The 72,089-nt window shown below is 43.8% G+C and overlaps 3 protein-coding genes across 3 annotated transcripts; all 3 read left to right on the forward strand.

Annotated features, from left to right (window-relative positions):
• The first annotated feature begins 2,616 nt into the window (after window positions 1-2,616).
• On the forward strand, window positions 2,617-16,850 carry LOC116988231 (NIPA-like protein 3). Its single transcript, XM_033044781.1, has 7 exons — window positions 2,617-2,737; window positions 8,295-8,363; window positions 11,488-11,659; window positions 12,265-12,324; window positions 13,685-13,830; window positions 15,610-15,706; window positions 16,741-16,850. The coding sequence occupies exons 1-7, from the start codon at window positions 2,693-2,695 to the stop codon at window positions 16,848-16,850; spliced, it is 699 nt and encodes a 232-aa protein (XP_032900672.1). The 5' UTR covers window positions 2,617-2,692.
• Window positions 16,851-29,728: 12,878 nt separating this feature from the next.
• Window positions 29,729-34,585, forward strand: LOC116988248 (putative uncharacterized protein DDB_G0287113). The gene is made up of 6 exons (XM_033044788.1): window positions 29,729-29,937; window positions 30,185-30,518; window positions 31,989-32,104; window positions 32,702-32,819; window positions 33,359-33,450; window positions 34,288-34,585. The coding sequence occupies exons 2-6, from the start codon at window positions 30,263-30,265 to the stop codon at window positions 34,480-34,482; spliced, it is 777 nt and encodes a 258-aa protein (XP_032900679.1). The 5' UTR covers window positions 29,729-29,937; window positions 30,185-30,262; the 3' UTR covers window positions 34,483-34,585.
• A 9,254-nt stretch (window positions 34,586-43,839) lies between these two features.
• LOC116988232 (NIPA-like protein 3) lies at window positions 43,840-49,024 on the forward strand. The gene is made up of 5 exons (XM_033044782.1): window positions 43,840-44,156; window positions 44,437-44,496; window positions 45,855-46,003; window positions 47,784-47,880; window positions 48,915-49,024. The coding sequence occupies exons 1-5, from the start codon at window positions 43,958-43,960 to the stop codon at window positions 49,022-49,024; spliced, it is 615 nt and encodes a 204-aa protein (XP_032900673.1). The 5' UTR covers window positions 43,840-43,957.
• Window positions 49,025-72,089: the final 23,065 nt, after the last annotated feature.

Consider the following 72,089-nt stretch of genomic DNA (forward strand, 5'->3'; position numbering starts at 1 on the left):
AAAAAGGCAATACGGGGAGAAAAGATGAGGTACAAAGGTAAGCTAGCCAAGAATATAAAGGAGGATAGTAAAAGCTTCTTTAGGTATGTGAAGAGGAAACAATTAGTTAAGTAGATAAGTAAATTTTATCTGTATAGCACATTTAAATCAACTCGTGTTGAAACAAAAGTGCTTTACAGAGAAGAAATTAGGTTTCCATACATCCGTATAAAATAAAAAAGAGAAAAGACACAACACACTATAGAATTTAACAAGAACGCCCCCCCCCCCCCCCCCCCCCCCCCCCCCCACAGCAGAATCAGCATTTTCCACTGTGAGGAAAGACACGCCCATGGGAATGTGCCAGGACTCCAGCTCTTTCCGAGGGTGGTTAGTCATGTGATTACAGAGTGCTAAACAGGGCATTTAATCCATTAAAACCATTATCCTCTCATCTGGTCAGTACAACCTTCTGCATTACAATAGTAACTCTACACTAGAGAGCACAATGTTCCAGGTGCTGTAGTGTTTTAATGGCCACAAGTCTATGCTGTTTGGAGCCTATATGGAGGTTATAGTGTTTAATAGCCAGCAGGTTGGAGGGAAGAAGCTGCTCCTGGATGTTACCGTTTTCAAGCTCCTATACCTTCTTCCCAAAGGCAGAATAAAATGAGAGTGTAGCCAGGGTGGTGTGTCTCCCTGATGCTGGCTGCCTTTTTGAGGCCGTGACACTTGCATGTCGCTTCAATGGTGCCGAGGTCAGTATCTGTGATGGACTGGGCAGTGTTCACCACTTTTAGCAATCTTTTTCATTGCTGGTTGTTCGAGTTGCTGAACCAGGCTGCGATGCAACCAGTCAATATGCTCTCTACTGTACACCTGTAGATGTTCAGGAGAGTATTTGTTGACATACCAAATCCCCTCAATCTATGGGAAGTTCAAATGATGATGCTTCATCTTTGGGAGGTTAACTGAGTATTAGAGACATCTACTTGGCCCATTATAGCACTGATCATTGTTGCGACCGGGGGTGGGGGGGGGAGGAGGGGAGGAGGGGAGGAGTGTGTTCAGGTTTTTTGGGTTGCGGCCCGTGTGCCGTAGGTTGCCGAACCCTGTCCTAGATGTTTGGCCTCATTGTGGTCCTCCCCATGTTTTACAACCGATTCACCTGGTTAGTTTTATCTCCGGCTGCTTCATGTTGTCAGCGGCTGCACATCCAACCAAGAAAGAAGAGAAGAGATGCGACGTCACTCACAGCCGCCAACTGACGCGCTTCCACAGACCGCACAGATCGTTGTGATATGGCGCAAAAAGACAAACTGTGAAGGGACTGAAGACAGCGTGAGAATTCTGTCATCAGCGTGAGAATTGGCTGAAATGCGTAACTCTCACGCTCAAAGCTGAGAGTTGGCAGCCCTGTCTAAGGCCAGGATGTGACAACAGACGCACAGGAAGACACATACACAAAGGAAGACACACACACACACACACACACACACACACACACATACACACACACACACACACACACAGGGAGACAGACACACACACACACACACAGGGAGACAGACACACACACACACAGGGAGACACACAGGGAGACACAGGGATACACACACACACATGGGGAGACACACACACACATACAGGGATACACACACACACACAGGGAGACACACACACACACACACGTACACAGGGAGACACAGTCACACACACACAGGGACACACACACACAGGGAGACACACACACAGGGAGACACACAGACATGCACACACACAGGGAGATACACACACACACAGGGACACACCCACACACACAGGGAGACACATACACAAAGGAAGACACACAGACACGCACACAGGGAGACACACACACATACACACACACACACACACACACACAGGGATACACACACACACCTTTCCCTCCCCTCCCCTCCTCCCCTCCTCCCCTCCCTCCCTCTCTTTCCTCCCTCCTCCCTCTTTCCTCCCCCTCCCTATTTTTCCTCACGCTTCCTCTTTCTCCCCTTTCGCCTTCCCTTCCTTCATCCCCTTTCTACATTCCCTCCCCCTGTCTCTCTTTGCCTCCATCCCTCCCTTTATTTTTTCTCTCTCTCTCGCTCTTTCTCCCCTCCCTCTCTTTCCTCGGCCGCCCAATGGGGAGTCTGGCGTGCACGGTGTAGCGTGGATTAGCGGCGCTGGCGCTGCCGTGTGAGTTGAAGGGCAGGAGGCAAGGAGGGAGCGAGGTTGCCGCGGCAGCCGGAAGCGCAGCGCTCGCAGACGGCTCACAAAAGCGCTGCCCGGGACCGACGCGCTTCCCCAATCCGTGCAGATCGCTGTCATGCGGCGCAAACTTAAGACAAACTGTGCAGGGACTGAAGACAGCCTGTCAGCGTGAGAATTCTGTCTTCAGCGTGAGGGCGTGAGAATTGGTTGAAATGCGTGAGTGTCACGCTCAAAGCGTGAGAGTTGGCAGCCCTGGTCTTAGATGTAGAGGGCACTAGTATCCTTGCTGGTGCCGTCTGCCACCTGAATCCTCCAGCCCGCGAGGGGGCAGTGTCACTCCCCGCCCGCTGCACGGGCACCCAGACAGACCTCAAGCGCATCGGCGCCCCATTGGTCAGCGACCCCGTCAATCACCGCGCGTCCCCGCCCGCCGGCCTCTGATTGGCGGAGCCGGGCGGGAGGGCGGGCTCTGTGAGCGGGGACCATGGAGCGGGAAGGCAAGTGGCCGCCGAGTGACCTCTCCTACAAGGTAGCCCGGGGCAACCCAGCACCCACCTACTGCCCGGTGTGTCCGCCATTCCCCCGCCCCACGGCCGCTTTGGCGCCGAGTGAACCGACCCCCCCGCCGTCCGCTCCCTCGCAGTGTCTTCCTTCCTTCCCCTCATCCTCCTTCTCACTTCCTCCTCCTCTTTCCCTCTCCCACCCTCACTTCTCCTCTCCCTCCATCCCACCTCTCCTCCCCCCTCTTCTCTCCCTCCTCTTAATTAATAAAGGGTGTCAGGGGTTATAGGGCGAAGGCAGAAGAATGGGGTTGAGAGGGAAAGATGGATCAGCCGTAATAGAATAGTAGAGTAGACCTGATGGGTCGAATGGCCTATTTCTGCTCCTAGAACTTATAAAATTATGAATACTGTACTTGAATGAAATCAATCCAAACTCGTCCAATATATGGTATGGGTGATAGATAGAGCAAAGGGAAAGATACAGAGTACAGGATATAATTCTCAGCATTGTAGCATAAGGGTTAGAGTCCAATGCCTGCAATGAGAAAGAGGAAAATCAGATGACCCTAGCTTCAGAAGCCTGATAACAGAGGGGAAGAAGCTGTTCCTGAGTCTGGTGGTGTGTGCTTTCATGCTCTGTATCTTCTGTCTACGGGAAAGAAACATTGTTTAAGAAACAGGCAGGTTCAAGAAGGGCTGTAAAGAAAATGCTGGGAACTGTAGGCCGGTTGTTGTTGGAAATATTCTGTAATAAGTTGTAGAGGGAGTATTCTGAGGGATAGGTTATACAGGCATTTGGATAGGCAAGGGCTGATTAGGGATAGTCAGCATGGTTTTGTATGTGAGAGGTCATGTCTCACAAATCTGATTGATTTTTTTTGAAAACGTGACCAAAAAAGTTGATGAGGGCAGAGCTGTAGATGTTGTGTACATGGATTTCAGTAAAGCATTTGACGGTTCCACATGGTAGCTGCCCTGGAAGGCGCGATCACATGGGAACTAAGGAGAGATAGCTGAATGGATAGCAAATTGGCTCCATGGAAGGAAGCAAAGGGTAATGGTGGAAGGTTGCTGCTCTGACTGGATGCCTGTGACTAGTGGTGTGCCTCAGGGTTCGGTGCTGGGCCCGTTACTGTTTGTCTTCTACATCAACGATTTGGATGAGAACATACAGGGCAAGATTAGCTAGTTTTCTGATGTTACAAAAGTGAGTGGTTTAGCAGATAGTGAAGATGGTTGTGAAAGATTGCAGCAGGATCGGGATCGATTGACCAGGTGGGCTGAGGAATGATTGTTGGAATTTAATACAGAGAAGCGTGAGGAGTTGCAATTTGGGACGTCTAACAAGAGCAGGACCTTCACAGTAAATAGTAGGCCTCTGGGGAGTGTTGTAGAGCAGAGGGATCTAGGAATGCAGGTGCATGGTTCCTTGAAGGTCGAGTCGCAGGTGGTCTCAGGCTGAAGGTGGTCAAAAAGGCTTTTGGCATATTGGCCGTCATCAGTCTGAGTATTGAGTATAGAAGTTGGGAGGTCATGTTGCAATTGTATAAGACGTTGGTGAGACCGCATTTAGAATATTGTGTTCAGTTCTGGACACCATGTTATTTTCAAGATATTGTCAAGCTTGAAAGAGCTCAGAAAAGATTTACGAGCATGTTGCCAGGACTAGAGGGTGTGAGCTATAGGGAAAGGTTGAGTACGCTGGGTCTCTATTCCTTGGAGCGCAGGGGGATGAGGGGTGATCGTTTAGAGGTGTACAAAATCACGAGAGAAATACGTCGGGTAGATGAACAGAGTCTCTTGCCAAGAGTAGGGAATCGAGGATCAGAAGACATAGGTTCAAGGTGAAGGGGAAAAGATTTGATAGGAATCCGATGGGTAACTTTTTCACGCAAAAGGTGGTGGGTGTATGGAACAAGCTGAGAGGAGGTAGTTCAAGCTGGAACTATCCCAACATTTAAGAAACAGTTAGACAGGTACGTGGATAGGACAGGTTTGGAGGGAAATGGACCAAGCGCAGGCAGGTGGGACCAGTGTAGCTGGGCCATGTTGGCCGGTGTGGGCAAGTTGGGCCGAAGGGCCTGTTTCCACACTGTATTACTCTATGACTATGACTTGCAGATTAACGTTTTGGGAATCCTGCAGCCGCACTCCTAAGTCCCTTTGCACTTCAGATTTTTGTATTCTCTCCTCATTTTGAAAATAAACTACGCCTTTATTCCTACTACCAAAATGTATGACTTCACACTTTGCTACACTATATTCCATCTGCCCCTTCTCTGCCCACTCTACCAACCTACCCAATTACTTCTGCAGACTCCCTACTTTCTCTACACTACCTCCCCCTCCACTTATTTTCGTATCATCTGCGAACTTGGCCACAAAGCCTTCAATCCCCTGTTATAAATTTCTTGTGGTCTTGGGCAGATCTGCCCCAAACCAAGCTGTGATGCATCCCCACAGTATGGTTTCTATGGTGTGCCTTCTTGGATGTCACTTCAATGTGGTTGGTACACGATAGATCGTTGGTAATATTTATGCTGAGAAATTTGAAGCTCTCAATCATTTCCAGTTGAGCACCATTAATGCTGATTGGGGCAGGTTCCTCACCATTTGTTCTCTCAACTATCCTGTATTCCATCCTGTCATTGTTCGTGATTAGGCCCACCCCACCACAGTGCAGTATTCTGAAAACCTGTAGTTGGAGTTAGATCCGACTTGGTCGCACAATTGTGAGTGTATAGGGAGCATAGTAGGAGACTGATGATGCATCCTTGCGAGACCCCGGTGTTGAGAGTTATTGTGGAGGAGGTATTAACATCTAAGCTCACTAATTGGGGTCTCCGTCTGCACAGGAACAGACCCTTTGGCCACAACATCAGTACTGAACTGTACTGAACATAATGCCAACTAAACTAATGTCCTCTGCCTACACATGAACCATATCCCTCCATTTCCTACATATCAATCTAAAAGCCTTTTAAATGCCACCATTGTAGCTGCCTCGACCACCACCCCTGGCAATGCATTCTAGGCACCCACCAAAAAGCACCATTTATCAGTGGTAAAGAAGGCGTGTGGCACACTTGCATTCATCATCCAGGCATGGAGTAAAAAGGTTGGGAAGTCATGTTGTGAGACATTTATAAGGCCACACTGCCTTTCTGGTTACCTAGCTACTGAAAGTATATCATTATACTGGAAAGGGTGCAGGAAAGATTCACAAGGATGAAGGACCTATTATAAAGAGAGACGTGAGAGAGGGGAGCTTTTTTCCCCCTGAGTTGAAGAGGCTGAGCGGTGACCTTATAGAAGTACATAAAGCCATGAGATGCATAGATAAGATGAATGATTACAGCCTTTTTCCTAGGGTGTAGGAGCCTAAAACTAGAGGGCAAAGGTTTGTGGTGAGAGAGGAAGATTTAAAGGGGACCTGAGGGGCAAATTTTTCACACAGTGATGGGTATATGAAATAGGCTGCCAGAGGATGTGATCGAGGCAGGTACAATTGCAGTGTATAAAGACATTTAAAGAGCTATGTAGATAGAAAAGGTTGAGAGGGATATGGGCCAAACGCAGGCACATAGGTCTAGCTCAGGCTAGTGTCTTGGTCAGTAGAGATGAGTTGGGCCAAAGGGCCTTCTGTTCTGTATAACTCTGTGAATCTATAAACTGTTATGTAACAGCGTAAAATTTCCAGAGTACCTTGTGGTAAGGCAAGTCCACAAATATCTGAAATTCACACCTGTCCAGAGATTTTCCTTGACCCTTCAGAGAGACTAAAACACTTCATCTTGGGGAGGCTATATAAACTAGCTACAGTAACTGTAGGGGTTTCTGTGCTAAATGACACCCGTGTGGAAATTCCAAAGTTGCTGTTGGTGGAATCGTGATGGTGAATGACAATACAAGAACGCGAGAAAATGGGAGCAGCAGTTGGACACCAGCCCCCTCCAGCTTGCCCCACCGTTCAATATGATCATGGCCCAGGCCCTCCTATGCCAGGTCCATGTAGCTTTCAATTATCCAGTCTTTCAAAAATATATCTACCAAAATAAATACCCCACTGATATAGCCTTTGTTATATTAACTTTATTTCAGAGATTGTAAGAGGAACCTGCACATCTCTGCATTAAATATCCAGCCTTGTCATTATATCGCCTACTACAACTTTAGTGTATTAGTTTAATTTAATTTATTGTCATGTGTACCGAGGTACAGTGAAAATCTTTTGTAGCGTGCGATCCAGTCAGCGGAAAGACAATACATGATTACAATCGAGCCATTCGCTGTGTACAGACACATGATAAAGGGAATAAAGTTTAGTGCCAGATAAAGCCAGTAAATTCTGATCGAAGATGGCCCGAGGGTCACCAATGTGGTGGATAGTTCAGTGCTGCCCTCCAGTTGATGTAGGATGGGAGGCAAGACTCTCACACTGGTGGAAACATCTCACCATCGGATGTATCATTGCCCCTCAGCATCCTATATGTTGCAGCAAGATCACTCGTCCATTTTCTAAACCTCTAACTAAACAGATCCAATTTCTTTAGCTGCTTATGACAGGATAAGCCTTAAATCCCAGTAATTAACCTAATGAATCTCTTCTGAACTGCCTTCAATGCTAGAATATCCTTTCTTAAATAAGGTGACCAAAACTGTGCATAGAACTCCCAAGTATGGCCTCACAAACATCCTGTACAATTATGACAACATTTCCTTTCTTCTAAGCTCTATCTCTTTTGCAATTAAAGGCAATGTGACAGTTTCCGCCCTAACCACAATGCTGCACATAAGTACTAACATTTTGTCATTTAGGCACAAAAACAGATCGATCCCTCTGAACTCCTCTCATTGCATCCTCTTTCCTTTTAGGGAATAATCTGCCTTTTAATTCTCCTTACCAAAGTGCATTACCTCGCACTTCCCCATTTGCCAAGTTTTTGCCCACTCACTCAACCTATCTGTATCCTGTTGCAGAGTCCAAATATATTCCGTCAGACCGTATCTGGATTTTACCATATTGTGATCACTACTTACTTGGTATTCATTAACCAGATGATCTTAATTAATCATATTTCATTCCTCACGATCAACATTGATAACCTAGTTCCTTAAATAGATTCTGTTACGTACTACTCTAAGGAATAGTCCCTGACACACTCCACAATTTCCTTGTCTATGGTAACCTTGCTTAATGAGCAGATTAAAGTTGCCCATGATCATTTCAGTTCTCTTACATGCCTTTGATATTTCCCCATTCATTCTCCGTCCTATCGAGAGGTGACACTTGGTCGGGGGTGGGGGGGGGGTGGGGGGAGATAAAAACTATTCCCATCCATGTCTTTTGTTCCCTGCTATTCATTATTTCCACCCAGACTGATTCGACCTTATTATCTATTGCATCTTTATCACTACTCAGCACTGCACTGGTGCCTTCCTTGGATGTGAAGGGGAGGAGGATGAATGTTATAAGGGGAACATGAGGGGAATGAATGTTATGTTACCTCCTAAGTTCTCAATTTTGTGTTGGGACTGGTTTTCTCTTGTTCCTTACTGTATGAAGTTTTGTTTTATTAACAGGAAAATCTTATTGGAACTTTACTCGCCATCTTTGGAAACCTTGTCATCAGCATCTCGCTGAACATGCAGGTGAGCCTATGAGTGGAGGGAGGAAGGGTTCGGCTGGAGTGTGGGACTTTGCGAAGAGCGGCGAGGATCACGCTAAGGTTAAGTTGAAGTTCGAAAGACCAATGCTTATGATTGCCGCCATGATTGTGTTTACTCAACACTGGTATGAGTTGGTACTTACAATTACTTGACCAATCGAGGAGCTCACAAAGCACATCCAACCAAACATGTAACACGTTTGGTTGCAAACATGTAACACGTATTTGGCGGAATGTTGAGAATGTCAGCGTGAGCACTTGTGTAACTTTACAACAGATTGCAACACAAATATATAAAACCCATTGATTATATAAAGAATAGAATAATGTCTGATCTGAGAGATAACTGCAATCAATCTCATGAACCCATTTTGCATTGCCTTGAAGTGACGTTTATTCTTCCTTAAATAAGAAGATTGAAACTTTATGAAACTTGTTCTGCAAAGCCTTGTTCAATGACAGAAAGACATCCCTATTTTGCTATTCCATCTCTTCGGATTAAAAGGAAAAATATTACTGGGCTGTTTAATTACATTGCTTACCTGCAGGTTATTGTTTTGTGTTGTGTAAGGGCAAGCCTCAAAGCTTCCTTAATGCTACTCTTTCCCTATCTAAACAATATTCTGTGTTTCTATTCCTCCTGTCAGAGTGGACAACTTCTATTTCCTCACTTTTTACTTCATCTGCCATAATCCTAGCACTCATACCTGAAATTAGAGAGTTACAGCACAGATCCCTGTCACTGCCACATTGATTGCCTAAATCCTGAGCTTCTGGGATACTGATAATGACCCACCATGATCCAAAATCTTGACACTAATCTGGTACTCTCTGAGACACTGTCACTGACTCTTTGGGACCTCCCATTGCTGTGAGACCCTTATGAACATAAAAATACCAGAAGCAGGGATGGATGGACTGTGCTGCCTACTATGCTATCTAACCAAATCATGACTCTTCCTTAACCTCTGCAGCTTGCCTGTACTGATATTTTAAAAAGATAGACACAAAAAGCTGGAGTAACTCAGCAGGACAGGCAGCATCCCTGGAGAGAAGGAATGGGTGACATTTTGGGTCGAAACCCTTCTTCAGACCGACCCAAAATGTCACCCATTCCTTTTCTCCAGAGATGCTGCCTCTCCCGCTGAGTTACTCCAGCTTTTTGTGTCTACGGTTTAAACCAACATCTGCAATTCCTTCTTACACACTGATGTTTAAAAAGTCAGCTAAGCCGGCAAAATGTGGAAAGATGATATTTAATACAGTGAAGTGAAAAATAATATAGCTTAATAGAAAGAAAGACAATGATGCAGCGTTTTGACCCAAAATGCTGCCAATTCCCTTCATTGATGCTGCCTGATGCACTGAGCTCTGCCAGTATCTGGTGTCTCAGTGATGTTTTAAAGGATGTGCAGGAACAATAATACCTAGATGGATAATGCATTTATAGTCAAAAATAGCCATTATGATATTCTGTCACTCCTGCACTATTTCTAGGACCAGGTATTGATCTCTGAGAATTTTCACATGCCAATGATTTGTGAGAATCTGGTACAGTTTATTTTAGAGATTCAGCGTGGAAACAGGCCCTTCCGCCCACCGAGTTTGCGCCGACCAGCAACACTGCTATCACTAGGAACAATTTATAATCTGTACCAAAGCCAATTAACCTACAAACCTATACATCATTGGAGTGTGGGGGAAACCCACGCAGTGACGCACAGAACATACATACTCCGCATAGACAGCACCTGTAGTCAGGATCCATCCCGGGTCTCTGTTGCTGTAAGGCAGTACCTGTATCTCTACCACTGCGCCACCGTGCCGCCCACTGTAAGTGTCTAGATCCAGTATCCCAAGACCCAGAGATGCTGGTACTAATCCCAGAGAACGCAGTGATGACTTCCTGCATCTAGCCTGTCCAACCCCTTCAGAATTTTGTACGTTATCCCCATATCGTACCATATGTAGTGGTTATATAAATCCAAAGGCTCTATTGCTTTCTGTTTTGCCACGCAGATGTCATGGTCATTTCATTCCTATTTCTCACCGATTTGGTCCCAGTTGTAATGCAGGGTCTTAACCTGAACTCTTGACCATCCCTCTGCCTCCACAGATGCTGCGTAACATACTGAGTTCCATCAACAGTTTGTATTTAAGTCCCAAGTATTCCTGGATATTATTTTCCGTAAGCGGCTGCTTCGAGTTGGTCAGATGTGGATCACAGGCACCATCTCATGGGGAATATAGCATGAAAGGATTTTCATATGGGGACCTCAACTCGCCCTTTGTTAGGCCCTGGAGGAGTCAGCATAGATTAGGCCGTTATGTTATGATCATGCCACTCTGCACGAGGGCTTTGGGGAGGTGGTTATCTGGACAGCTGTGAGAAATTCTTTCAGGTAATATTGTGTCTGGTTTAAACATCGAGAGGACCCTAATTTGTCCACAGGACTTCTCATCCACATTAGAGACCAGTTTTGGGCATGGCTAAGATGGATTGCATCACGAGGCATCAGCGATGTTGGCCAAGGGACCATACTTGATTTGCAGGCATATGTTCCCCCCCATCTTGGCCAACGCAATAATACGTCCATTACCCCATCTCATTTTCTCAGTCTGCCTGGTCTTTAATGGTGGGAACCTTGATATCCACCTCCAATCTGCACCTTCCTTCAGAAATTCCACTTCATTCTTCTTTTCGCACTTCAGACAAACCCATATGCTTCTTTGGGATGATGTTATGTGACTTTCACTCTGCTGAAATCCATGCGTTGGGTGTGCATATGGTGCTGGTACTCTTGAGTGGGAAAGCTGTGGCCTTTCCTTCTCTGCCTTTGTTATATTTAGCAGACGATAGTCCGTATTCAATGATTGTCATCTTAATTCATCTTTACGTTGGTCTGTTCAGCATTAATGTGATGGGTGTTAAAAATAACTCTCTGACAGTTGTCTGTGCTTGGATTTAGTGCAATGAGATGGGTTGTGGAGTCTCTGCCGCGACTATTGGAGTTTTTATGGAGCACCTGCTGCGCTACCAGCATGTACTGTAATATATCCATCTATCTTTGTATTGTGCAATGATATTTATTCATCTACCATTACAGAAGTACAGCCATGTGAAGCTGGCAGGCACCAAAGATCCCCGATCGTATTTTCGGACAAAAACATGGTGGTTGGGACTGACGCTCATGTTAATAGGCGAGTTAGGAGTTTTCACTGCCTATGCCTACGCTCCACTGTCGCTGATCACACCCCTCAGCGCCGTCTCCATTGTCGGTATGAAACTTTCCCTTCGATTCTGTGTGGGGTATACTGGGTCGATGGTGTTGGGAGAAAAACAGTAAGGGATTCCTGCCCGATGTTGGGGAAGTCCAGGACAAGGGGTCACAGCTTAAGGATAAGGGGGAAATCCTTTAAAACCGAGATGAGAAGAACTTTTTTCACACAGAGAGTGGTGAATCTCTGGAACTCTCTGCCACAGAGGGTAGTCGAGGTCAGTTCATTGGCTATATTTAAGAGGGAGTTAGATGTGGTCCTTGTGGCTAAGGGGATCAGAGGGTATGGAGAGAAGGCAGGTACAGGATACTGAGTTGGATGATCAGCCATGATCATATTGAATGGCAGTGCAGGCTCGAAGGGCCGAATGGCCTACTCCTGCACCTAGTTTCTATGTCTATGTTTCTATGTTTGAAAGAGGCAGGAGGAAGAGCCCCATCTCGGTAAGGGGAATGGGAGGCTCCTCCAGACGGAGTGAGGTGCTGGGGAACAGAGGGACTTGTGGAAGCAGAGGGGAGGGTTCAGAAGGCATACCTACCGCTCCATGTGTAAGTTGATAGAAGCTGACCATTATACTTCTAAATGTGTTCATTTTATCTTGTCAGCCAGCTCAATTATAGGGATCATATTCCTACGGGACAAGTGGAAACCGAAGGAATTTCTACGTAAGTGTTTATTACATGAAATTATCTTTTGTAGATTGAAACCTGAGCTGTTGTTTGATGATTTTCCACAATGTGGGTGACATTTAGGATAGATGAAGTTCACCACAGATTAAATGTGGCTGATGCATTTTCAGAGGAACTATGCTATAACACCTATTAAATAGTACAGTTTTAAAGGGAGCTCAGTGCAGAGAAACTTTCGACATCTAACCATGAACCATTGAAGGTGGTAAGGCAGGTATACAGAACAGTTAATAATAAAAGAAGGATGGACAAACTGGGAAATGTGATGTAAGGCTTATGTGATGTAACGCAATGATTACATAACCCAGTTATGCCATCACGCTTTAGGAAGCACATGACGAGATAAAGATAGAAAGATAGACAGCACGGAAACAGACCCTTCGACCTAACTTGTCTTTGCAGACCAAGATGCCCCATTTAAGACAGTCCCATTTACCTGAATTTGACCCATCTCTCTCTAAACCTTTCCTATCTATGTACCTGTCCAAGTGTCTGTTAAAAGTTGCTATTGTACCTGCCCTTACTGCTTTTGCTGGGCAGCTCATTCCATATATCCACCATGCTCTGTGTGGAAAAGTTGCCCTTTCAGGTCCTATTCAAACCTTCCCCTCATACCTTGAACCTCTGCCCTCTAGTTCCTGATTCCTCTACCATTAGAAAAGGACACTGTGCTTCCATCCTATCTATTCCTCTCATGATTTTATCCAGAGATACAAATTTTACAAATAGTATAGGATAGAATATGGTTGAAAGTATGATTTGCATCCTCTTGAGCCACAGGCGTTGGAGAGACATTTTCTTGCTTTTAGGGCTAAACTGCAGGTGGCTGTGGAACTGGTCAGTTTGGAGACGGAACAATTTATCCAAACAAGCTAACCATCCTGTTCTCTGTATCGGAGCAAAAGTCTGCAAATGCCTGGAATCCACAACAAGGAATGCTGAAAGAGGGGAACAAACTAGGTAGCCTCGGGTTAGAAGGGGTGGGGGAGAAGAGAAGAGTTAACGTCTCTAGCTGTGCCACTGTCAAAAGCCTGTCAACGATAGTAGGGTCTCGACCCGAAACGTAACCCATTCCTTCTCTTCGGAGATGCTGCCTGTCCCGCTGAATTACTCCAGCTTTGTGTGTCAATCTATAGTAAAAGGAAAACCATGGTTGAAGAAGGAAGCCATGTTAAGGCACCAGTGTGTAAAGTATTTTCTTCATCAGAGCAGATAAAACAAGGACAGAGAAACTGGGAGAAGGGAACCAAATCCTTACAGAAGCAGTGTGGGTTGAAGTGCACACCTGTAAATCTCTGTGTAGGTCACTCATTTGTTTTTTCTGTTTGTTCAGCAGGAAACTACGCATTATCGTTCCTTGGATGTGGGTTCACAGTGGTTGGAATCTATCTCCTGGTCACATTTGGACCAAATGCTCACGAGAAGCTTTCGGGAAGGAATCTTATTTCACACTTAATGGGCTGGCCCTTTCTACTGTATCTGGTAAGGACCAGGCTTGTCAGAGGTGAGAGCAAGCTGCAGGTGAGAAAGAGAGGGAGGGAGGCAAGGAGGTGTGGAAAGGAGAGATTTGGGGAAGGAAGAGAGATGTAGGAAGAGGGAGCCTATAAAAAGGAGATGATTAGGATGCAGAATTAGTACATTTTTACAACGAAGAAAATTATGGGCACCAAAGCCAGAACTCTACAAGTAATAAAAGGCACTGGGAGGAGGATGAAGCAGGAAAATGTGAGTGTATAACAGATGTTATATTATTCGCAAGTGAGAATTAGACTGAATATAAGAAGTTTGGAAAGGTTACTGAATGAAATAAGTGTGAAAAGGAGAATGAGAACATAAAAGGGAATTTAGGAATTTTTTATAATCATTTAAATAGTACACCAAACAGCCACATCAGTTGTAAACACGTATTAAGAGAAGCTTGGAGATGAATAGAGATCAAAAACTGAACAGAGATACTGTGTGTATATGTACGCAAAGGCTAGTAGGACAGATAGTGAAAATGGTTAAAAAAGGACATAAAAACACAGAATTCTATGGAATCTTATTAAGCGTTCTTATTATGAACTGGCTTGCTCACAATTCTCCTCACTGCAATTTGGGAAAGAAATGGGGTTTAGGTTTATTATTATCACTTGTACTGAGGTACAGTGGAAAGCTTACTTTCAGATGCTACCCAAACAGATCAGATGTACCATACATAGATACAATCAAGTCAAACCTAAGTACAATAGAGAGAGAGCAAAGGGGAAGATGCAAAGTGCAGAATATGGTTCTCAGCATTGTAGCGCACCAGTTTCATAGACAAAGTCCAATGTCCACATTGCGGTAGAGGTTAATCGGGCCGTACCCAAGCCAATGGAAGATGACAGAGGGGAAGTAGCTATTCCTGAATCTGGTGATTTTAAAAGGTGATAAAATAAATGAAGATGAGGAACTTCAGTTAAGTGGATAGAGTGAAAAAATTGATGTTCTTAAAGATTTTATAGGAAGTTAGCACAATTTTCTAGAAGGTGAGAGACGAGTGAGATCACATTAAGGGGGAATGAGAGTATCTATGTAGATTGGCATGGGCAAGGTGTCAAAAGGTTTCGTTTCTTATAAGCAGATTGCAACAAAAACTGTTAATTGTAGACCATGGCAATCTTTAATTGATTCGTCAGACGGGAGTGGCGATTTACAATGAGCACAAACGTGGCTCAGTGCTTCTCAGGCTCCCACTCACAGAACAAAGAAGAGTTAGCACAATTATGCATTTTTCTTATCAGTAAAACACTTCTACCAGTCTGAATATGGCATGACTGAAAGATTCTGCAGCCTTTTAGAAGATAGGAAGGCTGGGTCCAAATCAAGCTCATCCAATAACAAGTTATTACTTATCTCTGGAGCGTCAGCTATTTTTTTTCAATCTTGGCTTCTTTATGGCCTTAAAAAGAAGCATATGCAGGGTGCCATCTTAATGTCTTTATTGAAAAGACAACCTGTCCTCCATATTGTGTTCCATATAATTTACAATGTCATTCAGACTTGGTACCGAGCCATTATTTTGTTCTGCTAGACCATGCTTTTATAGAAGAATGACTCCATTTTAGATTTGACTATTAGATTTGACTATTAGCTTTCAAAGGGTGTTGGATGGAGACATAGAGTGCATGAGAGCATGGACCTGTATTACTGGTGTCACTGGAGTAGAAGGTGTTTTGTCAAATTTGTTGTTGAATTGTCAAAATGAGTGATTCTGATTGGCTTCTTAATGCTTTGCAGCTGGTGATGATTATCCTCTTCTGCCTTCTCCTGTATTTCTACAAAATACGAAAGATGACCTATCTTGGTGTAATTATGCTGCTGGAAGCCTTGTTGGGTGAGTGCTGACATCCCCCACTGCAACTCAGTGCAAATATGGGAGTTCTGGCCTCCCGCCATTACAGGTGTGCACAGTAAAGCAGTGATTGTAATTGGTGGTTTTAATAGATTATTTCATAGCCTCTTCACTATGATTGTTCCTTAGACCCTCGGTGTTTGTGTTGTGTGAGCATTTCTTGTCCCCTCAGTATCCATCCGAGAGTCAGCCTGATGATCACCTTGCCCCTCAGTATACCAGCATCCTTAGCTGATGTTCCCTCTGCCCCTCAGTATCTATCCCAGCATCCTTAGCCTGATGGTCAGCCTGCCGCTCAGTATCTATCCCCATGGCTGTAGCTGTACATTGTGAGTGTAGCTGAGTGTACAGATTGACAGGCTGTAATGATTGGGATGTTTTGGCATCAATACTGGGGTCACAGCTGTCTACAATATGTATTAATGATTTGCAAGATGAAAATACATAAACCTTAACTAAATCAGCAGATGATATAAAAGCAGGCGGGATGGCAAGCTGCAAGGTGAGTGTGAATGGATTAAGCACTTAAATGTTATGCACTGCAGTCAGGGTGCACACCTGTGGTGCCTAAGAGTACATTTAATGGCACAGGAGACAAGGATGGAATCAAATGATTCCTTGATGGTTTTAATCTTCCTGAACTTTTTTGTGAATGCACCATCTAGGTGAATGAGTGTTCATCACATTGGTGACTTGAGTTCTGTAGATAGACTCACAGTACTGGAATAACTCAGTGGGTCAGACAGCATCCCTGGGTGACGTTTCAAGTCGGAACCCTTCTTCAGACTGTAAATAGTTCTATATTTAGTGGAAACTGCTGTGTATCAAGGTAAAGCCATTTAGCACATTTGTCCGGCCTTTGACATATTTAATTAGCCCTGGTAGTGTTCGGACTGTATAGTGCTAAAGGCGTTAATATTCTTGCTATTTAGCTATGGATTCACTTTTAATTCAGTGGGACTAATTGTGTATCTGTACATAATTAATACTCAATTAATAGTTATTTGTCCCTTTAGGCTCCGTGACAATTGTGGCAGCCAAGGGTGTGTCGGGAATGATCGTTCTGTCCATCCAGGGAAATCTACAGCTGGCCTATCCTATATCGCCTATTTCCTTCGCTCCATAGATGCTGCTGCACCCGCTGAGTTTCTCCAGCATTTTTGTGTACCCTCATTTTACTACCGTTCTGTTGAGTTCCTCTGTTTACTTGTTGTCACCCAGTCCACACCCAATAATGGAACATGCAGATGATGGTTTAAACCAAAGATAAACACAAAAAGGTGGAATAACTCAGCGGGTCAGACAGCATCTCTGGAGAAAAGGAATAGGTGATGTTTCGGGTTGAGACCCTTCTTCAGATGAGGAAAAACGTTTTCACCAAAAGAGTTGTGAATCTGTGGAATTCTCTGCCACAGAAGGCAGTGGAGGCCAATTCACCTCCTGTTTTCAGGAGAGAGTTAGATTTAGTTCTTAGGGCTAACGGAATCAAGGGATATGGGGGAAAAGCAACAACAGGGTACTTATTTTGGATGATCAGCCATGATTATATAGAATGGCAGTACTGGCTCGAAGGGCCGAATGGCATACTCCTACACCTATTTTCTATGTTTCAGACTATCCCTTTTCTTTTCTCCAGAGATGCTGTCTGACCTGCAGAGTTACTCCAGTCTTTTATGCTTACAATAGCCTATTGTGTGCCCCACATTTCTTTAATTATTGGTGTTTTTTGCATCTATTTCTCCTAAGTACCGTCAATATCTCTCGGTCCCCTTTCCCCCTGACTCTGTCTGAAGAAGGGTCACGACCCAAATCGCCTCCAATTCCTTTTCTTCAGAGATCTCCGACTATCACTTGCCTGACTTTGTCCTGCCATCACCTCTCTTCCAGCTTTCTTCATCATCCCCTCTTCCTCCTCATCCTCACTACAATCAAACTGAAGAAGAGTCCTGACCCAAAACGTCACCTATCCATGTTCTTCAGAGATGCTGCCTGACCTGCTGAGTTGCTCCAGCATTTTGTGCCTGTCTTTGGTTTAAACCAGCACCTGCAGTTCCTCCCTACACATATTATACAACTTTATTATACCATTGATGGGCCCATACACTGGAACTTAAAGCACAAGGTGAAGGCAGATAGATGTAGCCTGTCGGAAGGAACTACAAATGCTGGTTTACAGCACAATCTGTGGAATTCTTAGCCACAGAAGGATGTGGAGTCAAAGTCAGTGGATATATTTGAGGCAGAGATAGATAGATTCTTGATTAGTATGGACGTCAGAGGTTATGGTGAGAAGGCAGGAGAATGGGGTTAGGATGGAGAGATAGATCAACCATGATTGAATGGCGGAGTAAACTTGTTGGGCCGAATGGCCTTAATTCTACTCCTATCACGTGATCTGGACACAAAATGCTAGAGTAACTCAGGGGGACAGGCAGCAACTCTGGAGAGAAGGAATGGGTGACGTTTCCGGTCGAGACCCTTCTTCAGATAGATGCAGGGCTGCCAACATTGGGTGAGAAATTGCGAGAGACCAAGCCCGAGGGAGCATAGCGACCGGGGGTGGGGTGTCCCCCCTCTCCCATTGGTACGGAGGTTTTGCATTTTTCAGCTTGAAGTTGTGCAATCTGGTGCATACTGTAGCGAGTCTTTTAATTTACCCTTGAATGCAATATTTATTCTTATTTATTATAGCTATGAATAAGGTTAGGCTAAATTACATTCCTAATTACATTGCACAGTAGAGCCAGGCTCCGATCAACAGGTGCAGCACATGAATGATCTTAGTGTATTCAAGTATGGAAATCAGATTATAATGAAGCACTTGGCCCATGTTGACCAACCTAGGTCTCACTGCACGCCTGGTGCTCCAGTTGTTTACCTTCTCTCACTCCTGACCCCGAGTCCAGCATTACACCTGGCCACCTATTTTACCCTGATCATAGCTGCTTACCTGCTTAGGTTCCCAGTGCTGAACACTTCAATTGTCCCAGTTTTGACTGCACACCTTGTACTATTCCAGACCTTGACTCTGGATGCACACTTGGCCTTGCTCCTAGCCCCTCTGCACTGACAATACATCTGGCCAACACATAAAGCCCCATATCTGACCAACCTAGACTTAACCTATTATGTTCAAGTCCACAGGTGATTATCTAATGCGGTAATCTTTTATGGGGCACTTCACAGACCATTGGCTTCCTTGTTATCTAACATGCTAGTTACTTTGTCAAAGAAGTCATCAATAGGTTGAACACAATTCCTCATCCATAAAATTATACATACACACTCAGCTGTATAAGTATTCTGTTACAATTTCCTTCATTTTCCTAACAAACTGTCCTGAAGTCATTTTCACCCCCAATATTTTCAGTATTCAGTCTTCCTCTCAGCTGGGACTTTTCTAAAATCTATCTGTATTCTTTGGAAGGGCCTAATTGCTAATGGTTGTCCTCCTCCTGGGACTGCTCTCATGATTTTCTTATTAATTCGCTGACATATTACACAGCCCCTTATGACTTGTTTGGCCATGGTAAACATCCCACAGCAAGCGTAGGTTCTGAGGAGGGTGTCACACAGGGCTTGTGTTCCCCAATGGCTTTGTCCATGAAATCTCCCTAATAACTCCCTCATTATTTCTTTGTTCAATAGCTGCTTTCCATTTGGTGTCCACCATTTCCCATTTGAAGTACGCTGAGCCCCCATTTATTTCATGTTTTCCTGTTCTTTCTCACTAAAGATAGGTATCTTTTCCTCTGGTTCCCTTAAAGGTATTAGTGACTTCATTTCCACCATCTGTTCTGTGGCTGCTCTTTTTGCAACCTCATCCACTGCCCTATTTCCTCTGGCCCCCAGGGTGTTACCCTTCTGATGCCCTGCCACATGTGCTATGGCTATTCGTTCTGGTTTTTGCAAGGCTTCCAGTGTCTGTCCTACCAATTGCTCATGCGCTAATTCTTTCCCTCGAGTTGTTATCATTCCTCGCTCTTTGCAGATCTTCCCAAAGGTGTGTAGTACTCCAAAAGCGTATTTTGAATTGGTATATACTGTTCCTTCCTTCCCCTCCAATAATTCTAAAGCTCTCATTAATGCATATAATTCACAAGATTGAGCTGACCAACTACCAGGCAGCCTGCCGCTTTCAATCTCCTCCATAGTTTCCCCGTTCTCTATACCGTACCCACTATGTCTTTTTCCATCTATGCACCTGGAGGATCCATCTATAAACCACCGGCTGCCCTCAGCCAGAGGTTGCTCTTCTAAGTCTTCTCTACTTTTTGTCTGTAAATCTATTATTTCACTACAGCAGTGTACTGGGCCCTCTTCCTTGTCACCTTGTTTCTCTGCTGGATACAGGAATTGGGACGGGTTAAGGTTCTTATCCGTAATTATCATCAAATCATCTTTTCCCATCAGGATGGCCTCATACTTTAAAAGTCTAGAGTCTGTTAACCATCTGTTGGATTTCTGAGTGAGTATGGTTCTTACTGTGTGTGGTGTAGAAACAACCAGAGTGCCTCCAAAGGTTAATTTCCTACTCTCTTCCACCAATATTGCGGTAGCTGCTACCGCTTGTATGCATCCCGGCCATCCCCTGGAGACTGGATCTAATATTTTCGAGAGGAAGGCCACTGGCTGTCGATTTCCCCCTCTTTTCTGGGTGAGTACCCCTAGTCGACAGTATCCTATCAATCCCAGGAATTTTCGGTTCTCTTTCTTATTCTTTGGTAGTGGTACTCCCGTGATCCCAGCTATCCTTTCGGGGTTTATTCGTCTCTTTCCTCCACTTATCAGATGTCCCAGATATTTTACCTCTTGTTTCACAAATTGAAGCTTGTTACGGGACACTCTTAACCCCTTCCTTCCCAAGAAGTTTAACAGGCTTATTGTGGCGTCCCTTACTTCCTCTTCTCTCTCTCCTGACAAAAGGAGGTCATCCACATACTGTAATAGTTGCGTTTCCCCGTGACCTGGGAAATCCTCCAATACCTGCTCTAAAATTTGGCCGAATAAATTTGGTGATTCTGTAAAAGCTTGAGGGAGCACCGCCCACCGGAATTGTTGCTTTCGCCTGGTTTTTAGGTTTTCCCACTCAAAGGCGAATAAGTCTCTACTCTCTGTTGCCAGCGGACAGCTCCAGAAGGCATCCTTTAAATCTACCACACTAAACCATTTGTGGCTTGGGGGTATCCGTCCCATGATGGTGTAAGGGTTAGGCACTACCGGGTGTCGGGCTTGGACCACCTTGTTCAGTTCCCTCAAGTCCTGTACGAGTCTAAACGTCCCGTCGGTCTTTCTGACTGGTAGGATCGGAGTATTGTAGGGGGACATACATGGTTCCAATAACCCGTCCTCTAATAAATTCTCAATGATTGGTTGTAAGCCTTTTCGTCCCTCGGTCGAAATGGGGTACTGTCATACTCGTACTATGTCTGCACCATCTTTTAATGCTATTTGAAGAGGGGGTATTTGCAAACCTCCTCTGTTTCCTTCCTTGGCCCATACTTGATCATTAATTCTTTGCTCATCCACCTCTCTTAGAGCATACAGCTGAACCACTATTCTTCCTTCTATCGGTGCTGTACCCATTCCCAATTGTATTTGTAAATCCCTGCCCATTAAATTTACACCAGCCTGAGGGACTAAGATCAGGTCCTCTACTGCCTCCCGGTGTTCATACCTTACACATTTACTCCTCCTATCTCGGGAGCTACCATCACAGTTCCCCCAACCCCGGTAATTTTTATTCTCCCTTGTCCTGCCTCCATACCTGTGGGTACTTTGATTACACTTGATCGCCCCGCAACTGAATCTACCATAAACACCATATCCTCTCCCTGGGCTCCTATCTTTAAATTTATCAGAGGTTCCCTTCTGTAGCCCCCTAACCCCAGGGATGGGAACCCCTGACCCCCCTATTCATTTTCCATCATTCTGTACGTGCGGAACTCCGCTACAAGCTCAGGGCATTCCCGTTTGAAGTGTCCTTCTCTGTTACAATAATAACATCTTATAGGTCCCACCCTCCAATGTGGTTCCGTATTTGTCTCTTCTCTCTTCTGCCATATCCTTCTCCCTCTCTTCTGCCATATCCTCTTCTACCTCTACCTCGGGAGTAATTCCCTCTCCATCCTGTACCTACCTGTTCCTTAACATCTACCACTCGCTTTACAGCCTGCATCATAATCAGTGCCTTCCCCTTCTGTTTTATCTCATCTCTCCGCATGTTCACTTTCTGGGCCTCTGTAAGCAACTGAGGTAGTGGTTTCTCATTCCAGTCATCCATCTTTTCTAATTTCTTCCTCACATCAGACCAGGATTTGGTCACGAAATTGGCCCTAAGCAATTGTTGTCCTGCCCCTGAGTCCGGGTCTATTCCGGAATACTGTTGCATGTTCTTCCTGAGTCTCTGAAGGAACACTGTCGGGGCCTCATCTTTCTGCTGTCCATTCTCAAATGCTCGTTCGAAATTCTGTCCTTTGGGTACTGCCTCTCTTATCCCTTTTATAATTATATCCCGCAGGTCCTTCATATTCCCTCGTCCTGCTACTGTTCCCTTGTCCCAATCTGGCTCTTGTACTGGGAATTTATCTGCTGCCGCCGCATTCTGCTGCCCTGGAGGGTTCTCCTGTTCCCACTTTTTAATTGCTGCTGCCCTAATCATTTGCATCTCCTCTGATGTGAAGAGATTCCCCATAATGGCCATCAACTCCTCCCATGTATAAGTGTTTGGCCCAAGGAATTGATCTAACTGCTCTGCAAGACCTAAAGGATCCCCTAGGAGGCTTTTCATTTCTTTCTAGAAATTCCTCACTTCAGTACTAGTTAAGGGGACATTAACAAACCTCATTCCCCCTCGGGGTCCTCCCATGGGTACCTCTCTTAGGGGTCTAATTTTTACCAATCTTCTTTTTACTCTGTCTGACCTTCTGACTCCCTCTCCTGGTGACGGGGGATTGAATTCATCTACCCCGACCGCCTCCTGTCTCTTTATTCCCTTTTATTTCTCACTCCTGGGGTCCGGTAGGTCACTGTCGGTGTCATCACTGTCAGTAACATCATCATTAAATTCTTGTTTTACCCTGACCTTTCTCTTTACCACCAGAGCAGACCCGGGTGTCACCTCTTCCACTCCCGTCGCCACGAGTGGGGGTGGGGGTTGAATTGGCGGCGCTACTTCGGGTAATTGATGTACATAGGGAGGAGCTAGGTTCTCCAGTAAATTCCATGAGGGTGAAGAGGAATTTGACTGTTCAACCTCTTCTTTTAATTTCAACAGATTACATCCCGTTTCCCATACCGCGGCATACATGGTTTCTTCTATCATTGGATTGGGTTTATTTTTCACATATACATTCAATGCCTGCTGTACCCAATCCTCATCTGATCCATCCTGACCGAAGCTCCTTTTATCGGGTGTTTTGGCCATTCAAAATAACAATACCTTATCATTGTTGTCTTCTCCAATCCCTGGGTATTTCCTGCCCCCCAGCGGTTCAGCATTCGCCCCAACGGACTATTGGGCAGAATGCGGGGATTTGGCTTACGGCCTTTCCCCTCCCTTTCAGGTTTTTCATTTACATTTCCCATTCTCTCGATCGGAATTCCTCTCCGATCTCTTATCAAATTGCCCAGGTAATACTATAATAGTCAAAGTTTCTTACCGGGGTCTATGCACAGAATCACTCGATTTTCGCGATCTCCTATCACTCTCACTTCTTTGCCGAGTCTCTGTTTGGTCCGGATACTACTGCTCAAACAGCTGACGGCAAGCAAGGAGTCTGAGACCGCTGAACTCAGCAGGGTGCACCTTCCCTTTGTCCGCCTACTCCCGTCAGCTGTCCAGAGTATTTGATCCCGGAAACCGAGCCCCCAAGTTGTGAGATTCAAAATCACAAACGCTTTTGAGACAAATTCAGGCAAAGTGTTTTTATTAAGTTCATATTCTGCAGAATAGGTGCCTCTCCTCTGATGTCCCCAAGAGGTACACCGAGGATCGGGATGTCTTCTATCTTTATACATTTCTTTTCACTATTTTCACACCCTCATCCCTCCCCATTGAGCTTCTTCCAATCATAACATAAAACCCAGATTCCCACGAGAACGTCATGGAACGCCCACCCAAACTTCTACTGAAGTATTTCTATTGCTACTTTTTATCTAGAATTTCTCTCTGTTCTTAATATCATTACTTTCTATTCTACTAGCAGTCTGGCTTCTGCTGACATCTTATTTCTTTCTAAGTTATATTTTTCTATCCCTAGTCTAAATCAACCATGTCTATTAACTCTTTCCTCACAAATGCAAAGTCCAATAACCATATATTTAAGCAATATTATTCTATTAAATGTGAGCTCCAATAATCTATATTCTATTCTATGGGGAGAAGGCAGGAACGGGATACTGATTGTGGATGATCAACCATGATCACAGTGAATGGTGGTGCAGGTTCAAAGGGCCAAATGACCTGCTCCTGCACCATTCAGGTAATTGTCATATGACATCGTCTATTGTCTATAAAATGGAATTCAGAAAATTAAACAATGCATTGTTGCCAAGAGATGGTCTGTAATGTTCCGTTGCTGTGGTAGCATTAGGTCAGTTAAAGAACCTGATGGGACAGTTGCTTTTTTTGAACTGGGAGTGTGGGACGCTTCCACTTCTGTGTCTACTGTCCGATGGTAGCAGTGAGAAAACAGCAGGCCAATCCGATTTTAGCTATTAGTTGAGAAAACTTCACCTGAACAACTTGGTATTATTAACATCTCTACATTCTGAGACCTTTCCTGTAAAAGATCTTTCAGGGGAAGTGTTGCGACTATCCGCAGAAAGTAAAGCGTGATCTGCGTGCCTTTGTAATATTTTTAATATATTGCGACATTTGGATTGATATAGGTATTGTAATTTTCTTTTCCACTTACCTTTTATAGTGCTGATAATTTACATAAGGTGTTCACTCCTGTATATCTGTATGAGTGTGGGAAGCCAAATGTATCAGAAAATGTTATAGTGGAGACTTGTGTGCACAAAATTACATATGTTTTCCAAGTGATTTCCATCACATAAGCAAAAAAATTAAGGAATTTGACAAGCTGTTGGTTTGAAGCGATTTTAATATAGTTTAGAGATACAACATGAATCAGGTGCTTCGGACCAGTGATTCTATGGTGACCATCGATCACCCGTTTTAGTTTAGTTGTTCATTGTCATATGAAAAGTTTGAATTTGCATGCTATCCAGTCAAAGGAAGGCCTATACATGATTGCAATCAAACCATCCACAGTGTACAGGTGAAGGGGAAATAAAGATTTAAGAGTGGAATGATTGCAATGGATGTCAGCAGACCTCTTACAGTCTGCACGCAGATGCAGACCAGCACGCAAAGGATCGCCTTGCTCAGGCGCCAGTTGGTCTCGACATTCATACTGGTTCAAGAGTGTTTTATTGTCAAGCATCTTTTATTGTCTTATGTCCCAAAACAGGCTATTTTGGTGAATCGGAGACAGTAAGTTGGTTTGAATTTTTTTATTTTAACGAAACAACGAGCCAACGAGAGTGGATAAGACAACCACATTTACAATGTGGATCCACAAATGTGGGCGCTAGACTGACAGTTACTGACAGTTGCAACAAAAAAACTGCCAATAGAACACCCGCACTCAGTGACTCCTCCAGTCAATCATGAGGGTTCGATTACCCAGAGCCACCACTGGGTGTCGCTACACTATGTTATTCCCCTTTTTCAAACACTCCCTACACATTAGTGGCAATGTTATGGAGGCTATTTACAGTAACCTAAAAAGCTGCATGTGTGGGATGTGGGAGGAAACTGGAACACCCGGAGGAAACCCACACAGTCACTACAACTCCCCATTATTGAGCATTATTGGGGCATCTTTGAGCCCTTAATCCTGCTCTGCTTATTGGTTGTAAGGAATTTAGATGTATGATCATTTAACACATTGGAACTACCTGAATTTTAGAGCCCAGCTGCCTTCATACTTGTTGCCTTTTCCCCCATTACCCCTGACACCCGCACTAATCTAAACTATCAATCTCCGCCATAAAATATATCCATTGACTTGGCCTCCACATCCATCTGTGGCAATGAATTAGACAGATTCACCACCCTCTGGTTAAAGAAATTCCTCCTCTCCATTCACTTTAATGTCTCTTTATTATCTGCCACTGATCTGCTTTCATTGGGTGTCACTTTCTTCAATTGGACCCCTCTGGCATTTGCTAATCTCATCATTCGCATCATTAGTACTGAACTATTATCTACTGCTTTGATGACCCTTGGACTATCCTTGATCAGACTTTGCTGGGTTTACCTTGCGCTGTAAATGGGTCGATTGCAAACGTGTATTGTCCTTCTGCTGACAGGTCAGCACGCAACAAAAGCTTTACACTGTACCTCGGTACACGTGACAACAAACTAAACGTAAATTCAAGGGCATAGAACAGTACAGCACAGGAACAGGCCCTTTGGCCCACAATGTCCGTGCCACGGATGATGCCCGGTTAAACTAATCTCTGCTCTGTACCAATTCTATTTAATTATTATTTTGGTTATTTTGCAGCCACATTAAAATAAAAGCATGTGGAGGTGCATTTGTGCAAATGAAAAGCCCCTTCCATCGGCAGGAGTAAGTATTTTTGTAATTTCCTGTTGTTGCATTTGCATTTACAAAATTTGTATTTGTATTCATGATATATTTTGGAATTTTGTTTTTCCTTGTATAGAATAATGTGTGGACTACAATCACTTGATTATGATTTCAATTGCAAAAATAGTTAATGAAAATGCTTTTCCTGTGCTTAACTTAATTTGTCTGTTATATTTTGCCTCTGGTAAATGTTAGCCGTTTCAAATTGAATTTTTCATGTTTTATTATTTGTTATTGGCATGACTAATTTTTATTAGATGGGTTGTGCATATTGAGGCCGAGAAATGTTTATTTGTGTAATGTGACTGGTTCACGACTTGAAAAAATACATTCTCCTCTAAGTAAACGTGGGACGTTTATGACATTCATGATTTTCTTCCTGTCCTGTGCAGTGATGAGCAATGGTGGGCCACTAATGTAAAAACAACCCTGGAAAAGATGGGCATCCTGTTTGTTCCAAGATAAAGGGGATTGGTCTGAGCAGGACCCAAGCTCCTGGTACTAGGAGTCAGCTGCTCATCATAACACCTTACCTTGTGGGCAGCATTGACCACCAATTCTAAACTCCTCTGCTCCAACGTATCACTACTCACCCACAGTCATCAGAGAGCTATTGGCCCTCACTGAAGCCTGAATTGACCCTTGGTTTTCACTTACGATACGATACAATAAATCTTTCTTCATCACCGGAGGGAAATTGGTTTGCCAACAGTCCCAACACACAAGGTGCACAAAAACTTGAAATTAAAAGTGCAAATAAAAAGAAAAAGACATGCGACTGTTGGCTGGCTGCCGTGTGCACAATGCATTAAACGGAACGAACGAACAAACAAACAAACAAACGCAGGCTTATCCCCTGGGTAGAGAATTATAAAAGTAGAGTACTCCCCCACACCGGGACCCACATTGTTCTACCACCGTCCCAGACGACAGTCCCCCATCGCCGGATCCCCATTGTTCTTCACGGCAGTCCCCCCACGCCGGGTCCCCGTTGTCTTCTCCTCCCCCCCCCCTCTCATTGAACGCTGATTGCGGGTCGATCGTGAGGCCCCACTGCCGCTGAGGCTCCCGCCACCGCCGAAGCTCCCGTTGCTGCTGAGGCTTCCATCACCGCCGCTGCTGAGGCTCCCTCAGCCCAGGCAGACCTCGCCATACAGCTTCACCTCGGTCCCCTGGGAGGCCTGTGGGGCGAGTCTAGCCAACCACCCGGTGCACGTTCCGGTCGGCGGCACGGTTGTTCGGTGGGTGGATTGGGCCCGCGCGGCTCCTAGGGTCACTCATGTTAAAATACACAAGGCCAATTACGTTGGGTCTCCAGAGTGACTGAAGTTTGCAGCAGTGGCCTTGCAATTAAAAAAATGCATTGGCTTCCATGCATTCCTCATTAATGCACTTCTCAAGTCACTGAATATTTCAATACTGTTTTCTCTGAAGTCTGATTCACTATGATGCAGTTATTAATGGTGACCAATCATTCTGCAGGCACTATGCTGCCACAGGGCTACAGGTAAGTATACGGTGGCTAATTTAACTGAGCAGCTGGCTCAACATGAGCAGCTAGTAGCACAGCTGAAAGACAACATACAGGACAAGGAGACGCAGCTTCACGTGAGGGATCAACAGCTTAAGGTAACACCAATTCCAGTTGAATATTTGTTACCCTCACTGAATGAGCTATTACAGTGATCTGTGTACTTTGCATTTGCATTTCTGCAGTTAGATTTCACTTGAAAGCCTGAAAATTTAGCCCATGATATTGCAAGTTTTTTTTTTAACAATAACAATTAACAATGCCTCTTATTTTCTAAAGCAAAGACTATTGTTAAACCGTTTCACGCCGTGTGTCGGATCTTATCAAGGAAATTATAAGGATGCCTTCACACTTGGTTTAGAAGGTTGTACTTCAAAATAGGCTACAAAATGTAAGCAGAAAGTCACGCCTGATGCTTCCAGTACAATACGGAGAGAATGCTGCACCTGAAGTGCCAACTTTCAAATTAAATGTTGAATTAAATCGTGTTTGGTGTCTCAGGTGGATGTGAAATATTTTATTTTGGCATATTTTAGAGAAAGAAATGTGTTTTCCAGGGTGACTTTTCCAGTTACCCCAAAAGTAAAACCCTTCAAGTAGATAATCCACCACATTAGTACATTATCACATATTTGCTATTTTCAAATTAGTTACATGGTTTACGACATTCCAATGTTAATTGAACAATAAAGGTCCCTTATAAGCAACGTTGGCTGCAAACAAATTTTAGACGCTCTGAAGAAGTCATTGTTTTCTGTTTAAATCCAGTAATGATTCCTTGGACCTTGACCATGAGAGAGTTTGTTTTGCCACTGAATCATTTTGGGGCTTGATTCCAAATACAGGCTGTGAGGTTTGCTAAATTTGCAGTGCAGTTGCAGCCATGTCTGGATTACTGCATTAAATTAGTGAAGTTGGCATCTCCGAAGGTGGACAGATCATCAGGTCCGGTAGAAATGTTTCCCAGCCAGTTAAAGAAAGCAAGGGTGGGAACAGCTGAGGTTCTGACTAAATGTTTTCGGTCAGTAAATTGTACAGGAGATGATGCAGATGGGATTTTAGTTTATTTAATTGTCACATGTATCGAGTAAGCTATTAAAGAATATAAGTTTCTGGCAAATTTTGAGAGGTTGGGTGAGGAGGCACTGTGTTGGGTGGCACGCTGGTGCAGCGGTAGAGTTGCTACCTTGCAGCACTTGCAGCGCCAGTGGAACTGGAGGTAGCTTTGTTAGGGATCAACGTCGGGAGCTCCAACTGCAGGAGGTTTGATCGCCCTGACTGCGGGTGAAAAGGAGGAAGATGGTAAAAGTTATTCGCCTTCCATCACAGTGGGGAATATGTGGTCGCCGAAAAACACGGTGGACGAGCTGCCTGCCCTGGTGGGGAGTCGGAGGGATTGCCGTGGGTGCAGTGATCCTAGAGTCTGGTGCGAGTGTGGACGGCTTTCTGACTTTGGGCGGACAGGCACTGCAGAGAGAGGACAGCGGTCGGTGAAGGAGCGTGTGTGTGGCCCGGATATTGAACTGATGGCTGTGGGTCTCTGCTTATCCTGGGTGCCCTAGGGATTCTCACATGCCGCTGTGGTGGCTGTTTATGTTTAATCTTTATGTAGTTTTGTCGCTTGTTGCTTTTTTGGTATGACTGTGTGGTAAATCAAATTTCACTGTACCTCAGTACACGTGACAATAAAAGACCATTAAACCATTGAATGCAAATTAATGATTTCATCCCGTGATTTCATTAATGTTAATTTTAATTTAATGTCTTAATGCCAAGGTGGAATTGAGGACCTAACTATTGGTGCACTTGAATTACAAATGTTGCGCATGTGTGATTTCCATTCTATGTTGCCCAGTTTTTATCACTGTTAGGAGGTATTAATCACTTGTTAACTTCCTCAGTTGCTGGAAGACTTGAAGGAAGAACTTTGTGAAAAGGACGAGGAACTGCTGGAAACGACTCATCATGTGGAAGTGCTGCAGATAAAGCTCGATGAGAAGAATCAGGAGCTAGCGGTAAGGACATCATTGTTTGCTGCTGTGTGAATCTCAATTACAGGGAAAGATCTCTGCAACCAGCTTAAGGGATTCTGTTGTAACTGGCAGTGAAATAAAAATAGCTTCGAAATAAATCTGTAAATATGAAAAAATTAGAAGATTTTCTTTTATATGAATCTCCCCATTCTTTTTTTCTAAATCAGTTCATTAACCCTTTTATGATCTGTTATAGTGCAGTTTAATTTGGCTATTTTTAATTTTTTAGGAGTTGGTTGAAGATTTAAGAAAGGTTGAGATCGACAATGAAAATGGCAAGGACAAGCTTTTGGCAGAAAAACACGCCATGCGAACTAAGGTCAGAGATCTGAAGAAAAATCACAAGGGATCTTTAAAAATTCTCAAAACAAAACACAGCGCTCAGGTCCGTAAAATCCGGGAGAAACATGCCCAAGAAACATCGCAAAAAGACCAGTGCTGTTTAGAACTTCATAAAGATCTCCAACTTTTAAGACCTCATGCCAAGTTCTGTGCACCACTTGCCGACCAAGCAATTGGTTCGTTAAATTATTTCACTGAACGGAAGATTAAAGAACTGGAAGGTAATTACTCAAAGTTGACCTGTTAATATTTTTGGCCATTAACGTTCCTACCGCAGATTTGTACATCTGTCGGCTCGTGGTAGGGAGTAGGTTTGCCTTAAAATATTCTAGCATTAGAGCAATGGAGTGGATTTTATGACAAAACATCACTTCGTTTTTGTTTTGCCGTGTAATTATCTCATCCCTGTAACCTCATGAGATTTTGTGTATGCAAATTGGTTGCTGTAATTCCTATATTTTATCACTGATCACACTTAAAAATATACTTCATTGGTTGGTAAATGGGTTGGTACATTCAGTGATCAGGAAAAATAGCGTGTAATCTAAGTTTTTTTCACTCGGGTATTCTGGTCAGATTCCTTGATCAGAAGATAGTGATGTTTAAAGGATTCAAGAAAAGAATTCCTTGAGAAGCATTTGTGAGAGTCTGCCAAATGGCTGACAGGAACACACAGATTCGTACAGATGCTTTTAAAAACATTCTCTTCTTAAATCCTTTAAACATCGCTATCACTGAATTTTAATTTTGAGAGGATGCTGATAGTTAAAACATGACATTGTGAAGGGTGGCCTGGTGGCGCAGCAGTGGAGTTGCTGCCTTTCAGCGCCAGAGACCTGGGTTTGATCCTGACTGTGGTGCTTGTCTGTACGGAGTTTGTATGTTCTCCCTGTGGGTTTTCGTCCAGGTATCCTCACACTCCAAAGACGTACAGGTTTGTAGGTTAATTGACTTGGGTTAATGGTAAATTATCCCTAGTTTGTGTAGGATAGTGTTAGTGTGCAAGGATCATTGGTTGGCACAGACATGGCGGGTCGAAGGGCCTGTTACCACGCTATATCTCTAAATAAAATAATTTGAAGACATTTTACCATTCACAATGCCCTTACCATTCACAATGGTACATCAACGTATTTTAATTTCAAATAGCTTTTAACGAGAAGACCACAGAGCAACCAGGACACTTCATTAACTCCATGAATGTTTTATCTCTGTGAGTCTTGAGCTGTGTTTGCATGACAGTTTACGGAAGAGAGGGTGAAACCAGGGACAAGGTAGAGAGACTATATTCAGCAGCAGAAGAGGATATTTATTTGGAGTAATTTAAAATAAATAAGGTTTTTAATGGAGCCAGTGGAGAATGATCATTTTGTTTGTTTTGGGATTAAGTAACTTTATACCTTAATATCCAAAATGTTGAGGGTGCACATTTTCTATGGAGCCTTTTTCAAGCTTCTAATCTTTTCTCACTAGTGATAGTTAAGGAATTTATTATTGGATAAATATGTAAATGGAATTACCATTTTGCCTTACAAATCTTCAAGCTTAATGAATTGTAGCATTTCAAGGATATTTGATGATTTCAAATGCTGGTATTTAGTAGAACATATGATTTTCACTGATTGCCAATAACTGCTGTGGAAACAAATATCAGATCATTATGGGTGTTTTTTCCTTTCTCTTTCTAAAAGAACAAGTGAGGCTTATGAAGCAAGAGGCGGAAAGATCAGAGGACAGGTTCCTGTCAATGGAAGCTTCATACATGGTGAAAATCGAACAGATTCAAGAGGAGCTGGACAATGTGCAGGTAACCCAAAATAAAAATCTTGCACCTGGTGATGATTAACTGAATATTAATCTGTTTGCCATTTACCTGGAATGAAATGACTTCATCTTATCAAAAAAGGAAAATTGATGGTATGATATACCGTGAGTTGTTGAAGCATTGTAGGAACCAACATTTTTTTTTACACACAGTTAGTTATGTACATTGTAGATTTTTAATCTGGGCTCAATGTATGAAGGACTGCTTCCCTACATTTCACTGCTCACTCCATTCCATGTAGAACCCTTTTCTGAAGAGTAAGTGACATGGGATAGATGTGTGCCTGCAGGAAAATTCAATCATAAAATAGTTGTGGTAGAATGGAGCTGTCGGCAGTGGCACATTATAATGTATAATAAAGTATAATGCATGCAAAAATTATTTAGAGAGTCATACTGCTCAGAAACAGGCCCTTCAGTCCAACTTGCCCACATTGTCCAACATGCCCCATCTACACTAGTCTTACCTGCCTGTAGAGTCATAAAGCAAAATATTTAATCCAGAATTTGAATGGTGACTATTTCACAGACCACTAGAAATCCCTTGGCTTTAATTGACACTAAACCTATTTCTACCCAGCTTGTACCTTCTCAGAAGCTGCTGCTGGAGCTCAAAGACGTAGCAGAAGACTTTGAAGAGGAGAATGAACAGTTACACCAGAGAGTGAACTGGCTGCGACACGTCGAGGCACAAAATGGTGTGTGTATAGTATGACTTTAATTGGGTAAGAAGGAACTGTGGATGCTGGTTTACACCGAAGATAGACGCAAAATGCTGGAGTCAGCGGGTCAGGCAGCATCTCTGGAGAAAAGAATAGGTGATGTTTCGGATCAAGACCTTTCATCAGACAGAGAGGGGGAAATTAGAGGTATGAGGATGTACAGAATAAAGCAGAGCCTGCATCGATGACTCAGGTAGGTTGGAGCTGACAATGGTCCATTGTTGGCTGGGGATGAGGTTATAATGAAGGAATACAAATGGTGAAATTAGCAAGAGGACTAGGGTGGGGACGAGACGGGGAGAGAGAGAGAATGGAAGGGTTATTTGGTTAGAGATCCTTCATTCTCTTGTGTAAGAAGGAACTGCAGTTGCTGGTTTAAACCGAAGATAGACACATAAACCTGGAATAGGTCAGCAGAACAGGTAGCATCTGTGGAGAGAAAGAATGGGTGACGTTTTGGGTCAGGACACTTCCTCGTTCTATTTATTTAAATGGTGATGCGTGTTTTCTTACAGAGAATCTTCAAGCAATATTGGAACAATATGAAGAACAACAACACGAAATGCAGGAACAATTAGAACAGGTTACCAAGGGAGCAACTTCCCAGGTTGGGAGAATTTGTGATGCATTTAATTTATCCACATACAATCTTAATTCCAAGTGTGCGCATTCTGCACAGATTCAACAGTCTCAAGTATCCTGATATTTAATATTACATTGCATTTTATGTTGCTTATTCAGACTTTTTTTTTTAATGGGTCATTTAAGTAAGTTTTTATTTTGCTCTTTTCTATTATCATCCTTACCTTTTGGCTTGATGCTGGCATCTGAGGGGTGCTATTTGCTTCCACACCAGATGGTTTCTGTATGCCATACCTAGCAATGTTACAACATTTTGAGATTTTAATAATCAAGTCTGCAATTTATCCCATCAGATAAAGCATAAAAAGAAGTTTAATTTGACACCTAATTCACTTTCATATATTCAGTATTAAAAAAGTTATGGCCATTTTCATACTCTGAAATTAGCATATTGTTCCCTATTGCTTTTCCATTGATTTAACTCAAAAGCTGTGATCGAGGACAGTCAAAAGCCTGCAACTTTCTTAAAAATTAAGAGAACTGAATGAAAATTTCAGTTATTATAGATTGAAGCATTCTGAAACAAATATGAAACAATCTTACTTGGATGACCTGAAATTAAAGCATATAATTAGTTAGTTACCTAATTGTAGCTAATTATAAAATTCAATTACTAGATCTAAACATCTATCCATTTCTTAAGAAAAGGTTAACATTTTTAAATAGCCTGCTGACTAAACATTTGTGTTTATTATTTATTTTTTAATTTAAAAGATTCCAAGATGGACACAGCAAAGATATGTTGTAATCTTGTTTTGCATTCATGTGCGTATAAAGATTGAGCATTATTTTCATTTTGCAGGGAAAGGAAGAACTGGAAACCGTTCAGCAAGCAACACAGCAGGAGCGCACAGAGCAAGATCCGTCCTCCTACAAGAATGAATTGGCTGAGCTAAGGTTTGGTTCTACTTGGACTGGGATATCAGTTGCATTTCTATTGTGCCATATGATCAAATGGGATTATCCCTTGATGCTTTGGCCAGCAAACAACGTTTGAAGTGTCGATGATGGTAGCAAACACGGCAGTCAATTTTCGTAGGGTGGTGTCGTAGAGCCACAAATTATTCAACTCCTTGACGAAGGAGAATCCGTCTGGTTAAAGGAGGAGGACATTCAGTTTTGAATGGCTGAACGGCTTTCATTTGGTTTGTTTTAGATTAGTTTAGTTTAGGGAGAATCTAAATCCAAGCTGACTATCAACACGCATTTGAGATTGTTTCAGTTCAATAGGCTCCCATTTGGCATATCATCAGCCCCAGGGATTTTTCAAGGGTATATGACACAAATTCTAGACGGAATTGAAGATGTGGTGCGTTACTTGGATGACATCCTCATCTCAGCCCCTGGCAGGCAGACACATGATGAAAGGTTGGAAGTGGTACTCAAACACCTTGAGACACACAGTGTAAGAGTGAAGGCACAAAAGTGTGAGTTCCTTCAGAACTCGGTGGAGTACTTGGGTCATAAGATAGACAAGGATAGTCTACACCCCACCAAGGGTAAAGTTGATGCGATCAAGAACACGCCCACTCCCAGAAACATATCTGAGATACGATCCTTTTTAGGATAAGTGCATTATTGTGGGAAGTTCGTGCCATGTCCGTCCACCTGTTTACATCCCTTGAGCGAGATCTTGAGAAAAGATGCACCATGGATGTGGACACGTGAATGTGACCAAGCTTTCAAGTCATGTAAAGCTCAGTTGGTAGAGAGTACAATACTTGTTCATTACGATGTAAATAATCCAATGAAGTTAGCATGTGATGCTTCACCATACGATGTTGGTGCTATCTCTCATGTGCTAGTAAATGGAGAGGAGAGGCCTATAGCCTTTGCGTCTAGTACACTCAGTTCCAAATAGAGCGAGAGGATCTTGCATTAATTTTTGGCATTAGGAAGGTTTCACAAATACTTGTATGGTAGAAGGTTTGTAATCGAGTCCGATCACCAGCCGTTGACAGTGATACTAAATCCAAAAGCACACATACCAACTCTGGCAGCAGACAGAATGCAAAGATGGGCATTGATATTGACTGCATACCAGTAATGGCGCCATATCTAGATTACCTTTGGAATCGGAGGTTACCCCAAACAGAGAGAACGTGTTTTATTTCTCTAATTTAGAGGAGTCTTCTTCTTTCGTGTGGCATGCACAGCTTAAAGTTGTAGGACAACTTGTTCTATTTGATCTTCTGTTTGTGCACGTCTAGTTGATTGCATTAGTCGAAACAGGGCGGACCACGTGAAGGTTGCAATCTTCCACCCCATTTAGAGGAGTTAACTATCACTTCAGGGGATATTCGGAAGGCTACTCGCACTGACAGACTTTTGTCAAGAGTGCAGGAATATGTTACAAATGGATGGCCAAACAAATTGCCGGATTCAGAGGCAGAACTGAACCCATTTTTTGTACGTAGGAATCAACTCTCAGTAGACTAAGGGTGTGCCATGTGGGGAGCGAGAGTTGTAATCCCTGAAAGATACGGAGTAAAATTGCTAGGAGATCCTCCTGATCAGCATTTGGGAATGTGTCTCAAAGAGTCTAGCTAGAAGCTATCTATGGTGGCCTGGTGCAGAGTTAGATGGACAATAATTGTTCATTGTGATTGATAGTCACTCCAAGTGGATAGAGGTGTTTCCAATGAACAAAACGACATCCAGCAAAACGATTTACATTTTGCGAGGATTGTTTGCGTCCTATGGATTTCCAGAGGAAATTATGTCTGATAACGGACCTTAATTCTGTTCACAAGAGTTTGCGTAATTCATGAAAGGGAATGGTGTAAAACACACTAGAGTCGCTCCATACCATTCCGCTTCAAATGGAGCAGCAGAACACACAGTGCAAATTTTGAAGTGTACATTAGTCAAACAACTGCTGGATCCAAATCCAAAGAAAAGCCAGTTGTCTCTGTTTCACAAACTGGCTAACTTGAGATGATGAACTAAGGAGAGATTCTGCAGAGGAAGCATTGCTTGTAGTTGAATTGAGTCACTGAGTTGAATGTCGGTGCTTGTTTGCTAACATGGTAATAAAATGGCACATCCATTTCGCCCATCACTTTTAGCAACCTTGGAAAAATAAGATGTCATTAGTCTTTGGATGCACTAATGAGATCTTATTATTCCAAGGTTGTTAAAAGACACACGTTAGTTACTTTAGACTTTAGAGATACAGCGTGGAAACAGGCCCTTCTTCCTACTGAGTCTGCGCAGACCAGCAATCATCCCGCACACTAGCGCAATCCTACACACTAGGGACAAATTACAATTTTAACCAATCCAAATAGCCTACCAACCCTCATGTCTTTGGGATGTGGGAGGAAACCAGAATACCCGGAGGAAACCTACGCAGTAACAGGGAGAAGTTGCAAACTCCACACAAACAGCATCTACAGTCAGGATTGAACCTGGGTCTCAGGCGCTGTAAGGCAGCAATTCTGCCCCCACTGTTACTTGATAGAATTTGAAGAACCATGTGTACACAATGTGGGTGGAATTACAGAATTCTGTTTGTAGTAGCACTGAACGATTTATCCATTTGTTTTTAAAAATATATATTATTATTGAGTATTTTTTTACCACAATTTTTAGGGAATATAACCTAGGTCAGTTTGCGGAGTGAAAAATAATTTCTCCTCCTCTTTCCCTGGCATTTTTGCTAGTTTCTATACCCTTGCTTCCTCCAATTCAAGAAATGGTCTTTCCAGTTTGGCTCCGTCAAACCACTTGAAGAGAAATCCACAGACTGCAGAAAGCAGATGCTTCAAAGTCCTTGGAGAAGAATCCTTGAAAGCCGTGTGTTCTTCCCAGCCCTTGGTATCTATAACATTTCATTGAGAAGGTGGGGTTACTGTGTTACCGTTTATACTGCTGTTTTCTTTCCAGACATGGACCTCCTCCTATCAGACTAGCGCGCAAGAAGTACACCGTTAGTTTGGAATCAATCGAGGAATGTGAGGAGGCTTTGGAGATAGACCCCAGTGAACAGGTGGTGGTGGCACGGAAGGTGTGTATTGCCAATCAATTCTTCGTTTTCTAGTTGTAATGTAATTTCCTGATATTTTACACTCTATCTTGCCCCCCCCCCCATCCCCACCCCAGTGAACTGGGCAACTCTGGAAATCCTGCTTCCATGTACTTACTAACTGATAAATAGGATACATAGTACATCGGTTTGGAGTGGGTGATTCAGGCAGACAACACAGAAAACCTGGCCTGGTTTCATTGTCCAGCCTCGAGGTCTGCACGTGGTGCCCCTCCCCTCACCCAGCAACTCCTCCTCTCCTGGGAGACATGAGGTGTTTGAATTACTCTCATGTCGCACTCACACAAATGGGTTTTCAAATGCATATCTCTAATCTCTCTGTTTCTGTATGAAAGAGCGCAGTGAATACAAGGTGTAAGCCAAATCTCGAAATAAATGCAATAAATTTGGTTATCTCATCTTAACCAAAAGAAGATCTTAAATGTAACACCTTTCCAGGAATACAGAGAGCAAGAGAAAACAGCTGATGAAGATTCATCATTCCCCACTTTCATCATGCTGTATAGTGTTAGAATGGATACCTCACCCATCACCAAGGAATCCAAGACTAATCATGGAAGCACTGTCACTTTCTGATTGACTGCGACAGAGGATTGTTTAAAATCATGACCTCCAATAGTTCACCAAGGAATCTACATTGCTTGTTTGCTCATAGAATAGTGCATTCATTTGGACCAATTGAAGCCGCTACCACCCATTCGTACATTATAATGCGGATCTTTATAACATGATAAGTAAATCCAAATCTTCACATCTGTACCTTAGTATTTTACTAATTAGTTTAAATTTGAAAGAACTAATTAGTTGAGGTTCACAAGTGATAGAATACGAATTAGGCCGTTTGGCCCATCAGGTCAACTCCTTGATTGAATCATGGCTGATCTATCTCTCCTTTGTAACCCCATTCTCCTGCCTTCTCCCCATAACTTCTGACACCTGTATTAGGTTGATGTTAGTTAGCTATTGACCTCTGTTTCTGTTTTGCAGGCGAAGCATCGAGTGAATTTCTTCAAGCGCTTCTTTACTGCTCGAAAATGAAGACTTCCCGCACCAGGTCACGCTACTTGGTCTTGGCGTACTTTGTGACACCACATTTGCTTATTTACATGTGTCTGGCAAGACTTTTTGGACGCACTACCGATGGGAATGTCACCAATGTATTTATCAAAGCTGTTAATGAGTTGAACACTGACCACAGGTGTATAAATGAATACTGTATTATTAATGTATGAAATGTATGAACGCAGCCCCCAGCGATGTATGTTGGTGTTGAACCGGCCGACCCTGTACGGAGCCGGTTCAGGGCCACCCACTCTTTGCAGGGCATGTCCGAGCCAGGTGCAATTGTGGTGTTCGGCACAACAGTGAATTGAGGAGGTCGGGAAGTCTGTTCCCAGCCGGTTCTCCAAGCTCCTAGTGTGTTGAAACCGGAGCCACAGAGGGTGGCTGCGTGACGGGAGAAGTGGCGACAAGATGACAGGCGTTGAGGTCCCAGTTGCTGTGAGTCCTGGTCGAGGTGGTGCAAAGGATGGTTGGCGTCCAATGGGGCCTTGCACACCAGCCTGTGGGTGAAGTACTCTCTGTGAAGCTTGGCGGGTGCGATAACTGCGAGTACCGGCAGAAGATCCGGAGTAGGACGTAGGCAGCCGGTGATGATCCGCACGGTGTCGTTGAGGATGGCGTCCAACTTGCTAGTATCAGCGCAGGGGCTTTTTGCTGGGGCGGTGTACTCAGTGGCGTTGTACACGAGTGCAAGAGCACTGGTTCAGAGAGTATTCAAGAAGGAACTGCAGATGCTGGAAGATCGAAGGTACACAAAATTGCTGGAGAAACTCAGCGGGTGCAGCAGCATCTATGGAGCGAAGGAAATAGGCGACGTTTCGGGTAGAAACCCTTCTTCAGACTGATGGGGGTGGGGGGGGAGAAGGAAGGAAAAGGGGAGGAGGAGGAGGAGCCCGAGGGCGGGCGGATGGGAAGGTGGGAGGAGACAGCTAGAGGGTTAAGGAAGGGGAGGAGACAGCAAGGGCTAGCAAAATTGTGAGAATTCAATGTTAATGCCATCTGGACGCAAGGTCCCCAGGCGGAATATGAGGTGCTGTTCCTCCAATTTCCGCTGTTGCTCACTCTGGCAATGGAGGAGACCCAGGACAGAGAGGTCAGATTGGGAATGGGAGGGGGAGTTGAAGTGCTGAGCCACCGGGAGTTCAGGTAGGTTATTGCGGTCTGAGCGGAGGTGTTCGGCGAAACGATCGCCCAACCTCTGCTTAGTCTCCCCGATGTAAATCAGCTGACATCTAGAGCAGCGGATGCAGTAGATGAGGTTGGAGGAGTACAGGTGAACCTTTGTCGCACCTGGAACGACTGCTTGCGTCCTTGAATGGAGTCGAGGGGGGGGTGAAGGGACAGGTGTTGCATTTCTTGCGGTTGCAACGGAAAGTGCCCGGTGAGGGGGTGGTACGGGAGGGAAGGGAAGAATTGACAAGGGAGTTGCGGAGGGAGCGGTCTTTGCGGAAAGCAGACATGGGGGGAGATGGGAAGATGTGGCGAGTGGTGGGGTCACGTTGGAGGTGGCGGAAATGGCGGAGGATTATTTGTTGTATTTGCCGGCTGGTGGGGTGAAAGGTGAGGACTAGGGGGACTCTGCCCTTGTGAGTGCGGGGATGGGGAGAGAGAGCAGTGTTGCTGGGTATGGATGAGACCCTGGTGCGAGCCTCATCAATGGTGGCGGAGGGGAATCCCCGTTCCCTGAAGAACGAGGACATTTCCGATGCCCTGGTGTGGAACGTCTCATCCTGGGAGCAGATGCGGTGTAGGCGGAGGAATTGGGAGTAGGGGATGGAATCTTTACAGGGGGCAGGGTGGGAAGACGTGTAGTCCAGATAGCCATGTGAGTCAGTTGGTTTGTAGTGTATGTCGGTCAGAAGTCTGTCCCCTGCGATGGAGATGGTGAGGTCAAGGAATGGTAGGGAAGTGTCGGAAATGGTCCAGATAGCCATGTGAGTCAGTTGGTTTGTAGTGTATGTCGGTCAGAAGTCTGTCCCCTGCGATGGAGATGGTGAGGTCAAGGAATGGTAGGGAAGTGTCGGAAATGGTCCAGGTGTATTTGAGTGCTGGATGGAAGTTGGTGGTGAAGTGGATGAAGTCAGTCAGTTGTGTGTGGGTGCAGGAGGTGGCCCCAAAGCAGTCGTCAATGTAACGGAGGTAGAGGTCGGGGATGGGGCCCTGGTACGTATTGAACAGGGACCCCTGGAACGACTGCTTGGAAATACACGTCTTCCCACCCTGCCCCCTGTAAAGACTCCATCCCCTACTCCCAATTCCTCCGCCTACGCCGCATCTGCTCCCAGGATGAGACGTTCCACACCAGGGCATCGGAAATGTCCTCGTTCTTCAGGGAACGGGGATTCCCCTCCACCACCATTGATGAGGCTCGCACCAGGGTCTCATCCATACCCCGCAACACTGCTCTCTCTCCCCATCCCCGCACTCACAAGGGCAGAGTCCCCCTAGTCCTCACCTTTCACCCCACCAGCCGGCAAATACAACAAATAATCCTCCGCCATTTCCGCCACCTCCAACGTGACCCCACCACTCGCCACATCTTCCCATCTCCCCCCATGTCTGCCTTCCGCAAAGACCGCTCCCTCCGCAACTCCCTTGTCAATTCTTCCCTTATCTCCCGTACCACCCCCTCACCGGGCACTTTCCGTTGCAACCGCAAGAAATGCAACACCTGTCCCTTCACCTCCCCCCTCGACTCCATTCAAGGACCCAAGCAGTCGTTCCAGGTGCGACAAAGGTTCACCTGTATCTCCTCCAACCTCATCTACTGCATCCGCTGCTCTAGATGTCAGCTGATTTACATCGGGGAGACTAAGCGGAGGTTGGGCGATCGTTTCGCCGAACACCTCCGCTCAGTCCGCAATAACCTACCTGAACTCCCGGTGGCTCAGCACTTCAACTCCCCCTCCCATTCCCAATCCGACCTCTCTGTCCTGGGTCTCCTCCATTGCCAGAGTGAGCAACAGCGGAAATTGGAGGAACAGCACCTCATATTCCGCCTGGGGACCTTGCGTCCGGATGGCATTAACATTGAATTCTCCCAATTTTGCTAGTCCTTGCTGTCTCCTCCCCTTCCTTAACCCTCTAGCTGTCTCCTCCCACCTTCCCATCCGCCCGCCCTCGGGCTCCTCCCCTTCTCCTTCCTTCTCCCCCCCCCACCCCCCATCAGTCTGAAGAAGGGTTTCGGCCCGAAACGTCGCCTATTTCCTTCGCTCCATAGATGCTGCTGCACCCGCTGAGTTTCTCCAGCAATTTTGTGTACCCTGATTCAGAGAGTAGATGTCCAGGCGCCCCATGACGATCCAGCCAAGCAATGCAGGAGGTTGTTCCGCGCCGAGACTTTAGCACGGAGAGCTTCAAGGAGTTGCTTGTAGGTCAGCTGCCGATTAGTTTCAACCCAAGGTATGTAGGAAATGGGTTATAGGGTAGTGGTGACCCATTGAGGGTGATGGTTAGCTGGCGTTGAGCTTCCTTGTTGTTCAGGTGAAAGGCCATTGTGGTGTTTTGCCACCCTCAGTTTTAGTCTTCAGGTCTTAAGGCAGCCCGCGGAAAGTTCCATATCCACTGAAAGGACATCCTCCATGTTTGACCAACTTCTGTCCGAACGCAGTAGGGCCAGGTCATCTCCGTATCCATACTGGCCCGAGGTCGTGCGTGGCAGATCGCTGATAAAGAGATTGAAGAGCATGGGAGCCAGTACCGAGCCTTGGGGGACTCCGTTTCTTAGGTGTTGCAGTCGGCTAGATTGCCCGTCGCTGGACTTGAGTACAATACTGCAGTTGGCCAGGATGTTGGCAAGGAACCGCACTAAATGGCGGTCAGGAATGGTGCGGAGGAGATTCAAGATCAGGCCCTGGTGCCACACTGTATCGTAGGCGGCAGTGAGGTCCACCAGTGTAACGCCTGCCTTGCAAACCTTTTCCAAACTGTCTTCGATGTTGTTGGTCAGCTTGACTATTTGGTGGGTAGTGCAGAGTCCCGTACAAAAGCTTGTACAGGACACAGAGGAGTGAAATGGCTCGATGGTTCCTTGTGTCGTACACACGCTTGTTTGGTTTTGGAAGCGCAATGACAGTGACTTTCAACCAGATCTTCAGAATGGACTGACCAATGAGGCAAGAGGAGTAGAACTCACGGAGCCAGACCTGGCATTTAGGACCGCAGTGTTTCAGGAATTCTGGGGGATGTTATCAGGACCCTGGGCTTTTCCGCATTTCAATTGAGTGACTGACAGGAGAGAGTTCTGCAGAGGAAATGGCTGCTGACAGGAGCCCAGTAGCGCCTGGAGCTTTCCAAAGATTAGTGGTTTCCTGTTTGACAGAAAGAGTATGATTCTTGTCCGCGTCTTTGAAGTGGCCATTGGCCAGGAGCTGGTGGGCGATGGAGTTGGCCAGTCACAGGGCAATGCTTTGGGCAGGGTACTTCGACCAGTGAGGCGAATTGAAGGTCTTGCAAGCCACCCTACTGGAGTGTGTGAAGTCGATTCCTTGGACTGTCTCTTCCCACCGCTCTCTGCTCTTCTTGTCGAGGCAGATTGTCAGTTCCGTAGCCGTGGAGGCAGCGTCTTCGCCAGGTTCAGCGTCCAGGAATGCGTCGTAGTTAAGGCCGTTATGTTATGATCATGCCACTCTGCACGAGGGCTTTGGGGAGGTGGTTATCTGGACAGCTGTGAGAAATTCTTTCAGGTAATATTGTGCCTGGTTTAAACATCGAGAGGATCCTAATTTGTCCACAGGACTTCTCATCCACATTAGAGACCAGTTTTGGGCATGGCTAAGATGGATTGCATCACGAGGCATCAGCGATGTTGGCCAAGGGACCATACTTGATTTGCTGGCATATGTTCCCCCCATCTTGGCCAACGCAATAATACGTCCATTACCCCATCTCATTTTCTCAGTCTGCCTGGTCTTTAATGGTGGGAACCTTGATATCCACCTCCAATTTGCACCTTCCTTCAGAAATTCCACTTAATTCTTCTTTTCGCACTTCAGACAAACCCATATGCTTCTTTGGGATGATGTTATGTGACTTTCACTCTGCTGAAATCCATGCGTTGGGTGTGCATATGGTGCTGGTACTCTTGAGTGGTAAAGCTGTGGCCTTTCCTTCTCTGCCTTTGTTATATTTAGCAGACGATAGTCCGTATTCAATGATCGTTATCTTAATTCATCTTTACGTTGGTCTGTTCAGCATTAATGTGATGGGTGTTAAAAATAACTCTCTGACAGTTGTCTGTGCTTGGATTTAGTGCAATGAGATGGGTTGTGGAGTCTCTGCCGCGACTATTAGAGTGTTTATGGAGCACCTGCTGCGCTACCAGCATGTACTGTAATATATCCATCTATCTTTGTATTGTGCAATGATATTTATTCATCTACCATTACAGAAGTACAGCCATGTGAAGCTGGCAGGCACCAAAGATCCCCGATCGTATTTTCGGACAAAAACATGGTGGTTGGGACTGACGCTCATGTTAATAGGCGAGTTAGGAGTTTTCACTGCCTATGCCTACGCTCCACTGTCGCTGATCACACCCCTCAGCGCCGTCTCCATTGTCGGTATGAAACTTTCCCTTCGATTCTGTGTGGGGTATACTGGGTCGATGGTGTTGGGAGAAAAACAGTAAGGGATTCCTGCCAGTTGTTTGAAAGAGGCAGGAGGAAGAGCCCCATCTCGGTAAGGGGAATGGGAGGCTCCTCCAGACGGAGTGAGGTGCTGGGGAACAGAGGGACTTGTGGAAGCAGAGGGGAGGGTTAAGAAGGCATACCTACCGCTACATGTGTAAGTTGATAGAAGCTGACCATTATACTTCTAAATGTGTTCATTTTATCTTGTCAGCCAGCTCAATTATAGGGATCATATTCCTACGGGACAAGTGGAAACCGAAGGAATTTCTACGTAAGTGTTTATTACATGAAATTATCTTTTGTAGATTGAAACCTTAGCTGTTGTTTGATGATTTTCCACAATGTGGGTGACATTTAGGATAGATGAAGTTCACCACAGATTAAATGTGGCTGATGCATTTTCAGAGGAACTATGCTATAACACCTATTAAATAGTACAGTTTTAAAGGGAGCTCAGTGCAGAGAAACTTTCGACATCTAACCATGAACCATTGAAGGTGGTAAGGCAGGTATACAGAACAGTTAATGATAAAAGAAGGATGGACAAACTGGGAAATGTGATGTAAGGCTTATGTGATGTAACGCAATGATTACATAACCCAGTTATGCCATCACGCTTTAGGAAGCACATGACGAGATAAAGATAGAAAGATACACAGCACGGAAACAGACCCTTCGGCCTAACTTGTCTTTGCAGACCAAGATACCCCATTTAAGACAGTCCCATTTACCTGAATTTGACCCATCTCTCTCTAAACCTTTCCTATCTATGTACCTGTCCAAGTGTCTGTTAAAAGTTGCTATTGTACCTGCCCTTACTGCTTTTGCTGGGCAGCTCATTCCATATATCCACCATGCTCTGTGTGGAAAAGTTGCCCTTTCAGGTCCTATTCAAACCTTCCCCTCATACCTTGAACCTCTGCCCTCTAGTTCCTGATTCCTCTACCATTGGAAAAAGACACTGTGCTTCCATCCTATCTATTCCTCTCATGATTTTATCCAGAGATACAAATTTTACAAATAGTATAGGATAGAATATGGTTGAAAGTATGATTTGCATCCTCTTGAGCCACAGGCGTTGGAGAGACATTTTCTTGCTTTTAGGGCTAAACTGCAGGTGGCTGTGGAACTGGTCAGTTTGGAGACGGAACAATTTATCCAAACAAGCTAACCATCCTGTTCTCTGTATCGGAGCAAAAGTCTGCAAATGCCTGGAATCCACAACAAGGAATGCTGAAAGAGGGGAACAAACCAGGTAGCCTCGGGTTAGAAGGGGTGGGGGAGAAGAGAAGAGTTAACGTCTCTAGCTGTGCCACTGTCAAAAGCCTGTCAATGATAGTAGGGTCTCGACCCGAAACGTAACCCATTCCTTCTCTTCGGAGATGCTGCCTGTCCCGCTGAATTACTCCAGCTTTGTGTGTCAATCTATAGTAAAAGGAAAACCATGGTTGAAGAAGGAAGCCATGTTAAGGCACCAGTGTGTAAAGTATTTTCTTCATCAGAGCAGATAAAACAAGGACAGAGAAACTGGGAGAAGGGAACCAAATCCTTACAGAAGCAGTGTGGGTTGAAGTGCACACCTGTAAATCTCTGTGTAGGTCACTCATTTGTTTTTTTCTGTTTGTTCAGCAGGAAACTACGCATTATCGTTCCTTGGATGTGGGTTCACAGTGGTTGGAATCTATCTCCTGGTCACATTTGGACCAAATGCTCACGAGAAGCTTTCAGGAAGGAATCTTATTTCACACTTAATGGGCTGGCCCTTTCTACTGTATCTGGTAAGGACCAGGCTTGTCAGAGGTGAGAGCAAGCTGCAGGTGAGAAAGAGAGGGAGGGAGGCAAGGAGGAGTGGAAAGGAGAGATTTGGGGAAGGAAGAGAGATGTAGGAAGAGGGAGCCTATAAAAAGGAGATGATTAGGATGCAGAATGAGTACATTTTTACAACGAAGAAAATTATGGGCACCAAAGCCAGAACTCTACAAGTAATAAAAGGCACTGGGAGGAGGATGAAGCAGGAAAATGTGAGTGTATAACAGATGTTATATTATTCGCAAGTGAGAATTAGACTGAATATAAGAAGTTTGGAAAGGTTACTGAATGAAATAAGTGTGAAAAGGAGAATGAGAACATAAAAGGGAATTTAGGAATTTTTTATAATCATTTAAATAGTACACCAAACAGCCACATCAGTTGTAAACACGTATTAAGAGAAGCTTGGAGATGAATAGAGATCAAAAACTGAACAGAGATACTGTGTGTATATGTACGCAAAGGCTAGTAGGACAGATAGTGAAAATGGTTAAAAAAGGACATAAAAACACAGAATTCTATGGAATCTTATTAAGCGTTCTTATTATGAACTGGCTTGCTCACAATTCTCCTCACTGCATTTTGGGAAAGAAATGGGGTTTAGGTTTATTATTATCACTTGTACTGAGGTACAGTGGAAAGCTTACTTTCAGATGCTACCCAAACAGATCAGATGTACCATACATAGATACAATCAAGTCAAACCTAAGTACAATAGAGAGAGAGCAAAGGGGAAGATGCAAAGTGCAGAATATGGTTCTCAGCATTGTAGCGCACCAGTTTCATAGACAAAGTCCAATGTCCACAGTGCGGTAGAGGTGAATCGGGCCGTACCCAAGCCAATGGAAGATGACAGAGGGGAAGTAGCTATTCCTGAATCTGGTGATTTTAAAAGGTGATAAAATAAATGAAGATGAGGAACTTCAGTTAAGTGGATAGAGCGAAAAAAATTGATGTTCTTAAAGATTTTATAGGAAGTTAGCACAATTTTCTAGAAGGTGAGAGACGAGTGAGATCACATTAAGGGGGAATGAGAGTATCTAAGTAGATTGGCATGGGCAAGGTGTCAAAAGGTTTCGTTTCTTATAAGCATATTGCAACAAAAACTGTTAATTGTAGACCATGGCAATCTTTAATTGATTCGTCAGACGGGAGTGGCGATTTACAATGAGCACAAACGTGGCTCAGTGCTTCTCAGGCTCCCACTCACAGAACAAAGAAGAGTTAGCACAATTATGCATTTTTCTTATCAGTAAAACACTTCTACCAGTCTGAATATGGCATGACTGAAAGATTCTGCAGCCTTTTAGAAGATAGGAAGGCTGGGTCCAAATCAAGCTCATCCAATAACAAGTTATTACTTATCTCTGGAGCGTCAGCTATTTTTTTTCAATCTTGGCTTCTTTATGGCCTTAAAAAGAAGCATATGCAGGGTGCCATCTTAATGTCTTTATTGAAAAGACAACCTGTCCTCCATATTGTGTTCCATATAATTTACAATGTCATTCAGACTTGGTACCGAGCCATTATTTTGTTCTGCCAGACCATGCTTTTATAGAAGAATGACTCCATTTTAGATTTGACTATTAGATTTGACTATTAGCTTTCAAAGGGTGTTGGATGGAGACATAGAGTGCATGAAAGCATGGACCTGTATTACTGGTGTCACTGGAGTAGAAGGTGTTTTGTCAAATTTGTTGTTGAATTGTCAAAATGAGTGATTCTGATTGGCTTCTTAATGCTTTGCAGCTGGTGATGATTATCCTCTTCTGCCTTCTCCTGTATTTCTACAAAATACGAAAGATGACCTATCTTGGTGTAATTATGCTGCTGGAAGCCTTGTTGGGTGAGTGCTGACATCCCCCACTGCAACTCAGTGCAAATATGGGAGTTCTGGCCTCCCGCCATTACAGGTGTGCACAGTAAAGCAGTGGTTGTAATTGGTGGTTTTAATAGATTATTTCATAGCCTCTTCACTATGATTGTTCCTTAGACCCTCGGTGTTTGTGTTGTGTGAGCATTTCTTGTCCCCTCAGTATCCATCCGAGAGTCAGCCTGATGATCACCTTGCCCCTCAGTATACCAGCATCCTTAGCTGATGTTCCCTCTGCCCCTCAGTATCTATCCCAGCATCCTTAGCCTGATGGTCAGCCTGCCGCTCAGTGTCTATCCCCATGGCTGTAGCTGTACATTGTGAGTGTAGCTGAGTGTACAGATTGACAGGCTGTAATGATTGGGATGTTTTGGCATCAATACTGGGGTCACAGCTGTCTACAATATGTATTAATGATTTGCAAGATGAAAATACATAAACCTTAACTAAATCAGCAGATGATATAAAAGCAGGCGGGATGGCAAGCTGCAAGGTGAGTGTGAATGGATTAAGCACCTAAATGTTATGCACTGCAGTCAGGGTGCACACCTGTGGTGCCTAAGAGTACATTTAATGGCACAGGAGACAAGGATGGAATCAAATGATTCCTTGATGGTTTTAATCTTCCTGAACTTTTTTGTGAATGCACCATCTAGGTGAATGAGTGTTCATCACATTGGTGACTTGAGTTCTGTAGATAGACTCACAGTACTGGAATAACTCAGTGGGTCAGACAGCATCCCTGGGTGACGTTTCAAGTCGGAACCCTTCTTCAGACTGTAAATAGTTCTATATTTAGTGGAAACTGCTGTGTATCAAGGTAAAGCCATTTAGCACACTTGTCCGGCCTTTGACATATTTAATTAGCCCTGGTAGTGTTCGGACTGTATAGTGCTAAAGGCGTTAATATTCTTGCTATTTAGCTATGGATTCACTTTTAATTCAGTGGGACTAATTGTGTATCTGTACATAATTAATACTCAATTAATAGTTATTTGTCCCTTTAGGCTCCGTGACAATTGTGGCAGCCAAGGGTGTGTCGGGAATGATCGTTCTGTCCATCCAGGGAAATCTACAGCTGGCCTATCCTATATCGCCTATTTCCTTCGCTCCATAGATGCTGCTGCACCCGCTGAGTTTCTCCAGCATTTTTGTGTACCCTCATTTTACTACCGTTCTGTTGAGTTCCTCTGTTTACTTGTTGTCACCCAGTCCACACCCAATAATGGAACATGCAGATGATGGTTTAAACCAAAGATAAACACAAAAAGGTGGAATAACTCAGCGGGTCAGACAGCATCTCTGGAGAAAAGGAATAGGTGATGTTTCGGGTTGAGACCCTTCTTCAGATGAGGAAAAACGTTTTCACCAAAAGAGTTGTGAATCTGTGGAATTCTCTGCCACAGAAGGCAGTGGAGGCCAATTCACCTCCTGTTTTCAGGAGAGAGTTAGATTTAGTTCTTAGGGCTAACGGAATCAAGGGATATGGGGGAAAAGCAACAACAGGGTACTTATTTTGGATGATCAGCCATGATTATATAGAATGGCAGTACTGGCTCGAAGGGCCGAATGGCATACTCCTACACCTATTTTCTATGTTTCAGACTATCCCTTTTCTTTTCTCCAGAGATGCTGTCTGACCTGCAGAGTTACTCCGGTCTTTTATGCTTACAATAGCCTATTGTGTGCCCCACATTTCTTTAATTATTGGTGTTTTTTGCATCTATTTCTCCTAAGTACCGTCAATATCTCTCGGTCCCCTTTCCCCCTGACTCTGTCTGAAGAAGGGTCACGACCCAAATCGCCTCCAATTCCTTTTCTTCAGAGATCTCCGACTATCACTTGCCTGACTTTGTCCTGCCATCACCTCTCTTCCAGCTTTCTTCAACACCCCCTCTTCCTCCTCATCCTCACTACAATCAAACTGAAGAAGAGTCCTGACCCAAAACGTCACCTATCCATGTTCTTCAGAGATGCTGCCTGACCTGCTGAGTTGCTCCAGCATTTTGTGCCTGTCTTTGGTTTAAACCAGCACCTGCAGTTCCTCCCTACACATATTATACAACTTTATTATACCATTGATGGGCCCATACACTGGAACTTAAAGCACAAGGTGAAGGCAGATAGATGTAGCCTGTCGGAAGGAACTACAAATGCTGGTTTACAGCACAATCTGTGGAATTCTTAGCCACAGAAGGATGTGGAGTCAAAGTCAGTGGATATATTTGAGGCAGAGATACATAGATTCTTGATTAGTATGGACGTCAGAGGTTATGGTGAGAAGGCAGGAGAATGGGGTTAGGATGGAGAGATAGATCAACCATGATTGAATGGCGGAGTAAACGTTGGGCCGAATGGCCTTAATTCTACTCCTATCACGTGATCTGGACACAAAATGCTAGAGTAACTCAGGGGGACAGGCAGCAACTCTGGAGAGAAGGAATGGGTGACGTTTCCGGTCGAGACCCTTCTTCAGATAGATGCAGGGCTGCCAACATTGGGTGAGAAATTGCGAGAGACCAAGCCCGAGGGAGCATAGCGACCGGGGGTGGGGTGTCCCCCCTCTCCCATTGGTACGGAGGTTTCGCATTTTTCAGCTTGAAGTTGTGCAATCTGGTGCATACTGTAGCGAGTCTTTTAATTTACCCTTGAATGCAATATTTATTCTTATTTATTATAGCTATGAATAAGGTTAGGCTAAATTACATTCCTAATTACATTGCACAGTAGAGCCAGGCTCCGATCAACAGGTGCAGCACATGAATGATCTTAGTGTATTCAAGTATGGAAATCAGATTATAATGAAGCACTTGGCCCATGTTGACCAACCTAGGTCTCACTGCACGCCTGGTACTCCAGTTGTTTACCTTCTCTCACTCCTGACCCCGAGTCCAGCATTACACCTGGCCACCTATTTTACCCTGATCATAGCTGCTTACCTGCTTAGGTTCCCAGTGCTGAACACTTCAATTGTCCCAGCTTTGACTGCACACCTTGTACTATTCCAGACCTTGACTCTGGATGCACACTTGGCCTTGCTCCTAGCCCCTCTGCACTGACAATACATCTGGCCAACACATAAAGCCCCATATCTGACCAACCTAGACTTAACCTATTATGTTCAAGTCCACAGGTGCTTATCTAATGCGGTAATCTTTTATGGGGCACTTCACAGACCATTGGCTTCCTTGTTATCTAACATGCTAGTTACTTTGTCAAAGAAGTCATCAATAGGTTGAACACAATTTCTCATCCATAAAATTATACATACACACTCAGCTGTATAAGTATTCTGTTACAATTTCCTTCATTTTCCTAACAAACTGTCCTGAAGTCATTTTCACCCCCAATATTTTCAGTATTCAGTCTTCCTCTCAGCTGGGACTTTTCTAAAATCTATCTGTATTCTTTGGAAGGGCCTAATTGCTAATGGTTGTCCTCCTCCTGGGACTGCTCTCATGATTTTCTTATTAATTCGCTGACATATTACACAGCCCCTTATGACTTGTTTGGCCATGGTAAACATCCCACAGCAAGCGTAGGTTCTGAGGAGGGTGTCACACAGGGCTTGTGTTCCCCAATGGCTTTGTCCATGAAATCTCCCTAATAACTCCCTCATTATTTCTTTGTTCAATAGCTGCTTTCCATTTGGTGTCCACCATTTCCCATTTGAAGTACGCTGAGCCCCCATTTATTTCATGTTTTCCTGTTCTTTCTCACTAAAGATAGGTATATTTTCCTCTGGTTCCCTTAAAGGTATTAGTGACTTCATTTCTACCATCTGTTCTGTGGCTGCTCTTTTTGCAACCTCATCCACTGCCCTATTTCCTCTGGCCCCCAGGGTGTTACCCTTCTGATGCCCTGCCACATGTGCTATGGCTATTCGTTCTGGTTTTTGCAAGGCTTCCAGTGTCTGTCCTACCAATTGCTCATGCGCTAATTCTTTCCCTCGAGTTGTTATCATTCCTCGCTCTTTGCAGATCTTCCCAAAGGTGTGTAGTACTCCAAAAGCGTATTTTGAATTGGTATATACTGTTCCTTCCTTCCCCTCCAATAATTCTAAAGCTCTCATTAATGCATATAATTCACAAGATTGAGCTGACCAACTACCAGGCAGCCTGCCGCTTTCAATTTCCTCCATAGTTTCCCCGTTCTCTATACCGTACCCACTATGTCTTTTTCCATCTATGCACCTGGAGGATCCATCTATAAACCACCGGCTGCCCTCAGCCAGAGGTTGCTCTTCTAAGTCTTCTCTACTTTTTGTCTGTAAATCTATTATTTCACTACAGCAGTGTACTGGGCCCTCTTCCTTGTCGCCCTGTTTCTCTGCTGGATACAGGAATTGGGACGGGTTAAGGTTCTTATCCGTAATTATCATCAAATCATCTTTTTCCATCAGGATGGCCTCATACTTTAAAAGTCTAGAGTCTGTTAACCATCTGTTGGATTTCTGAGTGAGTATGGTTATTACTGTGTGTGGTGTAGAAACAACCAGAGTGCCTCCAAAGGTTAATTTCCTACTCTCTTCCACCAATATTGCGGTAGCTGCTACCGCTTGTATGCATCCCGGCCATCCCCTGGAGACTGGATCTAATATTTTCGAGAGGAAGGCCACTGGCTGTCGATTTCCCCCTCTTTTCTGGGTGAGTACCCCTAGTGCCACCCCCTTGTCTGAATTTACAAACAGGTGGAAAGGTTGTTCTACTGAGGGCAGAGCCAACACGGGAGCAGTAATCAAACTTCTTTAATTTCCCAAATTCCACCTCCTGTTCTGGGGTCCACTGAACTTTGTCTTTTTCTTCTCCAAATTTATCATACAGGAATTTTACTTGTCTGGAGTAATCATCTATCCACAGTCGACAGTATCCTATCAATCCCAGGAATTTTCGGATCTCTTTCTTATTCTTTGGTAGTGGTACTCCCGTGATCCCAGCTATCCTTTCGGGGTTTATTCGTCTCTTTCCTCCACTTATCAGATGTCCCAGATATTTTACCTCTTGTTTCACAAATTGAAGCTTGTTACGGGACACTCTTAACCCCTTCCTTCCCAAGAAGTTTAACAGGCTTATTGTGGCGTCCCTTACTTCCTCTTCTCTCTCTCCTGACAAAAGGAGGTCATCCACATACTGTAATAGTTGCGTTTCCCCGTGACCTGGGAAATCCTCCAATACCTGCTCTAAAATTTGGCCGAATAAATTTGGTGATTCTGTAAAAGCTTGAGGGAGCACCGCCCACCGGAATTGTTGCTTTTGCCCGGTTTTTAGGTTTTCCCACTCAAAGGCGAATAAGTCTCTACTCTCTGTTGCCAGCGGACAGCTCCAGAAGGCATCCTTTAAATCTACCACACTAAACCATTTGTGGCTTGGGGGTATCCGTCCCATGATGGTGTAAGGGTTAGGCACTACCGGGTGTCGGGCTTGGACCACCTTGTTCAGTTCCCTCAAGTCCTGTACGAGTCTAAACGTCCCGTCGGTCTTTCTGACTGGTTGGATCGGAGTATTGTAGGGGGACATACATGGTTCCTATAACCCGTCCTCTAATAAATTCTCAATGATTGGTTGTAAGCCTTTTCGTCCCTCGGTCGAAATGGGGTACTGTCATACTCGTACTATGTCTGCACCATCTTTTAATGCTATTTGAAGAGGGGGTATTTGCAAACCTCCTCTGTTTCCTTCCTTGGCCCATACTTGATCATTAATTCTTTGCTCGTCCTCCTCTCTTAGAGCATACAGCTGAACCACTATACTTCCTTCTATCGGTGCTGTACCTATTCCCAATTGTATTTGTAAATCCCTGCCCATTAAATTTACACCAGCCTGAGGGACTAAGATCAGGTCCTCTACTGCCTCCTTCATACCTTACATTTACTCCTCCTATCTCGGGAGCTACCATCACAGTTCCCCCAACCCCGGTAATTTTTATTCTCCCTTGTCCTGCCTCCATACCTGCGGGTACTTTGATTACACTTGATCGCTCCGCAACTGAATCTACCATAAACACCATATCCTCTCCCTGGGCTCCTATCTTTAAATTTATCAGAGGTTCCCTTCTGTAGCCCCCTAACCCCAGGGATGGGAACCCCTGACCCCCCTATTCATTTTCCATCATTCTGTACGTGCGGAACTCCGCTACAAGCTCAGGGCATTCCCGTTTGAAGTGTACTTCTCTGTTACAATAATAACATCTTATAGGTCCCACCCTCCAATGTGGTTCCGTATTTGTCTCTTCTCTCTTCTGCCATATCCTTCTCCCTCTCTTCTGCCATATCCTCTTCTACCTCTACCTCGGGAGTAATTCCCTCTCCATCCTGTACCTACCTGTTCCTTAACATCTACCACTCGCTTTACAGCCTGCATCATAATCAGTGCCTTCCCCTTCTGTTTTATCTCATCTCTCCGCACGTTCACTTTCTGGGCCTCTGTAAGCAACTGAGGTAGTGGTTTCTCATTCCAGTCATCCATCTTTTCTAATTTCTTCCTCACATCAGACCAGGATTTGGTCACGAAATTGGCCCTAAGCAATTGTTGTCCTGCCCCTGAGTCCGGGTCTATTCCGGAATACTGTTGCATGTTCTTCCTGAGTCTCTGAAGGAACACTGTCGGGGCCTCATCTTTCTGCTGTCCATTCTCAAATGCTCGTTCGAAATTCTGTCCTTTGGGTACTGCCTCTCTTATCCCTTTTATAATTATATCCCGCAGGTCCTTCATATTCCCTCGTCCTGCTACTGTTCCCTTGTCCCAATCTGGCTCTTGTACTGGGAATTTATCTGCTGCCGCCGCATTCTGCTGCCCTGGAGGGTTCTCCTGTTCCCACTTTTTAATTGCTGCTGTCCTAATCATTTGCATCTCCTCTGATGTGAAGAGATTCCCCATAATGGCCATCAACTCCTCCCATGTATAAGTGTTTGGCCCAAGGAATTGATCTAACTGCTCTGCAAGACCTAAAGGATCCCCTAGGAGGCTTTTCATTTTTTCTAGAAATTCCTCACTTCAGTACTAGTTAAGGGGACATTAACAAACCCCATTCCCCCTTGGGGTCCTCCCATGGGTACCTCTCTTAGGGGTCTAATTTTTACCAATCTTCTTTTTACTCTGTCTGACCTTCTGACTCCCTCTCCTGGTGACGGGGGATTGAATTCATCTACCCCGACCGCCTCCTGTCTCTTTATTCCCTTTTATTTCTCACTCCTGGGGTCCGGTAGGTCACTGTCGGTGTCATCACTGTCAGTAACATCATCATTAAATTCTTGTTTTACCCTGACCTTTCTCTTTACCACCAGAGCAGGCCCGGGTGTCACCTCTTCCACTCCCGTCGCCACGAGTGGGGGTGGGGGTTGAATTGGCGGCGCTACTTCGGGTAATTGATGTACATAGGGAGGAGCTAGGTTCTCCAGTAAATTCCATGAGGGTGAAGAGGAATTTGACTGTTCAACCTCTTCTTTTAATTTCAACAGATTACATCCCGTTTCCCATACCGCGGCATACATGGTTTCTTCTATCATTGGATTGGGTTTATTTTTCACATATACATTCAATGCCTGCTGTACCCAATCCTCATCTGATCCATCCTGACCGAAGCTCCTTTTATCGGGTGTTTTGGCCATTCAAAATAACAATACCTTATCATTGTTGTCTTCTCCAATCCCTGGGTATTTCCTGCCCCCCAGCGGTTCAGCATTCGCCCCAACGGACTATTGGGCAGAATGCGGGGATTTGGCTTACGGCCTTTCCCCTCCCTTTCAGGTTTTTCATTTACATTTCCCATTCTCTCGATCGGAATTCCTCTCCGATCTCTTATCAAATTGCCCAGGTAATACTATAATAGTCAAAGTTTCTTACCGGGGTCTATGCACAGAATCACTCGATTTTCGCGATCTCCTATCACTCTCACTTCTTTGCCGAGTCTCTGTTTGGTCCGGATACTACTGCTCAAACAGATGACGGCAAGCAAGGAGTCTGAGACCGCTGAACTCAGCAGGGTGCACCTTCCCTTTGTCCGCCTACTCCCGTCAGCTGTCCAGAGTATTTGATCCCGGAAACCGAGCCCCCAAGTTGTGAGATTCAAAATCACAAACGCTTTTGAGACAAATTCAGGCAAAGAAGTGTTTTTATTAAGTTCATATTCTGCAGAATAGGTGCCTCTCCTCTGATGTCCCCAAGAGGTACACCGAGGATCGGGATGTCTTCTATCTTTATACATTTCTTTTCACTATTTTCACACCCTCATCCCTCCCCATTGAGCTTCTTCCAATCATAACATAAAACCCAGATTCCCACGAGAACGTCATGGAACGCCCACCCAAACTTCTACTGAAGTATTTCTATTGCTACTTTTTATCTAGAATTTCTCTCTGTTCTTAATATCATTACTTTCTATTCTACTAGCAGTCTGGCTTCTGCTGACATCTTATTTCTTTCTAAGTTATATTTTTCTATCCCTAGTCTAAATCAACCATGTCTATTAACTCTTTCCTCACAAATGCAGTCCAATAACCATATATTTAAGCAATATTATTCTATTAAATGTGAGCTCCAATAATCTATATTCTATTCTATGGGGAGAAGGCAGGAACGGGATACTGATTGTGGATGATCAACCATGATCACAGTGAATGGTGGTGCAGGTTCAAAGGGCCAAATGACCTGCTCCTGCACCATTCAGGTAATTGTCATATGACATCGTCTATTGTCTATAAAATGGAATTCAGAAAATTAAACAATGCATTGTTGCCAAGAGATGGTCTGTAATGTTCCGTTGCTGTAGTAGCATTAGGTCAGTTAAAGAACCTGATGGGACAGTTGCTTTTTTTGAACTGGGAGTGTGGGACGTTTCCACTTCTGTGTCTACTGTCCGATGGTAGCAGTGAGAAAACAGCAGGCCAATCCGATTTTAGCTATTAGTTGAGAAAACTTCACCTGAACAACTTGGTATTATTAACATCTCTACATTCTGAGACCTTTCCTGTAAAAGATCTTTCAGGGGAAGTGTTGCGACTATCCGCAGAAAGTAAAGCGTGATCTGCGTGCCTTTGTAATATTTTTAATATATTGCGACATTTGGATTGATATAGGTATTGTAATTTTCTTTTCCACTTACCTTTTATAGTGCTGATAATTTACATAAGGTGTTCACTCCTGTATATCTGTATGAGTGTGGGAAGCCAAATGTATCAGAAAATGTTATAGTGGAGACTTGTGTGCACAAAATTACATATGTTTTCCAAGTGATTTCCATCACATAAGCAAAAAAATTAAGGAATTTGACAAGCTGTTGGTTTGAAGCGATTTTAATATAGTTTAGAGATACAACATGAATCAGGTGCTTCGGACCAGTGATTCTATGGTGACCATCGATCACCCGTTTTAGTTTAGTTGTTCATTGTCATATGAAAAGTTTGAATTTGCATGCTATCCAGTCAAAGGAAGGCCTATACATGATTGCAATCAAACCATCCACAGTGTACAGGTGAAGGGGAAATAAAGATTTAAGAGTGGAATGATTGCAATGGATGTCAGCAGACCTCTTACAGTCTGCACGCAGATGCGGACCAGCACGCAAAGGATCGCCTTGCTCAGGCGCCAGTTGGTCTCGACATTCATACTGGTTCAAGAGTGTTTTATTGTCAAGCATCTTTTATTGTCTTATGTCCCAAAACAGGCTATTTTGGTGAATCGGAGACAGTAAGTTGGTTTGAATTTTTTTATTTTAACGAAACAACGAGCCAACGAGAGTGGATAAGACAACCACATTTACAATGTGGATCCACAAATGTGGGCGCTAGACTGACAGTTACTGACAGTTGCAACAAAAAATCTGCCAATAGAACACCCGCACTCAGTGACTCCTCCAGTCAATCATGAGGGTTCGATTACCCAGAGCCACCACTGGGTGTCGCTACACTATGTTATTCCCCTTTTTCAAACACTCCCTACACATTAGTGGCAATGTTATGGAGGCTATTTACAGTAACCTAAAAAGCTGCATGTGTTTGGTATGTGGGAGGAAACTGGAACACCCGGAGGAAACCCACACAGTCACTCAAACTCCACAGAACCCAATGTCCGTATGGAACCAAGGTCTCTGGTGCTGTGAGGTAGTAGCTCTACCGGCTGCGCCATTGTGCTGCTCATTTTATGAGTGTAAATTCCATTGATTGCTTTGTTTTGAGTTTTAGTTACTTTGAGAATAGAGCAGGATTTGCTATTGAGTCATTTTATAGACACATATCCTGCGAGAACGTCATCAAAGTGAAACCATGTACATATTCAATGACCAAAAGTCAAGTGAAATTTGACCCTGCTTCCAAAACAATTGAGGTCCCAAGTTCCACGTATCCACACTCACAGAAATATTTTGTGTATTGCATTGCATCATAATTTGTCCATTATTGCAACTCCCCATTATTGAGCATTATTGGGGCATCTTTGAGCCCTTAATCCTGCTCTGCTTATTGGTTATAAGGAATTTAGATGTATGATCATTTAACACATTGGAACTACCTGAATTTTAGAGCCCAGCTGCCTTCATACTTGTTGCCTTCTCCCCCATTAACCCTGACACCCGCACTAATCTAAACTATCAATCTCCGCCATAAAATATATCCATTGACTTGGCCTCCACATCCATCTGTGGCAATGAATTAGACAGATTCACCACCCTCTGATTAAAGAAATTCCTCCTCTCCATTCACTTTAATGTCTCTTTATTATCTGCCACTGATCTGCTTTCATTGGGTGTCACTTTCTTCAATTGGACCCCTCTGGCATTTGCTAATCTCATCATTCGCATCATTAGTATTGAACTATTATCTACTGCTTTGATGACCCTTGGACTATCCTTGATCAGACTTTGCTGGGTTTACCTTGCGCTGTAAATGGGTCGATTGCAAACGTGTATTGTCCTTCTGCTGACTGGTCAGCACGCAACAAAAGCTTTACACTGTACCTCGGTACACGTGACAACAAACTAAACGTAAATTCAAGGGCATAGAACAGTACAGCACAGGAACAGGCCCTTTGGCCCACAATGTCCGTGCCATGGATGATGCCTGGTTAAACTAATCTCTGCTCTGTACCAATTCTATTTAATTATTATTTTGGTTATTTTGCAGCCACATTAAAATAAAAGCATGTGGAGGTGCATTTGTGCAAATGAAAAGCCCCTTCCATCGGCAGGAGTAAGTATTTTTGTAATTTCCTGTTGTTGCATTTGCATTTACAAAATTTGTATTTGTATTCATGATATATTTTGGAATTTTGTTTTTCCTTGTATAAAATAATGTGTGGACTACAATCACTTGATTATGATTTCAATTGCAAAAATAGTTAATGAAAATGCTTTTCCTGTGCTTAACTTAATTTGTCTGTTATATTTTGCCTCTGGTAAATGTTAGCCGTTTCAAATTGAATTTTTCATGTTTTATTATTTGTTATTGGCATGACTAATTTTTATTAGATGGGTTGTGCATATTGAGGCCGAGAAATGTTTATTTGTGTAATGTGACTGGTTCACGACTTGAAAAAATACATTCTCCTCTAAGTAAACGTGGGACGTTTATGACATTCATGATTTTCTTCCTGTCCTGTGCAGTGATGAGCAATGGTGGGCCACTAATGTAAAAACAACCCTGGAAAAGATGGGCATCCTGTTTGTTCCAAGATAAAGGGGATTGGTCTGAGCAGGACCCAAGCTCCTGGTACTAGGAGTCAGCTGCTCATCATAACACCTTACCTTGTGGGCAGCATTGACCACCAATTCTAAACTCCTCTGCTCCAACGTATCACTACTCACCCACAGTCATCAGAGAGCTATTGGCCCTCACTGAAGCCTGAATTGACCCTTGGTTTTCACTTACGATACGATACAATAAATCTTTCTTCATCACCGGAGGGAAATTGGTTTGCCAACAGTCCCAACACACAAGGTGCACAAAAACTTGAAATTAAAAGTGCAAATAAAAAGAAAAAGACATGCGACTGTTGGCTGGCTGCCGTGTGCACAATGCATTAAACGGAACGAACGAACAAACAAACAAACAAACGCAGGCTTATCCCCTGGGTAGAGAATTATAAAAGTAGAGTACTCCCCCACACCGGGACCCACATTGTTCTACCACCGTCCCAGACGACAGTCCCCCATCGCCGGATCCCCATTGTTCTTCACGGCAGTCCCCCCACGCCGGGTCCCCGTTGTCTTCTCCTCCCCCCCCCCCCCACTCTCATTGAACGCTGATTGCGGGTCGATCGTGAGGCCCCACTGCCGCTGAGGCTCCCGCCACCGCCGAAGCTCCCGTTGCTGCTGAGGCTTCCATCACCGCCGCTGCTGAGGCTCCCTCAGCCCAGGCAGACCTCGCCATACAGCTTCACCTCGGTCCCCTGGGAGGCCTGTGGGGCGAGTCTAGCCAACCACCCGGTGCACGTTCCGGTCGGCGGCACGGTTGTTCGGTGGGTGGATTGGGCCCGCGCGGCTCCTAGGGTCACTCATGTTAAAATACACAAGGCCAATTACGTTGGGTCTCCAGAGTGACTGAAGTTTGCAGCAGTGGCCTTGCAATTAAAAAAATGCATTGGCTTCCATGCATTCCTCATTAATGCACTTCTCAAGTCACTGAATATTTCAATACTGTTTTCTCTGAAGTCTGATTCACTATGATGCAGTTATTAATGGTGACCAATCATTCTGCAGGCACTGTGCTGCCACAGGGCTACAGGTAAGTATACGGTGGCTAATTTAACTGAGCAGCTGGCTCAACATGAGCAGCTAGTAGCACAGCTGAAAGACAACATACAGGACAAGGAGACGCAGCTTCACGTGAGGGATCAACAGCTTAAGGTAACACCAATTCCAGTTGAATATTTGTTACCCTCACTGAATGAGCTATTACAGTGATCTGTGTACTTTGCATTTGCATTTCTGCAGTTAGATTTCACTTGAAAGCCTGAAAATTTAGCCCATGATATTGCAAGTTTTTTTTTTAACAATAACAATTAACAATGCCTCTTATTTTCTAAAGCAAAGACTATTGTTAAACCGTTTCACGCCGTGTGTCGGATCTTATCAAGGAAATTATAAGGATGCCTTCACACTTGGTTTAGAAGGTTGTACTTCAAAATAGGCTACAAAATGTAAGCAGAAAGTCACGCCTGATGCTCCCAGTACAATACGGAGAGAATGCTGCACCTGAAGTGCCAACTTTCAAATTAAATGTTGAATTAAATCGTGTTTGGTGTCTCAGGTGGATGTGAAATATTTTATTTTCGCATATTTTAGAGAAAGAAATGTGTTTTCCAGGGTGACTTTTCCAGTTACCCCAAAAGTAAAACCCTTCAAGTAGATAATCCACCACATTAGTACATTATCACATATTTGCTATTTTCAAATTAGTTACATGGTTTACGACATTCCAATGTTAATTGAACAATAAAGGTCCCTTATAAGCAACGTTGGCTGCAAACAAATTTTAGACGCTCTGAAGAAGTCATTGTTTTCTGTTTAAATCCAGTAATGATTCCTTGGACCTTGACCATGAGAGAGTTTGTTTTGCCACTGAATCATTTTGGGGCTTGATTCCAAATACAGGCTGTGAGGTTTGCTAAATTTGCAGTGCAGTTGCAGCCATGTCTGGATTACTGCATTAAATTAGTGAAGTTGGCATCTCCGAAGGTGGACAGATCATCAGGTCCGGCAGAAATGTTTCCCAGCCAGTTAAAGAAAGCAAGGGTGGGAACAGCTGAGGTTCTGACTAAATGTTTTCGGTCAGTAAATTGTACAGGAGATGATGCAGATGGGATTTTAGTTTATTTAATTGTCACATGTATCGAGTAAGCTATTAAAGAATATAAGTTTCTGGCAAATTTTGAGAGGTTGGGTGAGGAGGCACTGTGTTGGGTGGCACGCTGGTGCAGCGGTAGAGTTGCTACCTTGCAGCACTTGCAGCGCCAGTGGAACTGGAGGTAGCTTTGTTAGGGATCAACGTCGGGAGCTCCAACTGCAGGAGGTTTGATCGCCCTGACTGCGGGTGAAAAGGAGGAAGATGGTAAAAGTTATTCGCCTTCCATCACAGTGGGGAATATGTGGTCGCCGAAAAACACGGTGGACGAGCTGCCTGCCCTGGTGGGGAGTCGGAGGGATTGCCGTGGGTGCAGTGATCCTAGAGTCTGGTGCGAGTGTGGACGGCTTTCTGACTTTGGGCGGACAGGCACTGCAGAGAGAGGACAGCGGTCGGTGAAGGAGCGTGTGTGTGGCCCGGATATTGAACTGATGGCTGTGGGTCTCTGCTTATCCTGGGTGCCCTAGGGATTCTCACATGCCGCTGTGGTGGCTGTTTATGTTTAATCTTTATGTAGTTTTGTCGCTTGTTGCTTTTTTGGTATGACTGTGTGGTAAATCAAATTTCACTGTACCTCAGTACACGTGACAATAAAAGACCATTAAACCATTGAATGCAAATTAATGATTTCATCCCGTGATTTCATTAATGTTAATTTTAATTTAATGTCTTAATGCCAAGGTGGAATTGAGGACCTAACTATTGGTGCACTTGAATTACAAATGTTGCGCATGTGTGATTTCCATTCTATGTTGCCCAGTTTTTATCACTGTTAGGAGGTATTAATCACTTGTTAACTTCCTCAGTTGCTGGAAGACTTGAAGGAAGAACTTTGTGAAAAGGACGAGGAACTGCTGGAAACGACTCATCATGTGGAAGTGCTGCAGATAAAGCTCGATGAGAAGAATCAGGAGCTAGCGGTAAGCACATCATTGTTTGCTGCTGTGTGAATCTCAATTACAGGGAAAGATCTCTGCAACCAGCTTAAGGGATTCTGTTGTAACTGGCAGTGAAATAAAAATAGCTTCGAAATAAATCTGTAAATATGAAAAAATTAGAAGATTTTCTTTTATATGAATCTCCCCATTCTTTTTTTCTAAATCAGTTCATTAACCCTTTTATGATCTGTTATAGTGCAGTTTAATTTGGCTATTTTTAATTTTTTAGGAGTTGGTTGAAGATTTAAGAAAGGTTGAGATCGACAATGAAAATGGCAAGGACAAGCTTTTGGCAGAAAAACACGCCATGCGAACTAAGGTCAGAGATCTGAAGAAAAATCACAAGGGATCTTTAAAAATTCTCAAAACAAAACACAGCGCTCAGGTCCGTAAAATCCGGGAGAAACATGCCCAAGAAACATCGCAAAAAGACCAGTGCTGTTTAGAACTTCATAAAGATCTCCAACTTTTAAGACCTCATGCCAAGTTCTGTGCACCACTTGCCGACCAAGCAATTGGTTCGTTAAATTATTTCACTGAACGGAAGATTAAAGAACTGGAAGGTAATTACTCAAAGTTGACCTGTTAATATTTTTGGCCATAAACGTTCCTACCGCAGATTTGTACATCTGTCGGCTCGTGGTAGGGAGTAGGTTTGCCTTAAAATATTCTAGCATTAGAGCAATGGAGTGGATTTTATGACAAAACATCACTTCGTTTTTGTTTTGCCGTGTAATTATCTCATCCCTGTAACCTCATGAGATTTTGTGTATGCAAATTGGTTGCTGTAATTCCTATATTTTATCACTGATCACACTTAAAAATATACTTCATTGGTTGGTAAATGGGTTGGTACATTCAGTGATCAGGAAAAATAGCGTGTAATCTAAGTTTTTTTCACTCGGGTATTCTGGTCAGATTCCTTGATCAGAAGATAGTGATGTTTAAAGGATTCAAGAAAAGAATTCCTTGAGAAGCATTTGTGAGAGTCTGCCAAATGGCTGACAGGAACACACAGATTCGTACAGATGCTTTTAAAAACATTCTCTTCTTAAATCCTTTAAACATCGCTATCACTGAATTTTAATTTTGAGAGGATGCTGATAGTTAAAACATGACATCGTGAAGGGTGGCCTGGTGGCGCAGCGGTGGAGTTGCTGCCTTTCAGCGCCAGAGACCTGGGTTTGATCCTGACTGTGGTGCTTGTCTGTACGGAGTTTGTATGTTCTCCCTGTGGGTTTTCGTACAGGTGCTGCGGTATCCTCACACTCCAAAGACGTACAGGTTTGTAGGTTAATTGACTTGGGTTAATGGTAAATTATCCCTAGTTTGTGTAGGATAGTGTTAGTGTGCAAGGATCATTGGTTGGCACAGACATGGCGGGTCGAAGGGCCTGTTACCACGCTATATCTCTAAATAAAATAATTTGAAGACATTTTACCATTCACAATGCCCTTGCCGGGAATGGTACATCAACGTATTTTAATTTCAAATAGCTTTTAACGAGAAGACCACAGAGCAACCAGGACACTTCATTAACTCCATGAATGTTTTATCTCTGTGAGTCTTGAGCTGTGTTTGCATGACAGTTTACGGAAGAGAGGGTGAAACCAGGGACAAGGTAGAGAGACTATATTCAGCAGCAGAAGAGGATATTTATTTGGAGTAATTTAAAATAAATAAGGTTTTTAATGGGGCCAGTGGTGAATGATCATTTTGTTTGTTTTGGGATTAAGTAACTTTATACCTTAATATCCAAAATGTTGAGGGTGCACATTTTCTATGGAGCCTTTTTCAAGCTTCTAATCTTTTCTCACTAGTGATAGTTAAGGAATTTATTATTGGATAAATATGTAAATGGAATTACCATTTTGCCTTACAAATCTTCAAGCTTAATGAATTGTAGCATTTCAAGGATATTTGATGATTTCAAATGCTGGTATTTAGTAGAACATATGATTTTCACTGATTGCCAATAACTGCTGTGGAAACAATTGCAAATTGTGGAGGTATCGCTTTTTTTTTGCAACAAATATCAGATCATTATGGGTGTTTTTTCCTTTCTCTTTCTAAAAGAACAAGTGAGGCTTATGAAGCAAGAGGCGGAAAGATCAGAGGACAGGTTCCTGTCAATGGAAGCTTCATACATGGTGAAAATCGAACAGATTCAAGAGGAGCTGGACAATGTGCAGGTAACCCAAAATAAAAATCTTGCACCTGGTGATGATTAACTGAATATTAATCTGTTTGCCATTTACCTGGAATGAAATGACTTCATCTTATCAAAAAAGGAAAATTGATGGTATGATATACCGTGAGTTGTTGAAGCATTGTAGGAACCAACATTTTTTTTTACACACAGTTAGTTATGTACATTGTAGATTTTTAATCTGGGCTCAATGTATGAAGGACTGCTTCCCTACATTTCACTGCTCACTCCATTCCGTGTAGAACCCTTTTCTGAAGAGTAAGTGACATGGGATAGATGTGCGCCTGCAGGAAAATTCAATCATAAAATAGTTGTGGTAGAATGGAGCTGTCGGCAGTGGCACATTATAATGTATAATAAAGTATAATGCATGCAAAAATTATTTAGAGAGTCATACTGCTCAGAAACAGGCCCTTCAGTCCAACTTGCCCACATTGTCCAACATGCCCCATCTACACTAGTCTTACCTGCCTGTAGAGTCATAAAGCAAAATATTTAATCCAGAATTTGAATGGTGACTATTTCACAGACCATTAGAAATCCCTTGGCTTTAATTGACACTAAACCTATTTCTACCCAGCTTGTACCTTCTCAGAAGCTGCTGCTGGAGCTCAAAGACGTAGCAGAAGACTTTGAAGAGGAGAATGAACAGTTACACCAGAGAGTGAACTGGCTGCGACACGTCGAGGCACAAAATGGTGTGTGTATAGTATGACTTTAATTGGGTAAGAAGGAACTGTGGATGCTGGTTTACACCGAAGATAGACGCAAAATGCTGGAGTCAGCGGGTCAGGCAGCATCTCTGGAGAAAAGAATAGGTGATGTTTCGGATCAAGACCCTTCATCAGACAGAGAGGGGGAAATTAGAGGTATGAGGATGTACAGAATAAAGCAGAGCCTGCATCGATGACTCAGGTAGGTTGGAGCTGACAATGGTCCATTGTTGGCTGGGGATGAGGTTATAATGAAGGAATACAAATGGTGAAATTAGCAAGAGGACTAGGGTGGGGACGAGACGGGGAGAGAGAGAGAATGGAAGGGTTATTTGGTTAGAGATCCTTCATTCTCTTGTGTAAGAAGGAACTGCAGTTGCTGGTTTAAACCGAAGATAGACACATAAACCTGGAATAGGTCAGCAGAACAGGTAGCATCTGTGGAGAGAAAGAATGGGTGACGTTTTGGGTCAGGACACTTCCTCGTTCTATTTATTTAAATGGTGATGCGTGTTTTCTTACAGAGAATCTTCAAGCAATATTAGAACAATATGAAGAACAACAACACGAAATGCAGGAACAATTAGAACAGGTTACCAAGGGAGCAACTTCCCAGGTTGGGAGAATTTGTGATGCATTTAATTTATCCACATACAATCTTAATTCCAAGTGTGCGCATTCTGCACAGATTCAACAGTCTCAAGTATCCTGATATTTAATATTACATTGCATTTTATGTTGCTTATTCAGACTTTTTTTTTAATGGGTCATTTAAGTAAGTTTTTATTTTGCTCTTTTCTATTATCATCCTTACCTTTTGGCTTGATGCTTGCATCTGAGGGGTGCTATTTGCTTCCACACCAGATGGTTTCTGTATGCCATACCTAGCAATGTTACAACATTTTGAGATTTTAATAATCAAGTCTGCAATTTATCCCATCAGATAAAGCATAAAAAGAAGTTTAATTTGACACCTAATTCACTTTCATATATTCAGTATTAAAAAAGTTATGGCCATTTTCATACTCTGAAATTAGCATATTGTTCCCTATTGCTTTTCCATTGATTTAACTCAAAAGCTGTGATCGAGGACAGTCAAAAGCCTGTAACTTTCTTAAAAATTAAGAGAACTGAATGAAAATTTCAGTTATTATAGATTGAAGCATTCTGAAACAAATATGAAACAATCTTACTTGGATGACCTGAAATTAAAGCATATAATTAGTTAGTTACCTAATTGTAGCTAATTATAAAATTCAATTACTAGATCTAAACATCTATCCATTTCTTAAGAAAAGGTTAACATTTTTAAATAGCCTGCTGACTAAATATTTGTGTTTATTATTTATTTTTTAAATTAAAAGATTCCAAGATGGACACAGCAAAGATATGTTGTAATCTTGTTTTGCATTCATGTGCGTATAAAGATTGAGCACTATTTTCATTTTGCAGGGAAAGGAAGAACTGGAAACCGTTCAGCAAGCAACACAGCAGGAGCGCACAGAGCAAGATCCGTCCTCCTACAAGAATGAATTGGCTGAGCTAAGGTTTGGTTCTACTTGGACTGGGATATCAGTTGCATTTCTATTGTGCCATATGATCAAATGGGATTATCCCTTGATGCTTTGGCCAGCAAACAACGTTTGAAGTGTCGATGATGGTAGCAAACACGGCAGTCAATTTTCGTAGGGTGGTGTCGTAGAGCCACAAATTATTCAACTCCTTGACGAAGGAGAATCCGTCTGGTTAAAGGAGGAGGACATTCAGTTTTGAATGGCTGAACGGCTTTCATTTGGTTTGTTTTAGATTAGTTTAGTTTAGGGAGAATCTAAATCCAAGCTGACTATCAACACGCATTTGAGATTGTTTCAGTTCAATAGGCTCCCATTTGGCATATCATCAGCCCCAGGGATTTTTCAAGGGTATATGACACAAATTCTAGACGGAATTGAAGATGTGGTGCGTTACTTGGATGACATCCTCATCTCAGCCCCTGGCAGGCAGACACATGATGAAAGGTTGGAAGTGGTACTCAAACACCTTGAGACACACAGTGTAAGAGTGAAGGCACAAAAGTGTGAGTTCCTTCAGAACTCGGTGGAGTACTTGGGTCATAAGATAGACAAGGATAGTCTACACCCCACCAAGGGTAAAGTTGATGCGATCAAGAACACGCCCACTCCCAGAAACATATCTGAGATACGATCCTTTTTAGGATAAGTGCATTATTGTGGGAAGTTCGTGCCATGTCCGTCCACCTGTTTACATCCCTTGAGCGAGATCTTGAGAAAAGATGCACCATGGATGTGGACACGTGAATGTGACCAAGCTTTCAAGTCATGTAAAGCTCAGTTGGTAGAGAGTACAATACTTGTTCATTACGATGTAAATAATCCAATGAAGTTAGCATGTGATGCTTCACCATACGGTGTTGGTGCTATCTCTCATGTGCTAGTAAATGGAGAGGAGAGGCCTATAGCCTTTGCGTCTAGTACACTCAGTTCCAAATAGAGCGAGAGGATCTTGCATTAATTTTTGGCATTAGGAAGGTTTCACAAATACTTGTATGGTAGAAGGTTTGTAATCGAGTCTGATCACCAGCCGTTGACAGTGATACTAAATCCAAAAGCACACATACCAACTCTGGCAGCAGACAGAATGCAAAGATGGGCATTGATATTGACTGCATACCAGTAATGGCGCCATATCTAGATTACCTTTGGAATCGGAGGTTACCCCAAACAGAGAGAACGTGTTTTATTTCTCTAATTTAGAGGAGTCTTCTTCTTTCGTGTGGCATGCACAGCTTAAAGTTGTAGGACAACTTGTTCTATTTGATCTTCTGTTTGTGCACGTCTAGTTGATTGCATTAGTCGAAACAGGGCGGACCACGTGAAGGTTGCAATCTTCCACCCCATTTAGAGGAGTTAACTATCACTTCAGGGGATATTCGGAAGGCTACTCGCACTGACAGACTTTTGTCAAGAGTGCAGGAATATGTTACAAATGGATGGCCAAACAAATTGCCGGATTCAGAGGCAGAACTGAACCCATTTTTTGTACGTAGGAATCAACTCTCAGTAGACCAAGGGTGTGCCATGTGGGGAGCGAGAGTTGTAATCCCTGAAAGATACGGAGTAAAATTGCTAGGAGATCCTCCTGATCAGCATTTGGGAATGTGTCTCAAAGAGTCTAGCTAGAAGCTATCTATGGTGGCCTGGTGCAGAGTTAGATGGACAATAATTGTTCATTGTGATTGATAGTCACTCCAAGTGGATAGAGGTGTTTCCAATGAACAAAACGACATCCAGCAAAACGATTTACATTTTGCGAGGATTGTTTGCGTCCTATGGATTTCCAGAGGAAATTATGTCTGATAACGGACCTTAATTCTGTTCACAAGAGTTTGCGTAATTCATGAAAGGGAATGGTGTAAAACACACTAGAGTCGCTCCATACCATTCCGCTTCAAATGGAGCAGCAGAACACACAGTGCAAATTTTGAAGTGTACATTAGTCAAACAACTGCTGGATCCAAATCCAAAGAAAAGCCAGTTGTCTCTGTTTCACAAACTGGCTAACTTGAGATGATGAACTAAGGAGCGATTCTGCAGAGGAAGCATTGCTTGTAGTTGAATTGAGTCACTGAGTTGAATGTCGGTGCTTGTTTGCTAACATGGTAATAAAATGGCACATCCATTTCGCCCATCACTTTTAGCAACCTTGGAAAAATAAGATGTCATTAGTCTTTGGATGCACTAATGAGATCTTATTATTCCAAGGTTGTTAAAAGACACACGTTAGTTACTTTAGACTTTAGAGATACAGCGTGGAAACAGGCCCTTCTTCCTACTGAGTCTGCGCAGACCACCAATCATCCCGCACACTAGCGCAATCCTACACACTAGGGACAAATTACAATTTTAACCAATCCAAATAGCCTACCAACCCTCATGTCTTTGGGATGTGGGAGGAAACCAGAATACCCGGAGGAAACCTACGCAGTAACAGGGAGAAGTTGCAAACTCCACACAAACAGCATCTACTGTCAGGATTGAACCTGGGTCTCAGGCGCTGTAAGGCAGCAATTCTGCCCCCACTGTTACTTGATAGAATTTGATAGTTTCTATACCCTTGCTTCCTCCAATTCAAGAAATGGTCTTTCCAGTTTGGCTCCGTCAAACCACTTGAAGAGAAATCCACAGACTGCAGAAAGCAGATGCTTCAAAGTCCTTGGAGAAGAATCCTTGAAAGCCGTGTGTTCTTCCCAGCCCTTGGTATCTATAACATTTCATTGAGAAGGTGGGGTTACTGTGTTACCGTTTATACTGCTGTTTTCTTTCCAGACATGGACCTCCTCCTATCAGACTAGCGCGCAAGAAGTACACCGTTAGTTTGGAATCAATCGAGGAATGTGAGGAGGCTTTGGAGATAGACCCCAGTGAACAGGTGGTGGTGGCACGGAAGGTGTGTATTGCCAATCAATTCTTCGTTTTCTAGTTGTAATGTAATTTCCTGACATTTTACACTGTATCTTGCCCCCCCCATCCCCACCCCAGTGAACTGGGCAACTCTGGAAATCCTGCTTCCATGTACTTACTAACTGATAAATAGGATACATAGTACATCGGTTTGGAGTGGGTGATTCAGGCAGACAACACAGAAAACCTGGCCTGGTTTCATTGTCCAGCCTCGAGGTCTGCACGTGGTGCCCCTCCCCTCACCCAGCAACTTCTCCTCTCCTGGGAGACATGAGGTGTTTGAATTACTCTCATGTCGCACTCACACAAATCGGTTTTCAAATGCATATCTCTAATCTCTCTGTTTCTGTATGAAAGAGCGCAGTGAATACAAGGTGTAAGCCAAATCTCGAAATAAATGCAATAAATTTGGTTATCTCATCTTAACCAAAAGAAGATCTTAAATGTAACACCTTTCCAGGAATACAGAGAGCAAGAGAAAACAGCTGATGAAGATTCATCATTCCCCACTTTCATCATGCTGTATAGTGTTAGAATGGATACGTCACCCATCACCAAGGAATCCAAGACTAATCATGGAAGCACTGTCACTTTCTGATTGACTGCGACAGAGGATTGTTTAAAATCATGACCTCCAATAGTTCACCAAGGAATCTACATTGCTTGTTTGCTCATAGAATAGTGCATTCATTTGGACCAATTGAAGCCGCTACCACCCATTCGTACATTATAATGCGGATCTTTATAACATGATAAGTAAATACAAATCTTCACATCTGTACCTTAGTATTTTACTAATTAGTTTAAATCTGAAAGAACTAATTAGTTGAGGTTCATAAGTGATAGAATACGAATTAGGCCGTTTGGCCCATCAGGTCAACTCCTTGATTGAATCATGGCTGATCTATCTCTCCTTTGTAACCCCATTCTCCTGCCTTCTCCCCATAACTTCTGACACCTGTATTAGGTTGATGTTAGTTAGCTATTGACCTCTGTTTCTGTTTTGCAGGCGAAGAGTCGAGTGAATTTCTTCAAGCGCTTCTTTACTGCTCGAAAATGAAGACTTCCCGCACCAGGTCACGCTACTTGGTCTTGGCGTACTTTGTGACACCACATTTGCTTATTTACATGTGTCTGGCAAGACTTTTTGGACGCACTACCGATGGGAATGTCACCAATGTATTTATCAAAGCTGTTAATGAGTTGAACACTGACCACAGGTGTATAAATGAATACTGTATTATTAATGTATGAAATGTATGAACGCAGCCCCCAGCGATGTATGTTGGTGTTGAACCGGCCGACCCTGTACGGAGCCGGTTCAGGGCCACCCACTCTTTGCAGGGCATGTCCGAGCCAGGTGCAATTGTGGTGTTCGGCACAACAGTGAATTGAGGAGGTCGGGAAGTCTGTTCCCAGCCGGTTCTCCAAGCTCCTAGTGTGTTGAAACCGGAGCCACAGAGGGTGGCTGCGTGACGGGAGAAGTGGCGACAAGATGACAGGCGTTGAGGTCCCAGTTGCTGTGAGTCCTGGTCGAGGTGGTGCAAAGGATGGTTGGCGTCCAATGGGGCCTTGCACACCAGCCTGTGGGTGAAGTACTCTCTGTGAAGCTTGGCGGGTGCGCTAACTGCGAGTACCGGCAGAAGATCCGGAGTAGGACGTAGGCAGCCGGTGATGATCTGCACGGTGTCGTTGAGGATGGCGTCCAACTTGCTAGTATCAGCGCAGGGGCTTTTTGCTGGGGCGGTGTACTCAGCGGCGTTGTACACGAGTGCAAGAGCACTGGTTCAGAGAGTATTCAAGAAGGAACTGCAGATGCTGGAAGATCGAAGGTACACAAAATTGCTGGAGAAACTCAGCGGGTGCAGCAGCATCTATGGAGCGAAGGAAATAGGCGACGTTTCGGGCAGAAACCCTTCTTCAGACTGATGGGGGTGGGGGGGGAGAAGGAAGGAAAAGGGGAGGAGGAGGAGGAGCCCGAGGGCGGGCGGATGGGAAGGTGGGAGGAGA

Source organism: Amblyraja radiata, chromosome 27 (assembly GCF_010909765.2).
Source record: "Amblyraja radiata isolate CabotCenter1 chromosome 27, sAmbRad1.1.pri, whole genome shotgun sequence".
Lineage (NCBI taxonomy): Eukaryota > Metazoa > Chordata > Chondrichthyes > Rajiformes > Rajidae > Amblyraja > Amblyraja radiata.

Coding starts and splice junctions, on each gene's coding strand:
- LOC116988231 (XM_033044781.1), top strand. CDS start 2,693: ATGGAGCGGGAAGGCAAGTGGCCGCCGAGTGACCTCTCCTACAAG. Junction 8,364..11,487: donor GCATCTCGCTGAACATGCAG/GTGAGCCTATGA, acceptor CTACCATTACAG/AAGTACAGCCATGTGAAGCT. Junction 12,325..13,684: donor GAAACCGAAGGAATTTCTAC/GTAAGTGTTTAT, acceptor TTTGTTCAGCAG/GAAACTACGCATTATCGTTC.
- LOC116988248 (XM_033044788.1), top strand. CDS start 30,263: ATGCGAACTAAGGTCAGAGATCTGAAGAAAAATCACAAGGGATCTTTA. Junction 32,820..33,358: donor ACACGTCGAGGCACAAAATG/GTGTGTGTATAG, acceptor GTTTTCTTACAG/AGAATCTTCAAGCAATATTG. Junction 33,451..34,287: donor CCAAGGGAGCAACTTCCCAG/GTTGGGAGAATT, acceptor TTCATTTTGCAG/GGAAAGGAAGAACTGGAAAC.
- LOC116988232 (XM_033044782.1), top strand. CDS start 43,958: ATGATATTTATTCATCTACCATTACAGAAGTACAGCCATGTGAAGCTG. Junction 44,497..45,854: donor GAAACCGAAGGAATTTCTAC/GTAAGTGTTTAT, acceptor CTGTTTGTTCAG/CAGGAAACTACGCATTATCG. Junction 46,004..47,783: donor GGCCCTTTCTACTGTATCTG/GTAAGGACCAGG, acceptor AATGCTTTGCAG/CTGGTGATGATTATCCTCTT.